This window comes from Amphiura filiformis, chromosome 20 (assembly GCF_039555335.1).
Source record: "Amphiura filiformis chromosome 20, Afil_fr2py, whole genome shotgun sequence".
Classification (NCBI taxonomy): Eukaryota; Metazoa; Echinodermata; class Ophiuroidea; order Amphilepidida; family Amphiuridae; genus Amphiura; species Amphiura filiformis.
Window position 1 is genome coordinate 9,839,057 of NC_092647.1, and position 72,089 is coordinate 9,911,145.

At 38.0% G+C, this 72,089-nt stretch overlaps 3 protein-coding genes across 4 annotated transcripts in view; all 3 read left to right on the forward strand.

Moving 5' to 3' along the window:
* Positions 1-5,811: 5,811 nt before the first annotated feature.
* On the forward strand, positions 5,812-58,689 carry LOC140142985 (organic cation transporter protein-like). 2 transcript variants are annotated; one of them, XM_072165011.1, is made up of 9 exons: positions 5,812-6,371; positions 20,983-21,086; positions 22,545-22,696; positions 50,398-50,566; positions 53,556-53,694; positions 54,604-54,692; positions 55,046-55,254; positions 56,895-57,003; positions 58,426-58,689. In XM_072165011.1, exons 1-9 carry the CDS (start codon positions 6,057-6,059, stop codon positions 58,661-58,663), a joined length of 1,524 nt encoding a protein of 507 aa, XP_072021112.1. In that variant the 5' UTR covers positions 5,812-6,056; the 3' UTR covers positions 58,664-58,689. The 2 variants fall into 2 exon arrangements, with proteins under 2 accessions (XP_072021112.1, XP_072021111.1); XM_072165010.1 differs by lacking the exons at positions 5,812-6,371; positions 20,983-21,086; positions 22,545-22,696 and adding exons at positions 39,912-40,827; positions 47,972-48,075; positions 48,934-49,085.
* On the forward strand, positions 27,220-37,804 carry LOC140142936 (organic cation transporter protein-like). Its single transcript, XM_072164963.1, has 6 exons — positions 27,220-27,324; positions 28,492-28,580; positions 29,837-30,045; positions 31,949-32,057; positions 36,661-36,869; positions 37,445-37,804. The coding sequence occupies exons 1-6, from the start codon at positions 27,220-27,222 to the stop codon at positions 37,561-37,563; spliced, it is 840 nt and encodes a 279-aa protein (XP_072021064.1). The 3' UTR covers positions 37,564-37,804.
* A 7,675-nt stretch (positions 58,690-66,364) lies between the features above and the next one.
* LOC140142102 (normal mucosa of esophagus-specific gene 1 protein-like) overlaps positions 66,365-72,089 on the forward strand; it is a 9,375-nt gene continuing 3,650 nt past the window's right edge. Inside the window, exons 1-4 of the mRNA XM_072164061.1 lie at positions 66,365-66,642; positions 67,076-67,165; positions 67,779-67,867; positions 68,801-68,861. Coding sequence (XP_072020162.1) covers positions 67,112-67,165; positions 67,779-67,867; positions 68,801-68,861 — 204 coding nt within the window. The 5' untranslated portion in view covers positions 66,365-66,642; positions 67,076-67,111. The remainder of the gene's footprint in view (positions 66,643-67,075; positions 67,166-67,778; positions 67,868-68,800; positions 68,862-72,089) is intronic.

Sequence of the window (72,089 nt, forward strand, 5' to 3'; positions counted from 1 at the left end):
TCTATTGTGTTAATCTACGATTGCAGACATCCACAGGTGATGAGTTCAACCTGCTTGTAGTGCAGTGGGGTTTTTTTTTTTTTTTAATAGACAATTTTTGCCAGGCTTATTGATAATATGATTAAAGAGTTTAACTTCAACACTACACTATTTTTCGCTCACCTGGAACGTTTTCACTAGTTCGACTAGCGTCTTCAGCAGATGGTGATGCTGTGATGGTATCTTGTCTACGATCGGGATAACCTTCACTGATGACGTCATATGATTGACAGAATGACGTCATAGGATGTTACGATGTAGCGCCCCCCCCCTGGGCATCAGTAGGTTGTCCCAAATTGGGTCTATTTCGAGTCCTTTGTCCCGATTCAGTCTCGCTTTCTGAGTTCTTATGTGTATAGCTTCCAGAACTCTGCGGGAATATTCTTTTTGTTCCCGTTCAAGCACTTTTACATTTTCCCAGTCAATCTGGTGTCCTTTTGATCTGACTACGTGCTCCCTGACCGCTGATTTGGAACTGCCGGCAGTGGATTTGTGTTCACTAATCCTTTTCGCTAACTTCCTGGCAGATTCACCGATGTAACTTGCATCACAATCAGCGCAGGTGATCTCATACACAATTCCAGATTGCTTAATGGGTTCTGTCTTGTCTTTAGGGGCTACTAAGCACTCCTGAGCGTGTTCTGTGGTTTGAAATTGGTAGAAACTCCCGCAGTCCTAAACGCTCTGCGTAACTTCTCAGAAAGGCCTTCTATGTAAGGCAGAGTGACACAACTTTTGTTGGCCGTCTCCGAGTCCGGGTTCTGAGAAGCGCGGTCTTTCTCCTTGGGCTGGCAGCGGAAAAAAGTCCAGTCTTTATATCCACAGTTCCTTAGGGCGTTTTTAACATGAGCGATTTCCTCCTCCTTATCTGTTTGATCTGTCACAACAGTTTCCGCGCGATGAAGCAGCGTTCTCACGACACTGAGCTTATGTTCAAGTGGGTGGTGAGAGGAGAAGTTCAAGTATTGCTCTGTATGTGTGGGTTTTCTGTACACTTTCACTTTAAAAGTTCCGTCTTGTTGGCGACAAACTAAGGTGTCGAGGAATGGAAGTTTACCGTCTTCTTCTTCCTCCCGCGTAAACTTTATATTTGGATCAATGTTATTAATGTGATCAGTGAATTCTTCGATGTGCGTAGACTTTATCACCACGAAGGTATCATCCACATATCTTTTCCAAATACGCGGCGGGTGGGGGGCAGATGTTAATGCCTGACTTTCGAAGTATTCCATGTAAGCATCCGCGGACAGGGGACTACAGGAACTTCCCATCGCACATCCATAGCGTTGAAGGTAGAATGTCTCTCGGAATACGCAGTAAGAAGTGCCCAGACAAAATCTCAAACAATCAAGCACTTGTTCCGGCTCAAGATTTTCTGCTTCACCTTTCTTCCAGCTGGAATCACTTTTCAAAAGCTCACCGACAACTTCCAGTGTCTTATCTACAGGGATGGAAGTGAACAGAGCAGAAACATCAAATGACACCAAGGATTCATCCGGATCCAATTTTAAATGTCCTCCACGAAGGATTGTGTGTTAGAGATGTGATGTTCGGTGTTGCCAATGAGAGGAGATATAATCCCTGACACAAACCGCGCAAGTTCCTATGACGTCATTCTGTCAATCATATGACGTCATCAGTGAAGGTTATCCCGATCGTAGACAAGATACCATCACAGCATCACCATCTGCTGAAGACGCTAGTCGAACTAGTGAAAACGTTCCAGGTGAGCGAAAAATAGTGTAGTGTTGAAGTTAATCATTTTATCTACCACTACGTATGAATATCCACTCGTTTATTGATAATAATCGTAAAATATTGCATATCGTATGGCTTCCCCATCTCTCTGCCCCTCATCTCCCTCTCTTTTTCCTCTTTCTCCCTCCTTTTTCCTCTTTTTTTCCTTGCACTAGGGGGCGGGGCCCAAATAGGCAACTTTGCCCCCCCCCCCCATGTTGTTGTTATATGTAGGCCTAACCTATAACTTTTAAAGCCATAATTATATAATTCAAACATAACTTTAGCAATAATCACTCGTTTTCGTTCGTTGAAACGACAAAACATACTTTCTTTTCCTTACAAATCGAATAGCAATACTTTAAAACATTTTCACCACAAAAAGTAAATTCATACCAATTTACCGTAGGCTATCATCTTTTGTGTACACAAAGCCCATCTATGAAACAAATGCCAGCCCATATGGTCTGGCGAAAACGGTCAAGATAATAGGCATATTGTGAGTGCAGCGTTTCCGTACTGTTTTCCTAAGCCTTTTTAGAGCGTAAACGCCTCAAAAAAGGTTTTTCAAGCATCTAGTTCTCTAATTTATTCCCTTTTACAATGACACCACATTTTTGAAACAATTACCTTTTTCACGGCTGAGTACACGACTTGCGAATGTAGTAGGGTCTCAAACAGAAAGTGCCAAATTGACAACTACTGTGCTCAAACAACACTATCCACTATTCAGTACGTGATTTTGTATATAAGCCTGCATACAGCTTGCAAAACACGTATTGCGTGTTCTTTTTGAATGAATGCTTGAAAAGGACGACATTTTATGTTAAACGTCAATTTTAAAGAATTCCATTTTACAAATATATCAGGTCGCCTTCCTTTAAAATCCAAGGCATAAAACACTGATCTCTCATAAGTTTGGTTCGATTAAATATTGTTACACCGACGGTGTAGTGAAAAGATCAGAGGGTGTTTACATGTCTTAAAGGAGGATTTCGTGATCCTAGCATCCTCTTTTTATGACATTTTTCAGTAGATATCCACGAAAAAAGCTTATTTCCAAAATTTCAGTTGATTCCGATTTTGCGTTTGCGAGTTATGCATGATTATGTGTATTACACTGCTCCATAGACAATGTGTTGTAATTTCGTTCTGGTGCACCAGAACGAAATTCAAATTTAACGATATTTTTGCTAAACGAATTAATCTGCAAGAAATATTTGGTACATAAACATTATGTAGCCAGAGGTATCCAGTGGTGTAAAAATCTCAACTATTTTTGGGAAAAGTGGGGGATGAGGCTGTGGATCACGAAATGCCCTTTAATGTATACAGCATGATTCGATCAGGAAAGCGCTCAACTTTCCTCATTCGATATTTCAGGTATTTCTAGCAAGAATTTTCCGAGGGAGTTTCCAGATAGAAATTCCGTGCCTAAATCTCTGAATTGTTCCATAGTTCTGGATATTTCTGTATTTTTCGGATATATTAATTTTATGAGATAACTTCTGACTGGATTCAGGTTCCGTTCTTTAATTTAGTAAACTTTATAAATCTGCTGATATATACTTAAGGGAAGGGGTATGAACGTTTGGACAGTATTTATTGTGGGACATTAGAGCACATCAGACATATCGAATTGCATTCTGAATACGAAGAATGGCCTTCTGATATCAAATAATTTTGATTTTTGAAATTCGCAATGTAATACACATTTTATGGCAAATCATTAAAATTGATATTTTGATATTTAACAGTACTTGAAGTAAAGTGTATGTAGGTGGGATGAAAAGCCGACGATCAATTGAAAATTTTGACCTTTCGTATATTGAAGATATGGATTTTGTTTCCCAAAACACACACACTATTTTTTGGGGGGGTGGGAAATCCATAGCTTCAATACGAAAGGTCAAAATTTTCAATTGATCGTCGGCCTTTCCTCCCAGCTACATACACTTTAAGAATATATCATTAGATTTATAAAATTTATTTCGAGGACTGTTATATATCAAAAATTTGAAAAATGTCAAATTTTAATAATTTGTCATAAAATTTGTATTATATCGTGAATTTCAAAAATGAAAATTATTTGATATCAGAAAGACATGCTTCGTATTCAGAATGCAATCGATACGTCTGAGGTGCTCTCATGTCCCACAAAAAATACTGTCGAAACGCCATAAACGCTCATTCTAGATCCTTAAAGTATATATCTGGGATGAAAAGCTGACTTTCAATTGAAAATTTTGACCTTTCTTATTAAAGATATGGATTTTTCCCTCAAAACACCAAAAAAAATAGGTCTTTTGGGGGGAGGAGAATGTATATCTTTAATATGAAATGTCAAATTTTTCGATTGATTGTCGGTTTTTCCTCCCAGCTACATACACTTTAAGTACATATCATTAGATTTATTAAGTTTACTTCGTGGACTGTTATTTATCAAAAATTTAAAAAATATCAAGTCATATAAATTTGTATATCGCGAATTTTAAAAAAAAAATCAAAATTATTTGATATCAGAATGCAATTCGATATGTCTGAAACGCTCATAATAGAGTCCTTAAAATGCATTCAATTAAAATTACCCTTACATTAACTCCTTATTGTCCACTAACTCGCCGTCCACTAACTCGCCGTCTGCCCTTGTCAGTCTTTGTCCAAAAACTCTTGTTAACTCGCCTATCCCCAATCCCCGCAAACTGATCTCCCGCGGCGTAGACTACCAAATGATTCTCCATTGAAAAGCCATGTGAAAACCAACTTTTTACCCGGCGTTTTCTACCACGCGTGACAATATTTTTCACATTTTTTCGTCATCCCTGTATTAATTTAGGACTGAATTTTAATTTAAGCTTCAATTTTCGTTAACTTTACAGATTCAGTTTTTTTTTACAAAATGTTAAAAAGCGACGTCGCTATTTTAACGCCAACAACTAGCATTAAAACTTGTTCCGTTAGCAGTAATTCGGACAGGGCCTACTTTTCTTGTGAAATCGATTTGTATAATTTCATATCTATTTTAGTCATTAATAGGTAAGCATCTTTCATTTAAATCAGAACATGCCAAGCAACCTCACAAAGAACATGGTCCCTGATGTCACCGGGGGGGCACTTCCATGACAGATATGCATCATGTGCCTCGGGATAGACCCCTTTTTCAAACCGGCTTGTACCCAATGACCCCTTTCTTGTGTTATGGTCTTACCTATTACCCAATGACCCCCTTTAAAAAAATTCATGTACTCAATGACCCCCTTTTTAATTCCCAAATTTAGGTGGTATTTGTGTTCTCCTCCAGAAATAATGAGATTTTTCACATTTCCAAGGTGGCCAAGTTGTTTTACGCAGTTTGGCACTTATTTATGTGTACTTAATGATACTCTTTTGGCAATCCTGTACTCAATGACTCCCATTTTACTTTTTGTTACCCCAATGACCATCCTTTTTTCAAAGTTTCATACCGAATGACCCCATTTTTATTCAGGTTGTGTACTGAATGACCCCATATTTTTGTAATTGTACATTTGACCTGAATGCCCCCATACTTTTAACATGGCCGAGGCACATCCCTGCCATTTCAGATAGGGAGTGCCTCCCCCAGGGATGTCACCACATTTTCTCCAGCCTGAGTATAATCATTTATTTTTAACCGGAACTCATCACCATGCATTGCACATTTCGCGTAGTGCTTTGGTGTAATGCGCCCTGAAGTGTGCGTAATGAAGCTGGCTCAGAGCCCTCATGGTCAAGAACTATTATTAAGGGGTACTACACCCTGCCCAATTTTGTGCCTATTTTTGCACTAAATCAATAACTACTTGCCTTGAGTTGCTGAATTTCCAGTGCAGTTGCTGTAGTCCTTGCCCCTATACATACTTGTCACTAATACGCTATAATTTTTGAGAAAAATGCAAAAATAGGCACAAAATTGGGCAGGGGTGTAGTACCCCCTTAAGATACCATACTATATCACAGAATCTATGCTAGTATTATTAAAAGAGTTTCTAGCTGGTAGCCGTGATCAACTCGTGGATCAACTTACACTATAGTATAATGTTCCTCGGGCTATATTAAATCTGATTCTTGGCGGTCAAGTTCACCTACGTTTAAGCAAACAGTCAGTGTGTAGTAAAAACGCATTCGTTGTAATACTGGCTTTTACTCTGAGCTTTCAATATGTTGCTGGATGAGATCTTCATCCAAATCGGTGAATATGGCCTCTTTTCAGAGGCGCATATCTATGCTTATGAGTATTGTTGTAATACCAGTAGCGATGCATGTCTTCGCACCGGTTTTTTTTAAGCGCCAGTTCCGAGCATTGGTGTTCTACGAACGACTATGATTTTGATTTCAATTGTACATCAATTGAACTTGATAATAAACAATGCATTGAGTTTATCAAGAATGTCACCATACCATCAAGTGTTAATAAGAAAGGCAAAGTGGTGTATGAGCAGTGTCAGAGATATAACTTAACTGGGATTGAAATAAGTCAGTCTGAAATTACAGAAATGAATGTGACGCAAACACAAAGATGCGACGCCGGCTGGGAGTTTGATCGCTCGCAGTATAAAACGACTATAGTGCAAGACGTAAGTACATTGTTTGCCTAATACATAAAGTTAATTGTTTAATTAAAACCATATTATAACATTTCTGTAAAAATAGATTAGTATTTATTTTCCATAAAATGTTAGCTTTTACTGTCAGATATGTCCCCTTTTAATTTTGAGCCGAACAAGTGAGGTAGGCCTAAAGCATAGAAAATTGGAAATTACTATTAGCGCCCATGCATGTTACTCCCGCGGTTGTAATGGATACGGTACGATCCTCGGGGTGGGCCCGCAGGGGCGGCGCCACAGGGGGGGACAAGGGGCAATTCCCCCTATGATTTTCAAAAAAGGGGTAAAAGGAAGGAAAAGAGAAAGAGAAGAAGAGAGAGAAAGGGAGGAAGTATTAAGGAAAAGAAAAAGGGCATGGAGCCCCTTTTCCACCAAAATTCACTTACCAGATCATGGGCCAATAGTGTAAAATACAATTTTTTCTTTTGAGCCTTGCGCGCAACATTTTGTATTTTACACTATTCATCTATTGCGCACTTCGTCCCAGTAAAGCCTTTTGGGAAGCTCCAAGCATGGAAGAAAGAGTTCTTCTCTTTCTTTTAAGAACTCTTTCTTAAAATGATGGTTATGTACAGCGTGTCCCAAAAGTAACTTAACATTGTGAATTTGCCATATCTCAAATATTTCCTACTTCATACCAAAATGGAAAACATATTCACATAGATTAATCTTTTAGAATTATTCTGATACCAAAACAGCATTATTGATGACCCTTGACCTTACTGTGCGACTGTACATATGTGTATCAATCCCACAAAAGCAAGCGCATATGTTATTTGTTCAAGCACATGAATGATGTACTTCCCTGAACAATATACATGTAGTTGGTTCGCTCACTGCACACGCTACATTTATTTTAGGTATGATCGAACATTCATGGATTACATGGCCTAGCGTAAGCGTGACTGCTGTTTTAAATTATAATTAGGATATATTGACAATTATATTAAACTTTACTTTATAACAGTTGAAGTGAAGATGAATTTCCTATAGATCAACGGATTCAGATCGTATGGTTCTTTGCCGAGACAAAGTCGGACAAACTTTCTCAAGCAAAGTTTAAGGAACATTTTATTGTAAATTATGCATCCAGCCGAAATACAATCCAGCAACTAGTGCAGAAATTCCTATCAACTGATCTATTCATGATCTACCTCGGGCATGACATGGAAGAACAGGAGCTAACAGGAAGATCGGCTACAAACATCGATGTCATATGAAGAGCGGACCGGTGGCGAAAAGCCCAAGACGATCAGTACGTCGACTTTCAATGGAGAACAACGTACCGCGTACAGCTGTTCATCGAATCCTCAGAAAAGATCTTAAGAAGTTTCAATATAAAATCCAGATGAAACAGAAAATGAAGATTACGCATTGAAAACAATCAAACAAACACAGCATAATTAAACAAAACAGATTTTAAAACGATAACACGTTATAATATATATAACTTATATCATGTTATCATATTATCACGTTTCAAATGACGATACTTATTTTGCGTTTATAAAAATGGGTTTTACGGTACGGTAGATATCCGTTAATTTTATGCCAAAGGGTCATGACCACATAGGAATGTTTGGTACCATAATATTTCTAAAAGAATTATCTACATACTGTGTAATTTTTGTAACAATACTATTAACCAAAGGCAAGTTATGGCAAATTCACAATGTTAAGTTACTTTTGGGACACCGGTACCCGTATGTATGATGCAACTGCACTTTTTTCCGTCTGTGCCCTTTACGTGTAAAATGCGCTTGGTCTGAAGAGTATACCAGAATACTTTGAAACAATATTAATCTTTCCAAGTTAAACATTCATCCAGAATTAAACCAAGGGATTTTGTTCTTGAAACTCGAGAAATAATGTGATTATCAATGGCGAAATGAAAATCTGAATAATTGCGGTTACTAAACCTATTTTTAAAAATCATATTATTACTTTTGTTAACACTAGCGGGATACCCGCGCTTCGCGCGGGTCCCCGCTAGATGGGAGCGTTCACCATAACATTGTCTGGGATAACAGGAATAATTACTGAACAGGTAGATTCATTGAAAAGGTACATTTTATTTTTCTAAACCTGTCTCTTCTTACACTTTCTTTTTTAGTTTCTTTTTGCTTAGCTTGTGATTTTCCGTTTCCATGTTATTTATTTATTTAACCTCGTTCCCATTATTTTCTAAATCTGTTCTTTCTTACATTTCCCTTTAGCTTCTTTGTTTATTTGCTGCTTGTGATTTCCCGTTTCCATGTTTTTTATTTAATTCTGTTCTCACTATTTTATAGGTCTGTCACACTACGACGGACTGGATCAACGTACATCACCGAATACAAAAATATTTTATTCGGTGGAAAATCACCAGTCCGGCAGAAGATTCGGTGGGATTTTGGGTCCGATTCCCGTTCGTCTCTATGCGTTGTGGCCGCTAATAATCCTGCAGGCGTCTTATATCCGATCGTTCAACGTCCGACAAATGACCGGATTTGGGGTCCGATTCCCGTTCGTTTCTCTATGCGTTGTGGCCGCTAATAATCCTGCAGGCGTCTTATATTCGATCGTTCAACGTCCGACAAATGACCGGATTTGGGTGTCAACGTCCGACAAATGTCCGGCTTTGGGGTCCGATTCCCGTTCGTTTCTCTATGCGTTGTGGCCGCTAATAATCCTGCAGGCGTTTTATATTCAATCGTTCAACGTCCGACAAATGACCGGCGAATCCGTGGCATGTGGCACCAATAGGGACGTACGTCCACCCTATCAGAAAAGTGGGGGAGGAGAGGGTGTTTGAGAGGGTTTTTGACCCCTTAGAGGCAGTGACGTAGCAAGCACTTTTTCAGAGGGTGAACAAAGTGGGGAAAGACAACTTTTAAGGGGAAAACTTTGACGAAAATGGTCAAATATTGGCTAATAAGTACAAAAGGGCTACAAATCTGATATATCAGGGCAACCAGCGTCCGGGGGCAATAGAGGTGAGAAACCTTTGGACAATGAAGGCCCAATTGAAGCCATTTGTCATTTTTGGATCAATTTTAGCACTATTATTGGGTACTATTTTAGTTTGAAACAGCCGCAAATTGGTGAAACGAAAGCCTAATTGAAGCCATTGAAAAGTTTTCACCATTATTGTATAATATAAACAATTGTTTTAAAAATAACACGTGGATGTCCATAGCAGAAGCAAAAAGGAAGAAGTCCAATTGAAGCCATTTGCATGGAGACTGTAGGGCCTATTTACATTACTAGGCCTATAGGCCTATTGTGTATAAAAATTTAGTTTAAAAAATGGAAAATTGTTTTTGGTGCATCAATTTTACACTATTATTGCCTTAAACAAAAAACAAAGAAGGCCCGAAGTGAATTTGCAAAATTTAAAATGTTACACTGATCCACTGACACTTAGATATAAGACGCATGGATTGATATGTTAAAGTCAGTAATAGACCTAAGTCCGTCTTAAATACTGACTTTGGTGACAAAATGTCGCGGGCCCTACATATCGACGGGCCGGCAGTAATTTTCACAGGCTTTTGGGCCAAGGAACCACATTTAAGCACTGCCTATAATAATCACAGGCCTACTATCCTGGGCCTACTCAATAACGTACAATTTAAAATTTTCTATGTTTTCTCTTCTTTTTTCTTTCTTGTCAATCACTAAAACTGGTAGGAATTTGATATTGCGTCCTCTACCCTTCAGAAAGTGCCCTCCCTCAATACTACTTACATGCATAGGCCTACTAAATTACGTGCAATTATACCCGTATGCGAAGCATGAACGGGTATATTGCCATTCTATGGTTATACCCGTATGCGAAGCATGAACGGGTATATTGCCATTCTATGGTTTCTTCTCCTTCTCCTTTTCCTCCATCAAACACAACATTCTGTCAAGGCTAGCGCTAAAACTACAAGGGCCACAGGGCCCATATGTGGTACACTTATGGGCCCTACCCTGTAGATTTATCCTTTGCCCATCTTGGCCCCAGAGGTCAAAGGTCACAGGCCCCAGGGGCCCAAATGTAAAAATACAAAGCATGCCGTTTCTCATCAAATGAAGCAGCCTCAGGGGCCTGAGTTGGTACACTGATAGCCCCAGGGGTACTCTATATATACAAGTATACATGAACCCCATATGTCATATATTATGGGCCCCAGGGCCCCAAATGTTAAAACAAGGGGTAACAGATTGACAAAGCTAGCGCTAAAACTACAAGGGCCCCAGGGCCCATATGTAGTACACTTATGGGCCCTACCCCGTAGATTTATCCTTTGCACATCTGGGCCCCAGAGGTCAAGGTCACAGGCCCCAGGGGCCCAAATGTAAAAATACAAAGCATGCGGTTTCTCATTAAATGAAGCAGCCTCGGGCCCTGAGTTGGTACACTGATAGAGCCAGGGTACTCTATATATACAAGTATACATGAGTCCCATATGTCATATATTATGGGCCCCAGGGCCCCAAATGTTAAAATAAGGGGCAACAGGTTAACAAGGCTAGCTATAAAACTACAAGGGCAGTAGGGCTCATATGTGGCACATATATGGGCCCTAAGTTGTAATGTGTCTTCTGCCCATTTTGGCCCCAGATGTTTAAGGCTAGGGGCCCCAGAGGCCCAAATGTTAAAACAAAGGGCCGGTCGTTTCTCAACAAATAAAGTAGCGACAGGGTTTAGATTTGGTACACTAATAGGTCTTCAGCATTATATTGTTTTATGTATATATGAACCCTATGTGTCACATAATATGGGCCCCAGGGCCCCAAACGCTAAAACATAGGGCCGGTCGTTACTCAGTAAATAAAGCAGCTACAATGTCCAGCTTGAGTCTGCTGATAGCACTTGAGAAGTATATTTCAACATATGCACAGAGCCCCATAAGTCAAATATTATGGGCCCCAGGCCCCAAATGTTAAATCAAAGGGCCGGCCATTTTTTTTTCACCAAAGCTCAAAGTTTGTACACAGACTGCACCTGAGAATTATATTGTTATATGTACATATGAGCCCCATATGTCACATAATATGGGCCCAGGGCCCCAAACGCTAAAACATAGGGCCAGCCGTTACTCAGTAAATAAAGCAGCTACAGTGCCCAGCTTAAGTCTACTGATAGCACTTGAGAATTATACTTCAACATGTGTACATGAGCCTCATAAGTCAAATATTATGGGCCAGGGCCCCAAATGTTAAAAAGGGCTGTCCGTTTATCATCAAATAAAAGCAACTTCAGGGCTCGGGTTTGTACACAGATTGCACCTGCGAATTATATTGTTAATGGGTATTTCTCTGAAAAGGTGTACTATTGGAAGATAGGCAAATATGAATTTGAAAATGATTATAAAAATGTTTCCTTTACATATCTGTAAGGATGTAAGTCTCTAGTGCATGAAAACAATATTTGGCGCAATCTTTAGGGGCGCCCTCTATATTATAGAGGGCGTAATCTGCACGTTGTGCCAGGTGTGCATCATCTCCGTCACATTTAGGCCAAAAAGGAAAAAAGGACAAACAAAATTGTTAAAACTCTTTATTATGAGTTTTATGGATAACTTGTAAGTTGCTTGATTCATGTTTGCTTTTTCCATTTAAAAAAATATGATTTTGTACTTTCGTCATTTAGTTGGGACAATGAGAGGCAGGCTGTACGGATAAAGTCATGTCTGTTGGTATTTTTTTTATACAAACTTAAGTATATTCATAATTTTGCTTGAAATAACTAAATAAATTTCTATTGACATAGTAAACACATACAATATCAATTACATTTCCAAATAGTAAATTCCATGTTGTCTGGGTCAAAGGTCAAATAAAGGTCAACAACAATTGTGATGGAGATGACATTGCTGTGATGGAGATGGTGGTGATGTGACGGAGATGATATTTCTACACAAATTCCTATAGAGAATCATCTCCGTCATAATTGCACCGATAAATTTGATTTCAGTAATGTTTTCACGCTACTTGAAAATGAAATTCATACAGATGAGAAGGTTAGATTTGGTAAGCATTTTCTGATAAACTAAACTGGACTTCGCTGTATCTCAAGATCCGGTGCTGTGATGGAGATGATGGTGATGTGACGGAGATGATATTTCTACACGAATTCCCATAGAGAATCATCTCCGCCACGGCAAATTGTGACGCCAACTGATGTAGCGGAGATGATGGTTCAGACATTGCTTAGGGTTAATAGCAGGGTTAAGCTTACCCATGTGTTACATATCACCACAACAGCTTGTGGGACATATTCAACCATCATTATTTTCCGGAAAAATTCAACAATAACACATATATCAAATTGATCAGAAACGTTTGGAGATGATGTTGAATAAAGGTACGCGCCTGTATACTTGAAGATACTCTCAAAATTGGCAGGAAAAGAGTGCCAATGTGCAGCTATTTCGGGTTGATGTTTTTCGTCGTCTGTAAACGGCAGCGTACGGGGTCAAATTATTGACCTCTGATATTTGGTCTTCACCTCCAGCCGTTTTGATGCCAATGTGACGGCAATGATGCAAAACTAAGGGACAGCAATTTGTTGACACAAATTTTGAATTATTCCATAAAATTGACTTTAGAAGTGGTTTTAAGCATTTAATCCTTCTTAGACATGATATTTACCCCAGTCAATGGTAATTTTAACTTCCCACACTTGCTCACAAAAATACTACAAAATCACTAAAATTCGGTGTATGACATCGGGACATGGGGTTTTCAGGGGGGTCGTCAGATATTGAAGAATTTTTTGACTCCAAGAAATTTATTTTTCCCCACTTGGATGTTCTTAACTATTTTTATACATACAAAACTCCATGACTAAGCCAAAAAACCAAAAACTTTCCGCTTTTAAAACTTTTATGAGCGCCGAAAGTCGCGGGACTTAAAAGTTACTCTTTTCAGAGAATGGCCCTAATAACACCCACCCCATCCCATTCACAGACAATTGCGTAATTATAATAATATAGATGACAGAAACGTTAAGGCTGTTCCAGTTAAATTACATACCCATTGGCTGTTCTATTTAATTTACATACTCCCTCTGAAATGGCTGTTCCATTTAATTTACATACTCCCTCTGGAATAGCTTTCCCTAATCAAATTGCACATTGTGAATTTCAATCTATCAAATTGCATAGCTTCACTGTGAATTAGAGAGACTGACAACAGCAACCTAAGTCCTCAGCAAATAAGGACTGTAAGTTTGTGTAAACCGATAACATGCGGGTATAGCCGTATTTGTGTACAAATATATAGCCTTCTAGTTTCTTCTCCTTCTCCTTCTCCTTTTCCTCCATCAAACACAACATTCTGTCAAGGCTAGCGCTAAAACTACAAGGGCCACAGGGCCCATATGTGGTACACTTATGGGCCCTACCCAGATTTATCCTTTGCCCATCTTGGCCCCAGAGGTCAAAGGTCACAGGCCCCAGGGGCCCAAATGTAAAAATACAAAGCATGCCGTTTCTCATCAAATGAAGCAGCCTCAGGGGCCTGAGTTGGTACACTGATAGCCCCAGGGAACCCTATATACAAGTATACATGAACCCCATATGTCATATATTATGGGCCCCAGGGCCCCAAATGTTAAAACAAGGGGTAACAGATTGACAAAGCTAGCGCTAAAACTACAAGGGCCCCAGGGCCCATATGTAGTACACTTATGGGCCCTACCCCGTAGATTTATCCTTTGCACATCTGGGCCCCAGAGGTCAAAGGTCACGGGCCCCAGGGGCCCAAATGTAAAAATACAAAGCATGCGGTTTCTCATTAAATGAAGCAGCCTCGGGCCCTGAGTTGGTACACTGATAGAGCCAGGGTACTCTATATATACAAGTATACATGAGTCCCATATGTCATATATTATGGGCCCCAGGGCCCCAAATGTTAAAATAAGGGCAACAGGTTAACAAGGCTAGCTATAAAACTACAAGGGCACTAGGGCTCATATGTGGCACATGTATGGGCCCTAAGTTGTAATGTGTCTTCTGCCCATTTTGGCCCCAGATGTTTAAGGCTAGGGGCCCCAGAGGCCCAAATGTTAAAACAAAGGGCCGGTCGTTTCTCAACAAATAAAAGTAGCGACAGGGTTTAGATTTGGTACACTAATAGGTCTTCAGCATTATATTGTTTTATGTATATATGAACCCTATGTGTCACATAATATTGGCCCCAGGGCCCCAAACGCTAAAACATAGGGCCGGTCGTTACTCAGTAAATAAAGCAGCTACAATGTCCAGCTTGAGTCTGCTGATAGCACTTGAGAAGTATATTTCAACATATGCACAGAGCCCCATAAGTCAAATATTATGGGCCCCAGGCCCCAAATGTTAAATCAAAGGGCCGGCCATTTTTCACCAAAGCTCAAAGTTTGTACACAGACTGCACCTGAGAATTATATTGTTATATGTACATATGAGCCCCATATGTCACATAATATGGGCCCAGGGCCCCAAACGCTAAAACATAGGGCCAGCCGTTACTCAGTAAATAAAGCAGCTACAGTGCCCAGCTTAAGTCTACTGATAGCACTTGAGAATTATACTTCAACATGTGTACATGAGCCTCATAAGTCAAATATTATGGGCCAGGGCCCCAAATGTTAAAAAAGGGCTGTCCGTTTATCATCAAATAAAGCAACTTCAGGGCTCGGAGTTTGTACACAGATTGCACCTGCGAATTATATTGTTAATAACACCCACCCCATCCCATTCACAGACAATTGCGTAATTATAATAATATAGATGACAGAAACGTTAAGGCTGTTCCAGTTAAATTACATACCCATTGGCTGTTCTATTTAATTTACATACTCCCTCTGAAATGGCCACAAAATAGGCTGTTCTATTTAATTTACATACTCCCTCTGAAATGACTGTTCCATTTAATTTACATGCTCCCTCTGGAATAGCTTTCCCCTAATCAAATTGCATATTGTGAATTTCAATAGCGTATTAGGCCTATAATAATTATAGATGATGATAATTGGAAATACCATGTGTGAAGCGTTAAGGCTGTTCCACTCAATTTACATACCTTTGGCTGTTCCATTTAATTTACATACTCCCTCTGAAATGATCCCAAAATAGCTGTTCTATTTAATTTACATACTCCCTCTGAAATGGCTGTTCGATTTAATTTACATACTCCCTCTGGAATAGCGTTCTCCTAATCAAATTGCATATTGTGAATTTCAATCTTTCAAATTGCATAGCTTCACTGTGAATTAGAGAGACTGACAATAAGTCCTCAGCAAATAAGGACTGTAAGTTTGTGTAAACCGATAACATGCGGGTATAGCCGTATTTGTGTACAAATATATAGCCTTCTAGTTTTACTTTTTCTCTTCTCTTCTCTCTTCAATTTTTCTCACTTTATTTTCTTTTTTCTCTCCTTTCCCCCTTTTTTCTACTTGTCAGTCACTAAAGTACTAGGGGAAATATGATATTGTGTCACACACCCGTCAGAAAGTCCCCCCCCCCCCATGATCGATGCACATGTTCGCCATAGGCCTACATCCGGCACAAGCAACTGCGAAACCTTGCAAACACCTGCGGTATATAAACGACAGAATAACGAACAAACCCAGGGTATATATACAGAACAGTACGAACACATATCGGACAACTTCCGAACATGTGTATTCGGCACACTCCGTTTCAAGTTTTGTGCATGCACAAAACTTGAAACGTATTGTCGACGGACTAAACAAACATCACCTAACACGAAACGCATTTGGCGGATAATAGCAGGACATATGAAGAACATAAAACGAACATTGACGAACACAAACGGATTTGCTAAAATACCATCCGTTTCTTATACGGAAGACCGATCCGGTGTAGTGTGACACTAACACGGTCTGGGTCAACGTACATCACCGAATGCAAAAATATGCTATCCGGTGGTGAAGGCCTCACAGGAACGCATTTGCAACGAACACGGGCCGAGTGCAACGAACAAAGAACGAACATGAACGAAAGGAGAGCGAACAAACTCCGGCAATATGCAGCACCATACGAACACACATCGGATAAATACCGAACATGTGTATTCGGTACACTCCGTTTCAAGTTTTGTGCATGCACAAAACTTGCCGACGGACTTAACCAACATCACCTAACACGAAACGCATTTGGCGGATGATAGCAGGACATAAAAAGAACATAAAACGATCATTAACGAACAACAACGGATTTACTAAAATACCATCCGTTTCTTGTACGGAAGACCTATTCGGTGTAGTGTGACAGGCGCATTAGCTTCTTTTTTCTTACATTTCCTGATTAGTTTCTTTCTTTCCTTCTTTGTTTCGTTCCCGTTTCATTTAGTTACTTTAACCCGTTGGCCTATTACTCGTACTTTTTTGTCCTCATTTTAATTAAATTTTTTCTTATATAGTACCGCTTCATGTTGTTTATACAACAAACATCTTTTCCCCGTATTTATTACGTCCTCTCATAGCGTGTCTACGGACGTGTTCACCCGTTATCATAATCCTGTGACCCGTCCATGTACCTTTTTGTCCTTTATTTTTCCTTCTTTCCGTATTATCATGTCCACTGGTATCTGGCTCGTAGTCGCGTGGCTCTGCGCCGTTTACGCGCCCATTGGCGTAGTGCGCATTACGCATGAGGCGCCGACGCGCTGCCGGCCAGCTGCAGTGACGCGTAGGCTGACAACCGATTTTCATAACAAAAAACCCGTTCTTACCCATATTTTTACTGTTTTTGCAGCCAATTCTTGACCGTTTTCAACCAAATAAAGTTTAAACACGTTCCCGTATATTCATCGATCTCCCGTATGAATTTGGCGACATTTGGATCGAAACTGACGGAGCCTTTATACATACATACATACATACATAGATAGATACAACATTCCCCTATTTATAGTAAGACTAGCGGGACACCCGCGCTACGCGCGGGTCCCCGCTAGGTGAGTAAATGGGAGAGCGTTCACTAAAACAGGAGGAATTACTGAACAGGTAGAATCATTGAAACGGTAAATTTTATTTATCTGAACCTGACCCTCCTTAAGCCTACGTTTCCATTTGAACTTCTTTCTTTCTTTTTAGTTTCTTCTACATGGGCCAATTTTGTTCCATTTAAAAAAAATTCTACTGCTTAGCTTGCAATTTTCCGTTGACTATGTGTTTTTATTTATTCAATCCCGTTCCCGTTATTTTCTAAATCTGTCCTTTCTTACATTTCCCTTTTAGCTTCTTTTTTTATTTGCTGCATAGCTTGTGATTTCCCGTTTTCATGTTATTTATTTAATTCTGTCCTCAGTTTAATAGCGTTTTTATTTAAATTTCCTGATCTTATTATAGCTTTTTTTCTTACATTTCCTGAAGAGTTTCTTTCTTTCCTTCTTTAGCCTATTTTATTCCCGTTTTCATTTTGTGACTAACTATAACCCACATACTCGTACAGCCTGTTTGTCCTCATTTTGTTTTCTTTTTTTATTTATAGTAGGCCTGCCTCTTCATGTTGTTTGTACTTTAACACACATCTTTTTCCCGTATTTATTACGCTACGGTCGTTAATATCATTCATTACGTGTCTCTGCGTCGTTTACGCGTGCCATGGCGTAGTGCTGCGTTACCCGCGCGGTATCGCTGCGCTACGTGAACAGCTTGGCATTAGATACGCCCGTGCGACTCGCAGGGCTAGCTTAGTAACTGACTCCTTTTTTGTTTACCTAGTATAGCAACGGACCACATTTTCACTGATTTTGAGGCCAATTCTTGACCGTTTTCAACCAAATTTTCGCATTACCGTCTCCGTATATTCCTCGATCTCCCGTATGAATTTGGTGACATGTCGATTGAAACTGACGGAGCCTTTATGTGCATACATAGATAGATACATAGATACATACATAGATACAACATTCCCCTATTTATAGTAAGACTAGCGGGATACCCGCGCTTCGCGCGGGTCCCCGCTAGATGAGTAATCAGTAAATGGGGGCGTTCACTATAACAGGAAGAATTTCTGAACAGGAAGAATCATTGAAAAGGTACATTTTATTTATCTAAATCTGTCTCTTCTTACATTTTCTTTTTTAGTTTCTTCTGCTCAGCTTTATTTATTTAACCCATTTAACCCCGTTCCCATTATTTTCTAAATCTATTCTTTCTTACATTTCACTTTTAGCTTCTTTTTTTTATTTGCTGCTTGTTATTTCCCGTTTCCATGTTTTTTATTTAATTCTGTTCTCATTATTTTGGCTTCCTTTTTTCTTACATTTCCTGATTAGTTTCTTTCCTTCTTTGTTTCGTTCCCGTTTCATTTAGTTACTTTCACCCCTTATCATAATCCCGTGAGTGACCCGTCCATGTACCTTTTTGTCCTTCATTTTTCCTTCTTTTCGTATTATCATGTCCACTGGTCTCTGGCTCGCAAGTCGTGTGGCTCTGCGCCGTTTACTCGCGCATTTGCGTAATGCGCATTACGCACGCGGCGCCGACGCGCTGCCGGCCAGCTGCAGTGACGCGTAACCGATTTTCATAACAAAAACCCCGTTTTTACCCATATTTTCACTGTTTTTGCAGCCAATTCTTGACCGTTTTCAACCAAATAAAGTTTAAACACGTTGCCGTATATTCATCGATCTTCCGTATGAATTTGACGACATTTGGATCTAAACTGATGGAGCCTTTATAGGCATACATAGATAGATACATAGATACATACATAGATACAACATTCCCCTATTTATAGTAAGATTAAGAGATAACTATATGTTATAGGTCCTCTTTGTCGTCCCAAGCAATAGTACTTCACAGCTAAAATTTTCGTCGACGTCCTGTGATGCGAGCATAGCCAGCAGGATGTGTTGCACATTTGACTTATTTGAACCCCTTGTTTATAAGCTGATAACTTTTTGCTTCAAAACAATTTTCAGTTCTTAGAACATTTCAATAATGTCCTTCATTCAGCTATAGAAACTGGATATCTTGTTGTATTGACATACTGACATTTTCTGCATTGTCTAGGTGATCTTTTATGATTAAGGTTATATCCCGCAAGTAAAACACAATAATGATTTGTTCTCACTATGTATGATAAAGTAACATCAATCACTTCCGTAATGAGTACAAACAAGCCTAGTATCGGTTCAGTCGTTAAGATAGCTCTTGATATTTTGAGAAAATATCTCAAAATTTGGTCTTTTTATGTTGAAGCCTATGGTAGGCTCTAATGTTGGCAAAAATGTTGGCACACTTTGTCTGTCTTTTGGTATTATCCACCCCCACCCCAAGTCAATGTTGACAAAGCCATGTGGTCAACAGGTCTCCATGAGGCCCTCCAACATTGAAAGACATAGGCGTAGATCCGGGGGGGGGGGGATACATCCCCAATATTTTGCCAGGGGGGTGGTCCATGTCCATACAATCATCCCCCCCCATGTTGACGCCTCTGTGGGGATTTCTGCCCAAATTAACCCTCATATTTGACCATTTTAGCCCCAAAAGTGCCATTTTTTCGCGCTTCGCACGAATGTATCACACTTTTGCACCATATTTCATCAATTTAGATTGAATATTGAACTTTTTCGCGCGCATTTGTACCATAAACATATTCTGTCGCCAAAAGATGCTGGATTCACTATACTTCAAGAAACTTTTTTCAAGTCCACCCCCCCAAAAAAAAATGTCAAAAAGAAATCTACGCCACTGTTGAAAGATGTGGAGTGGGGAAGGGCGAGATTACATGGGGATGAGTCTGCGCTTTACTACTAGTATGTTTACAATTTGCATCCATGTTTCTCTCGACGCTTCAACTTTGACATGGCACGCATTTCAATTGTTACAAGTGTGCCTTGGAAGTAATATTTTTTACAGGATTGTAGCTAGACCCTCCCACGGGTCCATGGAGATCGAACGACTGGTAATGTAGATTACATATAGCATTAAAAATCAACCCAATACAGCGCTCAATGGACTTTCGCGTTCATTTATAATACGAGTATATATTTCTATTCGCCACTTGCACGGTTCCGCCATTATGCACTATATGCGGGAGAGCCTCGAACTGGCAGCATACATGAAAGGAAGAATTACGTAACCTTACACAGAATGTTATATGACTGGTTCAATTCCCATTCATGTATGCTGCCAGTTCGAGGCTCTCCCCGCACATAGTGCATAATGGCGGAACCGTGCAAGTGGCGAATATTGCTGCATGGTGGGGTGTGTGTGTAATCAGTGGCGTCGATTTGTGGATGAAGAGGAATGGGTTTTGGGCATTGAGGAAAATAAGGGGGGGGGGATTACAGGACTTTGGCATTTTTTTCATAGGGCATTATGTAATTATTTATTGTTACATTATCCAGAGATGGAACCGAACCGAGACTGGGGCCAGTCTAGATTGTAGCATGGCATACACCGCATTAAACGTTTTCTGATGTCAACCTTTGCGCATGTGTCAATGTACAATCACTGTCTAAGTTGCTTTCATATTATGATTGTCAAGTTTTCTCATTTTTTCAACAGTATCAAAATTATGAATATTATGAAATGTGTGTGAAAAACATAATCTTTTTATCGTTATTTCTATATTGCGTGTTCCAGTTCAACCTAGTGTGTGACAGGAAGAATTTGGTCAACTATGCCAATGCCGCTTATTTCGCAGGATTTTTAGTGGGTGCATTTTCCTTTGGCAATCTTTCTGATCGGTTAGTACAATGTTTTTAAGCAAACGAACCCTATAAAATGTGCCAAGGCTCATGGCTTTACGCCTGTGTGTATACATGGTAGATCAATGCGCTAATGAAAACCTACTCACCATATTATTGCCAAGAATGGGTTTCATTTTAACTCATTTTCTCATAACAATCACATGCACTATAAACCGTCATTATATTCTAATATGCGAGTCGCCAAGCGCGAGTAGCGACCATGTGAGAAACAAACGCCTTACACTGTACAAATATTATGTAACGTCAATAAAGTAGATAAGGTTCTTTTTCAGATCCAATTATTCTGGTACTTAATACTCAGAAATATTTCAATTCCTATCAGGAATCTTGATCAAAATTGATCGCCTCTCCAATTTTGATAGGGCACGCATTTCCATTGTTTAGTGTTAAACGTGCATTTATTTAGAATTCGACACGTGTATGTATTCCCAGTTGGCCCAACGTTGGCAATGGTCGGCAAGGTCGCGGTCAGTAAACCGACGCTAAGCGTTTGTTGGGCCAACGTTTTTGTGCCAACCTTAAACTTAAGGTCTCTGGTTCGAATCCCGGTAGGAAAATTAAGGTAAGTGACAAGTATTTAGGCAATTTGTGTTCGTAGTAAAATAAAGAGCCACGTAATATGAGACTCGATCAATAATATTTTTATTTTCGTGATTTGTTTCTCATTGGGCTTATTTATCAATGGTTGGATCAACGTTGGCTAAAGGTAAAATTACCATCATCATGCCAACGTTGGCCGATGGACAAGATTGCGTTGGCACAACGTTCATGCACCTACCAACATTGTGCCAACATCCAGCAATATGTTGTACCAACGTTGGGCCAACTATGATTTGCTATCTGGGTTGGTTTTCCATGCTTACACCATTTATATTTGAGGGGCTTAGTGTAAAAATGATCTATCTGCAATAGCTGTTCTATAGGCATTTGACAATTGACTTTTTGGGTAAATCATAAAGCCTTCGCGTTGGACCACACGTCACACTATCAATACGCACATCGTTAACGCACGCACATCAAAGATTAAAGCCGGTGAACTTCGCAGTGGCGTGTGTGCATCGATGTAACATATGTAGGTTCTAAAGGCACAGGCTTATGGGATACAGCAAAAAGATCAATTGCCATGATTGATGCGTTCTCACTAGGATCCACAACATGCTCATCTATCAGGGCACAGTTCTTAAACCACAATACATCTGTACATTAATTGAATGACCTTTGAAGATTTGGGTACAAAAACTCATACTCTGCAACTTGAGGTCAAATTTTGCACTATGATTATGTAATTGAGGTTATTGGACTATGCCAATGGGATGAGGCTCTTGTGGTCCATAGTGTCTACTACTAGTAGTATACATATCTATATAACACGTGGCAGCTACTGCAGTGGGGCTTCTTACATAATCATTCGAATTCGATCTTGATTTCTTTCAGAATTGGTCGGTACCCTGCATATTTTATATCTATAGGATTATGGACAGTGGTTTCAATTATTTCGGCATTTGTATACAATTTTGTAGCATATGCTATTCTGCGATTCTTCATCGGAGCAACTAGTATTGCGAGCCTCGTGGCGTATATTGTTTGTAAGTCATTTAATTTGTTTTTTAAAGCGCAGTGATTTACAGTGCGCTACGCACAGGCACAACGCCTAGACATTGATCCATAAGCTTCAGCACACTTTACAGGTTGTCGCTGACCACTACGGCCCACATCATTCTACAAACCATTAAAAACAATTCAGGGACTTTGCTGCTTCATTTTAAGAGCGCACAACCTAGACATTCCACAAATAACCTTCGCAGCTCCCCGAGTTTCAGGATCCTGATCCAGGTTGCGAAGGTTATTTATGGAATGTCTAGGTTGTGCGCTCTTAAAATGAAGCAGCAAAGTCCCTGAATTGTTTTTAATGGATGTGGGTTAGGTATGGAAATAGATAGCATAAGGAAAATTATATATTGTTTTTTCACAATATTGATTTCATATTGCTTGTAACAAAATGTATGAGAGAAAAGAAAAAAATCTTTTTTAAAACAAATTTGTTAGTGTTTTCAATAAAAATAATGTAGGATATCTTTCTTTATTTCTATTCTACAGTCACTGAAATCGTGGGTCCTTCGAAGCGGCCAATGGCAGGTAATGTCATCTGGTTGTTTTTCGCTGTTGGTTACATGCTGATTGCTATCTTAGCGTATTTTATACGAGAATGGAGACATCTCCAGCTTGTTATATCTGTGCCTTTAGTACTGTTCTTCTTACTAATTCCGTAAGTAAAAGGTGATCCGAAAGGTCTCGTCAACCTATTGCTATGGTTTAGTCAACATTTCTATTACAATATGAAACATCTTAAGGATATTCATCAGGACTACTCATGATAAACTGTTATTTGTAATTTCTTACAACTAGTCCAAAGATTTCCACTTACATGCAGACGTTGTTACAGTCACCTACCTGGACAACCGATTCTTTAGAAATGCTTAGTCGCGCTAAAAGTCGATCGATACATGTTAAAATCAGCACAATTCAGAGATACACCTTTTTGCTATGAAATTAATGTTCTCGGTCAAATATAAAGCAATATTTTTTTTCTGCAGTAATGTCAGTTAAAAACTTGGTGCTTGGATATACATTTTTTTAAATCCTGGTGTTAAAATTAAGCATCAAATTGTATCTTTTAGTGTGATATTTTTGATTTTTATAGGCCTTGAGTTCGCCTGCGAGCTTTTTACGGAATTGATTTTTAGCGTCTCAAACTAATATAGTTTGCTAAAGAAAGATATTTCCCACCTCTGTAAAGCACATCGTGTGGGTCTATATATTATAGTTTTGTCAGAATTTCCGTTTTTATTTTACCCTTTTTCCCTTCATGCTCTGAAAATGTCAAACTCGGTGCGCAACCAGCAGAAATAGTCGATATTTTCATTGTTGTCATCCAGGGCAATTTTCCATTGAAAAGCAAAGATCATGAAGATTGCCCGACTAGCGATTTGGTAGCCCAAATCCCCAATTGGTAAATCAGGTGAATTTTAAAATTTGCTCCCGTGATAGCCTGCAATTTCAATTTATATGGATTCCATGATTATGAAAACCATTTTGTCTGTCTGTGTGTTTGTTTACCTAGGTTAGTCCGTATTAAGAGACGCACGCTTGAGGTTCATGAAAATCCACGGTCCAAACCTAGAAAAATTAGCGTGTTATTATAGGGGATTTTAATCTTCTGTCCCTCCTATCTCCATGTGAATTTTGTATGACCTACCCCGCCCCCCATCATCGCGGGTTGCCATTTTCATTACACCCTTCAGACTTGTGTTCGGGTTTCTGTAGAGATTCATCAGTGTTCGGGTTTGTTTTTAATTTGACATGTAGGCCTATATATAGGCCTAACCATATTTGTCATAATTTAGCGCTATACCTAAATGTATAGCTATGCTATATATTATTATGTAATATCATGTACATGTAGGCCTATAGGGTGGGGTGGGTGCAGAGGTGTGTGAGGTGGGTAGTGGGGTGTATGTAGGGAAACTTTGGTGTGGTAATCAACACACTTTAACCATGACTTTCAATGCAAGGCTTATTGTTGCCACAAATGTTTTTTTTTTCCTTAAGGTTATTTAATAAGTTTTTATAAACTTCCATGTTTAACCTGGTATTGTTTTGGCTGCTTCATTAGGGCCTATGACTTTCGGTGGGTTTCCAAAAGCAGTTTCAAACAAACACAAACAAAAGGTACCATACCCAGTCACCTTCATGACAATTGACACACTACGTCAAGTATTAACATCCACGTTATTCTGTTTTTAGGCAAGCAATTTTAAATAATTGCTTGAACAGGTTTTTGTTTAAAAACAAGAACCTGTTTAAGTTAATGAATGGTTCTTATAAGGCACAATCCCTGATGAGGAACTCAAAGCGCGTAAAGCACGAAATTTACAAACAAACATAAAAACAATCAATTTATAAAGATGTTTAAAACAAAACCTGTTTAAGTTAACAATGATAATGAACGGTTCTTATAAGCCACAATCTCTGATGGTTCTTATAAGGACAATCTATTTCTGGCGTTTAAATAACGAAAGTCTGGGGCGTTACGCCGGGGCGTTACGAAGGTTATTTCTTTGGAAGTGTGTTCCAAACAGTTTGCTTGATCATAAAACATACAGCGTAATATAATGTTTTGTAAAAGAAAGTTTTGTTTAAAATATTGCCCAATTGCATGTAAGCCTTCGGGCAAAGTTGTTTTGAGGAGAAGCAAATTTCAACACATTGGTCCGAATCACTCACGTGATAATGAAATATCCTCATCGTGCTATAAACATGATCAGTATAGGAGCGCTATTAGGCCTGGGAATTTCGTTGATTGAAGTTCTGGCAACACTGTATCATGCCGGTATTCCTATTAAACCCAGGGATATCGATCCACAATGCTAGTATTATTAGCCTTATATCACGCGTTGATTTTGAAAACATTTCAGCCGGTGAAAAAATGGTGAAATCAAAATGTAAATTCTGACAAAACTATGATATATCGCTCACGGTGATGTGCGTTAGAAAGTTGGGAAAAATCCTTCATTAGCGAACTATATTACTTTGAAAAGCTAAAATGTTGATCCAAGAAAAGGCTCGCGGGAAGAGGTTAAGCCTATCAAAATCGAAAATCTTACACGAAATGACTGAATTTCACGCCTAAGTTTAACACTAGGATTTGAAAAAAAAAAAAAAAAGTATCAAGCACCTCAATTTGACCTGACATTTACTGAAAAAATGAAAATGATTGCATTTCATTTGGCCGAGAAAATTAATTTTACATTGAAAAGGTGTAACTCAAAATTTAGCTCGTTTCAACACCAAATTCGATCGTTTGTATTGCCACATTAAATGACTAAGTGAGATTTGCTAAACAAAAGAATCTGTTGTCCAGGTTGCTAACTGTCTAAAACTGACAGTTATCTTATCGATGCTATTGTTGTAATGATGATCTGTATACAGTTGATGATTTCTGCTGCTTAGCAACGGTGTTGCCAGTTGATTGTTTTTCAGTTATCAGATCGTCAAAGACGTGACTCAAGTTGTATTGCCCCTCGTCTCTGTTCATGGTTTTGCCCCGCTTTCTAATAGTGATCGCCCCCTTATAATCCATCTCTTATATCTATCACTCTCTTTGCCAACGATCCTAGCCTCCACCCAATCAATGACATGATTGTTTTCTACTACACAGTAATGGCCGATTTGTGAACAACTGATTGGGGTGAATTTCTGGTAACTCTGGTTTTTATTGTGTCACCAACTTTTATGGTGTCACCAACAAAACTGAGGCAGAGAAAATTTGTGACACCACAAGAAAAAAAATTGGTTTTGATATTTACATTGTCAGCATTGCTACTGCAGACATTTGGGAGTGCGTGGGAGACAAAATTTTTCAATGCATACATCAATGGTTTAATACAAGAAAACATACAAATCTGCACTTAATTCTTGATTAAACAAATTCATCAGGATCGGTAGTTTCAACAACCACTGTTGTCTTTGTCAACACTTGATTGACAAAGCGTCCCTCTAGCGTTGGTTGTCAGTAGATTGCAGTCACTCCTCATCAAGTGTTGACAAAGACAACAGTGGTTGTTGAAACGTACACAGTAAGTACATTTACTTGGATCAGATACTACGAACTGTGGTTACTAGTGCACTTAATTCTGATTGACATAATCCATTTTTTCTTAAAGCCATAATGTACAATCTTAAACATGATATTTTTAAACCTTATTTTTTGGCCTATTCGTCATGTTTACACATGCCCCAACTTACACCTAAATGGAATCAATCAGGTCAACAGAACAATGTTGACATATTGTATCAGACAGTAAGTCTCCCCTACTTTTACCTTAAACGGCCTAAGTAGCCGGGGTTTCTTTCACTTTACCTTGTTATTTCGTTTAAAACGAATAGAAACATTTCCGCATTCTGAGCATACTGAGTAAAGAATAAAAAAATAAAATTTGATGGAAATCGTACATATGGCTTTAATTGAGTAGATAGGGCTTTCTCTTTCCAAACAAGAACTTTTTTTGCTTACAGGGTGCTGTGTGAATCACCACGTTGGCTTATCAGCATGGGGAGATACGAGAAGGCTGAAATGATTTTACGCAAAGCAGCTAAAGAGAATAAAGCTGAGCTACCTGAAAAGCTGTTTGATGAGCACGAGCACATTCAAATGGTAAATTATTCATACATTCCTGGCCATGGTATAGGTGAACCTCATTGGACTCCCGAATTAGGGGCAAATTGGGCACAAATTATTACCGGTCCCAATAATTATTCAACTGACAATTTCCCACAATCCCCCCCCCCAATCGTCTTGGCAATCAGTAAACTGACAAACAGCATTTGACCTCCACACTCACCATATTTAACCACTGGCCCATCACCGAGAAGTGGAGATTCAAATTTTATATTATAATTAAACTTTTAAATCATTTTAAAAAGTAAAAGGAAACAGTTTGGTCTCCACTGAAAACCCACCCATCGATATACCAAAATCGTTGAAAAGGTACCCCTTAGCACATCATCCCCCTTATACCTCAACCAGGGAGAACCCCCTCCGAGAGATACTTACTGGTGGCCTTGTATTATTTCATCATGATATCAAGGAGCATTATGATTATGACGCCTTTACCGTGGCTCATTAGAATCGTCTTGCTTAAATGTTAAGAAGCCTCAGTGGCAGTTGAGATTGGATTAAGCACTTCCTTTCTCTTGACCCAAAGGCTGACAGTAAAATTGTTAACTTGATTGTTGGGAGTGGCCTTCTTTTCCTTGTTCTTTGTCTTTAAATCTGTTTCTCACTTCTCTTTCCATACATCTCTTTCCATGCTTATATAGGCTTTTTAGTTTGGCTTGAGCATTTGTTTGAGCCTGGTCCCATCAGGACCCAAACGTGTCTCCAGACGGAGCGACCGTTTAAACAAACACACCTGATCTCCTCTATCAGCTTCTACCGATTGAAGCTTCATACATTCTCCCACATGGGATCATTTCTCACATTCTCAGCCGGTACTAGGTATTTGGAATGCCGTACCAGGAAGTTTATACCAGGCTGTGTACAGCAACAGGCGAGAAATTAATCATATCAATGTATCAAAATATCGGGACTACCATAATAATTTTGTAATTAAAGAAATGGAGCTCAGACAAACTGGCATTATAATAAAGGAGAGAAAAAATCAGAACCGTTCGGATTCGAACCAGCGTGCAAGTCATATTGACTGATGTTCTGCCAGGACACAGCAGATAGGCCGCCCTCTCTAATTATAATAATTTTGTGTTTGAAAGTCCTCTCCTACTATATCATACCAATGCTTATTTTGTATATTACGTTTGACAGCAAGCAGAAAAAGGCCGACAAGGGAACACCGATGGATCTTTTAGGACACCAAACCTGAGATGTAAGACTCTCAATCTATTTTACAATTGGTAAGCGTCAATTTTTACGTTATAAGTAAACTTTTAAGTCATTTTAGAAGAAAATAGTTTTCAATAAACAAGACGATTCTTAGGAGTCATATCGAAAAGGCGTCATAATGCTCCTTGATATGTCATGATGAAATCCGGGGATGAAATAATATGAGGCCACTTCATACTGATATCCCAGTAGAATCTCCCGAAGCCGGTTCTCCCTGATTGAAGGAAAACGGGGATGTGACACGGCTTTGGGTACCTATTCAACGATTCAATCGATGGGTAGGTTTTTAAATGGGGACGAATGCGACCAATTGGGCGCATTATTCAAAAGTGTCCCACAAAGCGCCCAATTAGGGTAAATTACGGTTGTTTTGGTGAAAAATTGGGATAATGGTGGTTGGCAAAAACAGCAAAATGCAAATTTGTCGAGGCCCCTCCCCCCTTGAATCTTTTGATTTGGACAATAACTGATTTCTATCCCTAAATATTCGTCATTTTTTTTACAAATTTTACAAATTAATGAGGCGTCAAATTATATAATGAAAACATCTTCCGCAACAAAAAATATATTTCGGATTGGTGTTTTGTTGAACGACTCAAGAGCAATGGCGCATGTAAAGCTAAACTTTTTGTGCTTGGTGTACACCTTACTTATGAGGATGCACTTTTTTTTTGTTGGTGGGGTAGACTTCTCCGTAGTCCACTGGCCCATTGTGCATACTCTGGCTATTACATTTAATTTGTGCACATTTGATAGATTTTCACATCTGATCTTTTCAGTTACCGTACTCCCTCTATTTGTTAGCTTCCCAAGTTGACTACTTAAGATTACGGTAAAACTCCTTAACATGCTTAAAATGGCTGTCTATGGATAAGATTGTCGGATTTCTGGCCTACTAAAATTGGCAATGATGAATGATGTAATGCATCTTTAATTGTATCTGGCTTCTGATTGGTCGCCCAGATCTCGTTATGGTTTAAATCCTCTAATGTCATTATAGATAACATTAGTGAACATGGTGTCCCAAGGGTGTTGAAAAACGGGGTTGAATAAAACCTGGGCCCATCTGAGCTAAGAGTGTATAGTATATTGTATCTGCTTCTGTAAAATGTCTTTGAAATGGCCATTGCATTTCATCTACGTACATTATACACACTTTCTGTAACAGGCTTGTTAATAACATGGTGTAACTGGTAATGTAAATTGCCTTTCAAATGGCCATTTCAAATATTCATGTGCGAACATTTACACACACTTTCTGTAACAGGTTTGTTAATAACATGGTATACTACGGACTTTCCCTAAGTACATCCGGTCTTGGTGTTAATGCATACTTGGCAGCCTTCGTGTCTGGTGCAGTTGAAATTCCCGCCTATCTCTCCTGTTGGTTCATCTTGGATAGATTCGGCAGACGACTACCTATATCCACCTACTTGCTGGTGGCTGGAGTGGCTTGCATTATCAGTACTTTCTTCCGTAAGACCATTATTGCCTAGCTAAACCCCCCCAGCTAGGGTCTGTTTTCAAGTGAGTTTCTTCCGCTGGCAACAGATGAACTCTTTATGCACTCTGTGCATGTGGGCATGTACCATAAATGGAAACTTGATAATGCTAAATGCTAACCCATAAGGGCCCATAAAATTTGACTGGTTCACCTCTGGTTACCCAGCTGGAGGGTTTACACCCCCAGCTAGGTATTCTAATCTATCCGATGCTTCTTTCCCAACTAGGTATTCTAATGCTATCCGATTCGGCTTCTTTACCTAGCTGGTTGGTTTTCAACCCCCCGAGCTAGGTACTGTTTTTCTATCCGATTCCTCTTCTTTCTTTCTTTCTTACCTAGCTGGGGGTTTACACCCCCCAGCTAGGTACTGTAATGCTATCCGATCTTTCCTCTTCTTTCTGGCAATAACTTCAAAATGCTTCTCCTCCTACAGGTTACACCCTACAATTACGTAACTTGCACATATGCATTGGTTATATCCAGCGCCCATAGGGTCTAAACAGAATTGGGGCAAATGGTCATTAAGGGTGCATTTCCTGTATTTAACCAAATACTTCCAAAATGCTTCTTCTGCCACATATTATATAGTACAATGATGTAATTTGCATTTATGCATCGGCTATACCCACGCCTAGAACTTGCATACAGAATTGGGGGCAAAGGTCATTAAAGGGGCAAAATCTTACAAGTGCATTATCTGGACATCTGTAAGGGGTATGAGGCTCCAACTCGGTGACAACAAATCTCATGTCCAGGGAACAATTTGAACAGGTCAGGTCAAAGGTCATGCAGAGGTCAAATTTTAGAAATGAATTTCCTGGACATCTGTAAAGGGTACAGGGCTCAGACTTGGTGACAACAAACTTAATAATCAGGGGACATTTTGGAACACTTTGCAGGAATCAGGTCAAAGGTTATCTGGGGTCAAATTTTATAATTTCATTTTCTGGATATCTGTAAGGGTTATGGGGCCCAAACTCTGTGACAACATATCTCAAGATCAGGGGAACATTTTGCAGGGGTCAGGTCAAAGGTCATGCAGAGGTCAAATCTTATAAATTTATTTTCTGGACATCTGTAAGGGTACGGGGCTCAAACTTGGTGACAACAAACTTGATGACCAGGGGAACATATTTGGAACATTTTGCAGGGGTCAGATCAAAGGTCATCTGGGGTCAAATATCAAAATTGCATTTTCTGGACATCTGTAAGGAATACGGGACTCAAACTCGGTGACAACAAACCTCATGACCAGGGAAAATTTTTGGAACATTTTGCAGGGGTCAGATACCTCCACAACACCAACATGCCCCAGCTAGGTTTGTGGTCTATGACCACCATTTGCCACTAGTTTTATATTTACTATCAGAAATGAGTCATAGTAAGTTCCCCTGAGTAAGTTATTAGTTCACGGCGTGACCACGATTTGGAAGTGGGATGGGGTAGAAAGGCTTTGAAACATGTGTGTTCCCGGCCCATGCGTTCTCACTCCATAGCGGCAACAAAGGTGCAATATCTCGCTTTATAAAATTAAACACAAGCACAAAGGCTATAAAACATTACAAGTGTGAGCGCCGTCCCTGACCCACAAAGGACATGTGTAATAAATGGCTTTATAAATAAAGTACAAAAGATATCAGAATGATTGCAATATCTACCTTTGACAATTTTCTAGTACACGGCTCTCCCGTAAAGTACAAAATATATTGAGATGATCGTAATGTACCTGTTGAAACATTACTCGTGTGAACGCCCCGGGTGAACGCCTTTGCTCTCAAAAAAGGTTATCTTATGGCATCAAAGCGTAGATACGATATTAGATCACGTATTATTATTTCATTTTACATGTTGGCTTTTTCTTGCGTTGCCTTGCAGCACCAGGAGTAGGTCGTACTATAGTGGCAATGATTGGCAAGTTTGCTGTCACGGCGTCATTTAGTGTGGTCTATATATTCTCAGCTGAAATTTACCCAACACCGGTGAGGTAAGAATTCTTACTTGGATTGATTTATTTATATATATATATATATATATACCACGTCACATATAAGCTTGTATAATACTTCAGAGAGTCTTCTGGAATTGTTTGCTGAATAAGTCAACGGATAGGTATACGAGCATTGTAAATAATTACGATCACTGCTTGTCTGCAAGAACATTGTCAGTTCAATGTACCTTTCAATTTGTTGGGAGAGCGAGTTGGCGCAGCGGTAGTTCCCTCGCCTTGCACCACTGAGGTCCCGGGTTCAAGCCCCGGCCGTGCCCAAGGACTGTATGTGCATTTGGTTTATCCCGATTCCATACTCGCTCTCGCAGGTTTTCCCGGGATCTCCGGTTTCCTCCTGCTTTCAAAAAATCGGTGATTAGTTGTTTGGTTATCAAAAACTTCCTTCACCCAATGGAATTTGGGGAGCTGCACAGATAATTGGTGGATGTCTGCGCCAAATTCGGCTGCAACTGGCCTAGATGATGCAATTTAATTGTGGTGATTCACCATGGCAGCGAAATTACAGCGCTTTGAATCCTTCAAGATCTGGCTGAAAAAAGGCGCTATATAACCCGAATTTTTTTATTAATTTTATTTGTTTCAGTTCGGCGTGTTAGTTGGGTATCTTTGCGTGAACTTGGGTTAAATACAATTTTGACCTAAGTTTTTGTTACCGGTATTCAATACAGACAGAGACCGGTATAGAAGCGTCTATTATGCCAAATGTTATCGGCATGCTCGAAGCAACATAATTATGATCAGTGTTTGGCGCCAGTTTTCAAACCACGGACGCTAAAGGGTTCCAGAAGTTGGTCGAAAGTTTGATTTTAAAATGTTACCTCATTCAGGTGAAATGTATTCCGAAAAAGAATGCCATACCCAAGTTGTACAATATTTTTGTAGAGGAATCCAAAAACATGCCAAATTGTTTATCTCATTAGGCATTGGGTTTGAGATTCTTCATCAGGTGACTAAAGTTGCTCCTGGAAGCATATCAAGTCTCGTTACCCTCAGAGTTTACACATCATACTGCAGTTACTATTCATGTTCTTATACACAATACACAGTGCTCTTACCATTGACGTGTGACCTCCAAAAACAGTGTATGTTAGAGGGATAGGGCATTGTCATTGAAATCAAAAAACAAACATAGGAGACAACAACATTTTGTGGTGGTCATGTTCTATACCAACCTAGAGATCATTTGGTTTATTTATAACGAATATCCTCTATGGGATTTCTTAAGTATCTCATACCAAAGAAAAATGCCTCTACACCAGACATTACCATAATCTGCGCATATTTAAAGGCACAATATTTCTTTATGACGTTATTATCATTCATATATAGAATATTTGATTCTTACATAATGTATCACATACATAATCCGCACTATTTGGCACCATATTTCCAACTCCATGGAAAGTACCCAACCTGACGCAACATGAACATAATCTGCGCTAATTGGCACCAATATCCTATGGAGTAAAAGCCTAAAAGCCGTGACAAACATAATCAGCGCTGTAATTGAGCCCAAAAGATCCCAAAACGCAGACAAAACAATCACGCGCATTAAATTGAAAGGCCATCCCATTTGGAATTCTTATCGTGTGTATTTTATAACACCCAATTCCATACTTTACACACATGTATTAAAGGTTACATGTAGTTACTATTGAAAATATATTCGATTTCAAATAATGACCATGTCATTTGCCATGATTTGTCATAAATGCATATAATTAATGCAGAATATCATTGAAAGCCGAAAAATAACTGCACGTATGCGTCTTCTTTTATAGACATGAAAAGTTTTGCTTCAATCATTTCATGTATTTATTTCCCATAGGTACAGTTAATTGGTATATATTTACCACAATGACTAGGAAACTGTTGACATACATGTACCAGGCTTATGTCTTTAACTTCAACAACCATTTTTGACTTGTTTTGTTTTTTTGATTATGCAGTAAACATGGTAGACAGTGGTAAAGTGCTTTTTCTTTAACTTTGGCTACTTTTTGATTTTATGATAAAGTGCCTACTTGACGCCGACAGAAACATTCTCTTTTGTGGAATTATTTAGCTTACATATTTTCAGACTTTAGAATTTGCTATGAATTCAAAGTCATATCAAACTTACTTTGAACTTGTTGACTTATTACTTTATTTCTATACAGCTGGTTCTCATTTCCCTTGTGAACCATTTTTCTCCAGTGTTTTGCGCTGGGAGACATCTTAGTTTAACACGACCGCTCTATGCAGTGTTTAAGGCTCAAGTATATACAATTGAAAGCTTTTAGACTTGAACTTGAATACAAAATTATAATCACTTGCTGACTTGCGAGTTATTATCTTATCTGTGTCCCCACTTGTTATGATAAACATGCTTTATTAAACATAAGCCATTCAATTAATTTCAATTAAGCCTGCTAAGGCTTGATAATATTTACTTCAATTCTTATGTTATGCATGAATTCGAAGTTACCTCATTTTGTGAACATTTGACATTTATTGTGATATTTCTGTATATACAATTGAAAGCTTTTAGACTTGAACTTGAATTCACAATTATAATCACTTGCTGACTTGCGAGTTATTATCTAATCCGTGTCCCACTTGTTATGATAAACATGTTTTATTAATCATGTTAAGCCATTAAATGAACTTCAATTAAGCTTGCAAGGCTTGATTATATTTACTTCAATTCTTATATTGTTATGCATGAATTCGAAGTGAACATTTGACATTTATTATGATATTTCTGTTTCAAATGATTACCTTGAAAACGTTTAACGCTCTGATAAAACATTTAATGCTCGTGTTAATTTAAACCGCATAATTTAGCATTAAAACATGTTTTCGTAAAACTTAAAACCAATTGATTATTCTTACTTACTTTCCGCTAAAACATGTAAACTTATATATACATGACTCACTGTTACTTTACTTTCACTTAACATGTACATTTATTGGGCGTGGAGGGTGGGTTTTTCAATAGAAGTTGATCTCTCGATGATAAAACATGATGTGAGTCAAAAACCCATTTGCATTTGACCAGCTACATTATGCCAAGTGATTGGTTGTATCATAGCAACAACAAAAACCTCTAACAAAACCATTATGCTTGCATTATAACCATGCACCTGTTTTAACATGGGTGAACGCATATCTGAAATCACTGATGTGCATAACTCCAAGTGGATGAACGGCTTAACCCATATTATACACAAGGGTAAAAACCCATTTATACGCCTGGCCAAAAATTTTTCTCCCCATTGACAATTTGGTTTTAATTCGACTTCGCTTATTTAAAAACCATTGCCTAGTTAACGTCGCTGTATGAAAAATAACCGGCCATTATTTTTGTACTCTCTGAAATTCTAGAAAATATAGTTTTGTAACATGTCCTAAATTTTTAGCTAATTTAGATGTTTGGAAATATTCGCACTTTGGTGTTTTAGTAAGGAAGGGCACGGCATAGCCTGCAAAATTCCCTGTGTAAATCGAATGCAACTTTTAGTGACTACACTCACTTGTGGACCACTCTCCGAAGGGCATTAAAGCTAAACCACTTGACGGATATTTTTTGTACTTGCTGTCAATCAAGAATAATGAACACATTACACGTGGGCTAATAACTGAGTAGGTGGGGCATCTGCAAATGTTCGTACCTCCATTATGTAAATGACAGATAACAGCAAAAATAACTCCCATATCTGTCCATAACTTTGGTCAGTGGAGCGAGTCAGGGGATTTCAAGTGGGTGATTATTAGCTATTTTTGATATCGTATTTGGGCTAGACTATGCCATAGTCGAATTTTATTAAAATATGTATAAGTATTCAATAGTAAAATGGTCATAAAGAGTTAAAAATATCAGATGATTAGTGACAATAAAAGTAATTGAATGCAACATTATCTTGCATAATTATAATGGCTCACTTTAATACTGAACAATTCTGATTTTGGAATCTACCAGTTAATTGATAGCGAACCCCGAAAATTCGACTATGGACTTTGAATTGTAAGCAGAACTTTACCCCTGGACTTTGCTCTCTAAAACACACTGTCAAGCATACTTGTTTATCAGTCCATTAACCACAAGTACGCGCTTGATGTTTGATGAGAGATTAACTTTCGCGTCAACACAAAAGCGCCGCAAATACCACAGACAGTTGTGTACGGTGTAGTTAATGGTAATGGCGCGGGCCCAGAAGATTTAAACCATAGCGAGATATGGGCGACCAATCACAAGGCAGATCCATTTAAAGATGCATTACATCATGGCCAATTTTAGTTGGAGAGTTAGGCCAGAAATGAGCCTAACTCTTCATAGAGACACGTGTTAAAAATCTTAACCGCAAGGCAAAGTCAGTCTATATTTCGGCATACGTGCATGTGGAAGATGGGCCATTATCGATTGATTTTGCTGGAGTAATTTCCTGTTAATCAGGTTTAATTACTGCAACTTTTAGTGACTACACTCACTTGTTTCGACCAACAATACCTCATCTACCTTTAACAATAAATGATTCGGATAAATCTGTTTCTATTGCTGATTAATTATTTCGCTTTTTCCAATAATGACAATACACAGGAGTATCGGCATGGGCATGTCATCTATGTGTGCTCGTATCAGTGGTGTTATTGCTCCCTTCATCTTGATACTTGGTAACTATTGGGAACAACTTCCGTTTGTTATCTTTGGAGCCAATTCTATTATAGCTGGACTTCTAGCGTTATTTCTTCCGGAGACACATGGGACGAATTTGCCAGAGACATTAGTGGAGGGAGAGGAATTCGGCAGTAAGTATAGGTCCTCTTATACTGTAGACTCTGAAAAAAAGAGGTCTATGGTCCACTCATGTTTTATGTGGGATTAGCCAGGGATCATTACTTGACTGAGTTGGAGCAGAGTCCAGAAAGTCAGGGTGTGTGTAATTAATGGAGTGGGTTGGGCTCTGGCTTTCGTGTGTTTTTCCTTATTTCTTTTCTTTCGCACCTATTATGGATCCACCATTAGTGTGTTTTGCCCCCCCCACTCAAATGACCGAAACATGACCTTAAAGAACCCTCTTCCATTCCCAAATCAAAAACCAACTCACAAACTACCAATCTCCTTAATTACCTATAATTTAATAACTTCAAAATTCAAATAACAAAATGAAAATTGCCCCCCGAAAAAAAATTATACAACAACACAAAATGCACAAAACAAATTTGTTCTTTAGCCTTGCAGTTATAAGGCCGCTTCAAGTGTGTTTTTCAAAATGATTTAAAGCACACTTTTGAATCAAACGAACACGAATCATCTCACACCGCAGTTTCTTCCTTGTATTACATTACAGTCTGTCTTACCAAAATATTCTTTTTTATTACAGAAAGCGAAAGAAGTATTTACACGTGTATCTCACGCTGTAGAGGTAAAGCAGATGATTTGAACTACAGACCTGATCCAACCAGAGATGATAATGATAACGGAAAACCTGTGCCTATATAACGAATTGGACATCGGTACTTTAATACAGATCTGTATATGAACAACCAACAAGTTTTACTTGACCATAAACATGATTTTAACAATAATTCTCGCAGGGCCGGATTTACCTTTTTGGGGGCCCTGGGCCAGGTTACAACTTGGAGGCCCAAACTCACTGTGTGGAAGGCATGTGCACTCAGGTTTTGGTTTAAATAAGATCTACAGTGGCGGCGGGAGCTTTACAATTTAGAGGGAAACGAGCATAGTTCATAGTTATTTTATTTCCATCATTAAAAAACATACAAAATAGAAAATAACAAAATACAATAAGATGGAGGAGGTACAACGAAAGGCTATAAGCCTGCGAAATGTTGACCCCCTATACAAAACTGAGAAAAATATTACCGTACAAAAATACTACCAAAAAACAAAGCCAAAACATATTTACTAAAAAACAGTACAAACATGTAGCAAGCAAGCTCAATAATCTTACAATACAATAGCAATTTCAATCAACAAGATTATAGATTAAATTTTTTAAATATTTATTACCACAAAAAATAAGCATTAGACTGTCTGAAGATAAAGGGCCAAATTGGCATATTGTTCTAGCAGATTTTAAATACAAGGGTAATTCATTCCAAAACTTTATGTATCGGCAATTGATAATCGCACTTATTTCTAGAAATTGTGTTACGTTACCTGTATACATATTGCGAGGCGTGTCCATACTAAGCGCCCCATGAATGTGTGCCATAAATAGCTTTCCCTCCCCTCAGCTTGCAAAAACTCTCCCTCCCCTTCGGCTGGCCAAAAAATTGCCCCCCCACCAATTTTACCCTCCCTAGGGGTCATAATTATTGCATAGCGCCAACATTGTCCTACAATGGATTTTTTGTAGCCACTCGTGTGAGTGGTACCCAGGGGCGCACCGAGCCACAGGTGCAAAATCTCCAAGTCATCCCGCTCACCCGCTGCTAAAATGACTTGACCGGGACAAATGGGCGGGAAGCTCGCAAAAATTTGCAATTTTAATGTTGAAATGGGCCATAATGGTTCAACACCACTAATTATCCATTACACGGTTTTCAATGGAAAATGGCTAATTTCGGGCGGCATTTTCTCATCATATTCAGAATTATCACAGTTAAGTGCCACAAATATCTAGAAAATAGATGATTTAGAATGATTAAAAACTCATCATATGGTTGCCAGTCTGATGAAGATGACAGATTATCATAGAAACGTCAATGAAAACGTGAGTAAATAGGCCTACATGTATACCATCTTTTTACTACTGGATTTAATATAATGAATATAATTAACTTTCAAAATAATTCATTTTCACTTGTTTTGATATTTATCTCCATTTGTTTGAATTTGGAATATTCTGGAGATTCATGGAGTATTCTGGAATGCTAAGTGATCAAGAAATTCATATCTAGTTACATTAGAAATTTCTGTTGGATATTACTATAATTGTCGGGAGTGCCCCCCCCCCCCCCAGCTTCTAGAACATTAGTGTGGTCCTGGTGGCGCTATTACAGTAACCATCTATACACACTAATATGAAATCTGATTGGTTTGTGTTGAAGTTATGTTTCGGCTATATTTCATAGGCGTAGATCCCGGGGGATGGGGGATAAGCCCCCCCCCCCCCATATTTTGCCAGGGGGATGATCCATACAATCATCCCCCCAATGTTGACGCCTGTATATGGGTTTCCAATCAAATTATCCCCATCATATTTGGCCATTTCAACCTAAAAAGAGCTAAATTTTTCGCGCTCCGCGCGAATTTATTCTACTTTTGTACAATATTTCACCAGTTTAGCTTTAATATTGCTGACTTCAAGAAATTTTTTCTAACCCCATCCCCCCCAATGGCGAAAAGAAATCTACGCCACTGCTATATTTAGATATGAGGTATACAGATGAATGACTGTGATTGGCTTGAGGTGATCTAATGAGATATTTTTAGAAATGTTGTAATATCCCATAAATAGTTAAGATTATTCTAGAATGATAATAAATGATATAAAGCCTAGATTGTGAATGATTGATGCAGCAGACCAGAGTTGTAAGAGGGAGCTCTGTGAAGCTTATTATATATAGCCAGTATTGGTACACAAGTTACCATTATTGTAAAGTCTTCAAACCAATCGATCTGAATTTTTTTTAATCCCATAGGAAAGTGGCCAAAACGGCTTGTCCCCCAATCAAACCCGGTCCCCCCGCATGATGGTTATTGCCCCCCCCTTATGATGACCCACGCTACGCCACTGCCGAGAGAGGAGCTTACGGTGAACATAAAAGATCATTTGGAAAACACTAGCAGAGCAGCTAGGATAGTGAGAGTCTTCAGGACCCCGGCCCCGTTGCAAGTGAAGTGACCCGACTTACTCATGTATTAGTTGCAAAATAATAATTGCAACAAAAGCCGGACAGCTTGCATTTCACCGCGTGCATGTGCAGCTAAAGACCCAATCATGTGATTAAATTAACAATTCCAATTGGTTAAACAGCTGCAAGTAGTTAACTGCACGTTTTGATATTCATGGCTTGCCATAAACGCACGTACAATAATGTGATACAATCCCAGAAGTTTTTAGGGTTAAAGGTGACTGAGTGAAAACAGATCTCCCCAAACTCTGCATGGAAAACTTGAAAACGGGCTCAGTGTCCAAGCATAATCATTATGTACTATATTGTCACTCGTAAACGTATTAACAACTTACACTAAACCCTCGGGCTATAATCTTGGCGGTCAAGTTTATCTACGTTCTAAGAAATCAAAACCGCGTGGTAATTTCTGGTAAAAATACATCCGTTATAATACTGGGTTTTTGTTTTTTAACTCCGAGCTTTCAATATGTTGCTGGATGAGATCTTGATCCAAATAGGTGAATATGGCCCTCTTCAGAGGCGCATATCTATGCTTATGAGTATTGTTGTAATACCAGTAGCGATGCATATTTTCGCACCAGTTTTTCAAAGCGCTGAATCCGAACATTGGTGTTCTACGAAGGACTATGATTTTGATTTCAATTGTACATCAATTGAACTTGATAACAAACAATGCATTGAGTTTATCAAGAATGTCACCATACCATCAAGTGTTAATAAGAAAGGCAAAGTGGTGTATGAGCAGTGTCAGAGATATAACTTAACTGGAGTTGAGATACGACAGTCTGAAATGAAAGAGATGAATGTGTCACAAACACAAGGATGCGACGCCGGCTGGGAGTTTGATCGCTCGCAGTATAAAACGACTACTGTACAAGACGTAAGTACATTAGGCCTACGTAGATAGGGCCTACAATGCTACACCAGTTTTAAGCTCAAATTTGTAAGGGTGTATAGGGTCACTCAATTGTGGGAAGATTAATGATAAAAATGAGCAGTTTTTGAGAAATGCTCGCATAATTATAGCAGGAGATGCAGTACATGTATGATGACCGTGAAGTTGCGGGTTTTTTGTTTGTTTCTTTCTTTGTTTTTGTTGTTGCTTCAAGTAAGTATAGAGGAGCTAGAGTATGCAGTTTCATAATCAGCCGGGTGCCAGGGCTAGGAGGCCACAAAGTTGTCAAAATTCTCCAAAAATGCCTGAAAGTTCCCCAAAGATGCGTAAGATTGTCATGACCTGTTTGTGCTGCATTGGAAAATTTTGGCCAAATGAAATCCGCGCCCACTTTACGCAGCTTGCGCGGAAGCTGAAGCAATTTTGAGTAATTTTGAAAACTTTTGAGCATCTTTTCATGCAGCAACTTTAAGCAATTTTGAAAATGTTAAGCAATTTTGAATAACTTTACGTGATTTTGAGGAACTTTAAATCAAGTTTGTGAAACACAATTTCGAGGAAGTTTGAAGCAAGTTTGTGAAACTTTCAATAACTTTGGGCAACTTCCCCTGTGACGTGGGGCCTGCTAGGAAATTGAGTTTCAAGGTCAAATGTCACACACGTGATTATATACTTGCGCAGGTGCTATTATTTGATTGGTGTGATTGAACTAACAGTGGTGATAGGCTATAAAAATTTCGACATTTCAGATACCTCAGGGGAGGGTCTTGTTTGAAGCAGAAATTTTCACAATGTTCTTCCTAAGGGACGCACCATTAGATTCTCAGGGTGGGGGTAGGAAGTTTTTCAAAAAAAAAAAAAAACTTCACCCACTACATGAGCAAAAAAACAAACTTTCCCCACCAACACTAAAAAAAAAAAAAAACCTTCCCCCACCTAACTGTGTATAAATGCATGAAATTAAATTTTCTTTCCCCGACCCCAACTTCCTACCCCCCTGAGTATCAAATGGTGCGTCCCTAATACGAAAATTGACTTCATTCAGGAACTGGAGATCTTTTATTAGTATTGACCTCTTGACCTGTTCTGTATTATCCACATTCTCGATATGCATTTTCCATCGTACAAAGCAATCACGTAGTAACAATGCACGTGATAACAATATTATAGTTGTATAGAAATAAATAAGACTAGAGGCAAATGGTGGTCTTAGACCACAAACCTAGCTGGGGCATGTTGGTGTTTTGGAGGTATCTGACCCCTGCAAAATGGTCCAAGAATGTTCCCCTTTGTTGTCACCGAGTTTGAGTCCCGTACTCCTTACATATGTCCAGAAAATGAAATTCAAGAGATGACCCCAGATAACCTTTGACCTGACCCAGCAAACACAAAACGTTTTTGACATCATTCGCAAAGGGTTAGAAAAGGTTGTCAGAAAACGTTTAAATGTCGGGTTATATAAAGGGTACATTAATGGTATAAAACGTTTTCATATCATTAAATAACATTTGTTGGTAATTTACTGCACAGCAAACACAAATGTTTTACATAAAACATTTAAATGTCGGGTTATATAAAGGGTATAAAAACGTTTTAATAACATTCCAAAAACATTTTTGAAAACTTGGTACAAATCATTCTAAATAGAATGTTATTTTGGGGTTGAAAAAATATTTTGCAAAATATGTTGGCCCAAAATATTTACAATAACGTTTTTAAAATGTTTTCATGACCTTTATATAACCCGACATTTAAATGTTATTAAAACGTTGTGTAAAAAACATTTTAAGAACATTTCTGTGTTTTCTGGGTGCAAATATTTTAACATAATGTTATTTAAGTGTTGACAAAATATTTGGCCAAAAATGTTTGCAAAAATAGTTTACAATGACATTTCGAAAACATTTTTAAAATATTGTTGTAGTGTGTTTTCATACAAAACGTTTTAAAACGATTTCAAGACCTTTATATAACCCGACATTTTAATGTTATTAAAACGTTTTGACCTAAACCAAAACCCAAGATATAACCTAATTAAAACGTTTTAAAAACGTTTTTGTGTTTGCTGGGGACCCATGCACAGTGTTCCCCTAGTCAGTAAGTTTGTTGTCACGGAGTTTGAACCCCGTACCCCTTACAGATGTCCAGAAAATACATTTCGAAAATTTGACCTCTGCATGACCTTTGACCTGACCCCTGCAAAATGTTCCCCTGGTCATGATTGAGATTTGTTTTCACTGAGTTTGATCACATACCCCTTACAAATATCCAGAAAAAGAAATTATAAGATTTGACCCCGGTTAACCTTTGACCTGAACCCTGTAAAGTGTTCTAAAATGTTCCCTTGATCCTTAAGTTTGTTGTCACCAAGTTTGAGCCCCGTACCCCTTACAGTTGTCTAGGAAAAGCATGTCTAAAATTTGACCTCTGCATGACCTTTGACCTGACCCCTGCAAAATGTTCCCCTGGTCATGAGCAGACCCTGGTCATGAGATTTGTTGTCACCAAGTTTGAGCCCCATACCCGTTACAGATGTCCATATATGCAATTGTAAGATTGTAGGATGTTGCTTGTGGCAGAAGAAGCATTTAATTTATTGACAGAAAGAAGAAAGAAAGAACGGATAGAAAAACAGTACCTAGCTCGGGGTGGGGGGTTGGCAGAAATTATTAAGTGGGTCATGGTCAGGGGAGTGAGTTGGCAGAAAATATGGCTAAGTGGGTTATAAAGGTCAGGGAGTGAAACTAAAACAATTCATGCAGGACCTATACTTCTATGTTCAACTGCAGTAGTATTTTGTTTATCCGTATCAAGTTACTATACACACAAATATTTTCACTGGCCATAGACATACCCCGAGACATACAATTCCATGACATGACTTTTCAGTGAGTACATTTCCCTGCAAATATTTGTACAGTTTGGGGTGACAAAAAGGACATGCCACCTTATATCATGCTTATGTTGGTCGGTTGTATACCCGGGGGCCACTCCCATTGTGGCCTGTACACCATCCGCGATAATAAACTTTTGAAAAGCACCCTAAACAAGGATTTAACCCTTGGCTAAAACGACACCCTAAACAGGGATTTCATTCCTAACATCAAATTTCATACCCTAAATTTCATTTCCGCGTATTTAGAAATTGCAATTTTGCTACCCTTTTTCCAATTTTTCATGTTTTTGACACCCTAAACGCGATACGCGCGTATCGTGCCTACCCACGAAAAACGACCCTTTTTACGCGTTTTCATTATCGCGGATGGTGTACAGGCCACAATGGGAGTGACACCCCCCCCCGTTGTATAGCATCTGCATTTTCAATTTAATACTTGTCAGTATACCCCGGGGGGGGGGCACTCCAACTTTGGAGGTGACGCGTATGTAGGGCTGTTAAGACCCCCTTTTTCAGCTAAGTGTTCAAGTTCTGCCAAAAATTCTTCTTCAGAGGGTTTAACTTCCAAAGGAATTATATTTTCCATCTAGTCTGTTTTGAACAACAACTGTGAAGAAGACAAAGCATTTCAAACAGGGGTGTCTATTCTTCCAGAAAATTGATATTATTTCCTCGTACCCTTCGGCTCATTCCAGATCCCTTAATAAGGAACTTCACTTATTTTAAAGTAATTCTAAACCCTGCTCATCGGAGAGAGTTCGTCCGATATCATTTGGATATTGTGCCACATATGCCAATATTACAAAAGACAGTGATCACGAGAGACAGGTGACTGCTATACAATACATACCATGTATTGTACAATGTATACAAGTGTATTACTTACCTTCAAACGCAATTCACTTTAAAATCTTAAAACTGATATATAAAACAAGAAATCCACAACAAAATGACAAACTCCAACAAATTCTAAGTCAAAGTCTATACAAGTATCCAAATTCATATGTCCTCACACAGATGTCTACTAAGTCCTTGGTAGTGACGCCGTGGCGATAACCTTCTGAAAAGAAAATCTTCACAACCTGGTGTTCACCATGCAGGTGCTATCCAATTTCACCTCGATTCATACTAGGGCTACTTCATTTATAAAAAGGAGGTAAAGTTCTCCTCCTATACATTAGGCCAAATAAAAAATAAAAATGTTACACGTCCCCTCCCGCTTCCTTTCTTGAGATTTCTTCAATTTCATTTTATTTTTATTTTCATTCAGTTATAACTTTCCAAACAATATGTATATATTAAAAAAGTACAGATGTTTTCTATAGCCTTCCTATTATATACAACAAACACTTTCGGAAGCTTTTCTGATACTTAGAATAGAGTGGCCATACCTCTCAGAACAACAAACAAAAAAGAGGCCTCCTCCTTTTTCCAGCCATTATTGTCTACGCTAAAACAGCTCTAATTATGTATATTCACACCAATTTTAAGGTAAAAATAAAAATAAAAGTCACCTCTTCCTCTTTTTTTTTCAAAAACCAGGACACCAGGCCAGGACATAAACATGTTTTTTATTTTATTTCACCTTATAAAAATGAAACTACACCTTAAAGTTCCCTACAATGAAAATAACAACACCACTACTTTGCACACGTCAATACCACTGCACATGTCACTAACTATTATTAAAGTGATATTTTAAATTGCTCTTACAACCCGCATATTCAGGTCATGTTTTCAAAAAATCAAGCACAATTACTCCAACTAACAAACACTATAAACCAGCCGGCAGCCCCTACCTAATTATATGTGACATATAGATATCAAATGTAACGTGATACCACAGTGCTCCGGCACCGAATTACCTAAATGTATCACCAGGGAAGTACTCCTGCACTTTTCAAACAGACATATATAGTATATACTACATCAAATGTAACTGATACCACTGTGCTCCTGCACCGACTTACCAAGTAGCTCTCCTGCACCGAATTACCAAGTAGCTATTCCAATCACTACAGTTTTAAAGGCTTTCATACTATTTCCACAAACCTCATATTAAACAAACAAACAAAATAGGCCAAACAAATTAATTCATATCCCACCTTCATGGAAGCCCCCCCCCGTTTAACCCTAGTCCATTTCATAGCCATTTTTGTGTTATAACCATGTTTAATAAAATTGTAAAATACACGAACACTAGTCTATATTGTTAATGTTTTTAAACCACACAAATCAGGAACTAAGAACCAAATATTAAACTAAATGTCACATGTTTTCAATCAAACAAAATAAGCTACATAGCCTACTCTAAGATATACATGTACGTATAAAACAATAGTTTCATATAATTATACTAGTACTAACATTGCAATTACTCACCAGCCCCAAAACACCTTCATTACAAAGAAAGAGACAAGAAAACACTACAAGAACATTTTTAACCTGCCACATTAATCAACTGTTTCCAAACATACAAAGCAAGCAATACTTCCAATCATGAACTTCAAATAGTAAACACAATGTTAAATCCAGAAATTTCCACTACAATTACTGTGAAGTAGAGCCTTTAACACACCTGGTTCATATCAAACATCACATTCCTATTACAAAGCCCCTATATAAATATGCCTTTACTGCTTCTCATATTCTGTCACAGTTTCAATACATAAACAAACTCTGTGTATCCATACCTTCAGCCTCACTCACAGGAAACAGACACATCATTTATCGGTATGACATTTTCGTATTGGTGCTGCCCTATCTATCTACCTATTGTGCAGAGCTACTATGGTATGGGTTCCTCGTACTAACTAATGGGCAAAACAGACACATCATTTATCGGTATGACATTTTCGTATTGGTGCTGCCCTATCTATCTACCTATTGTGCAGAGCTACTACGGTATGGGTTCCTCGTACTAACTTTGTTGCCAGCGGAAGAAAACGAGAAGATTACAGTGGTTTGTTTCCAGCGGAAGAACCCGACCGATTACAATACCTAGCTGGGGGGTGTAAACCCCCCAGCTAGGTAATTATTGAAACGCGATCTATTTTATACAGGGTGACCCAGAAAAAAATACCGGGTGAATGAATTTAGACATAAGTCGAGAAATCGACATTGGAATCAAAACAATTAAAAAGCTCATTTTATTGTGCATCATTTACGCACATTTTATTTGATTCAGAAAGGAAATAAGCGAATACATAATACGCGCACCAATGCAATTCATTCCAAGTTTTTAATAATCATACTCGCTCATCCCTTCCCAAAGTGTGTATAATCTCATTCAATTTAGTCATTTTATCTATTTTATAATCCGACGGTGTTATTATGTAATTCATGCTTTCACTGAAGGTGAACATCTTGAATATAACTTGCCTTCCCATTGATACGCAGTGGTTGAATTAAAAAAAAAAACCTTAAACGTTCATGGAATTGGATACATGAAAGCTATAACATTAACAACTTTAATTCTTTATGCAGTATGTTAAACTTTTCAAAAAACCAAGAAAGACATGATTAAGTTATGAGCTTGTAGCTTTGATACTGTGCAATATTATGTTTACTGTTTTAACATGTTTGAGTTGGGTTTTTTTAAGTTAAAACTTTTGCATTTAGTATGACTATATTTGAAGCAACAGTTTGTCAGAGAAACTGGTTTATGCAATTGTGTAATATATTTAGAGAATAAATGATAGGATTTTGTCTTTTGCCTATCCAATATCGTGTCATAATGGATGGGCTTGCCAATATTTTGAGTAGCTCGGTGTTTCTGAAATGTAACACATTTGGAAAGTTTAGCCAAATCTTCACAAAAAGTCGAGTCCTGCTCATATTTCATAGATAATCTATTACCTAGGCCTAGATGAGGAATAAATATTTTTTTCCTAGGGTATAGGAGATTTGTATTTACTGGTGTGCACTCTAAAGCAATAATTATATTAACATTAATGATAAGTACTGGTCATTACATTTTCCTTTTGGATATCGTGCAGCATTTTCAAATTTCAGCAAAACTTATGTAAATGTTTTTAATACAAACAGATTGGTAAATAAGAAGAAAGACACAAATTTCACCGCAAAAATTAGAAGTCCATTGACCATGTTAACCACTAGTGCACATTGGTGTTGAATGATCTTTCTTGGAACGAAGTTAACTTGGAATGAAGTGAAATGAAATTGTGTGAAACTCATAATCCTTTATCGTTATTTCTATATTGTTTGTTCCAGTTCAACCTAGTGTGTGACAGAAAGAATTTCATCAACTATGCCAATTCGGCTTATTTCGCAGGATTCTTAGTGGGTGCATTTTTCTTTGGGAATCTTTCCGACCGGTTAGTGCTGACCTTTTAAATAATCTAACTCTGTAAAATGTGCCGAGGCTTGTGGGAGCTTGTAAACACCGATGAATGGGGACATGATCTGGTCTAAAACCACCAAACAGAGACATCTGACGACCGGGACGTTCCCGGTCATGCCGGTTGTAGAGACTTCTCTCACTGCAACCACTTTGTTAAAAGTGCCACAAATTGCATTAAGGGGGGGATTTTCTTCAAACTTACTACAATGTGTCAAATATCGTCTCCTTTATGAGAAAACGGGAACATTTTCAACTTAAATGTGAATAATTAGCAAGTCAATACGTTGGTACGCGCGAAAATTGCATTCTGGTCAGGCATTCCGAAACAACACTATGTGCCGTATATTGCGAGCGAGTGCACGTCCCGATGGAAACAGGAAGTTAATCGCCATTTATTAAGTTATTATGGCCATTATTTAAAGAGGGTAATTACTTTTTGGTATAGATGTGTATATTCAACACGTGTAGTGCCTTTTTAAAATACGCAAGACGCCAAGGGCGAGTAGCGACCATGTATAAAACCGCTTTACACTGCACAAATATTACAAAGGGGCCGGCTTATAGTTATCTCGAAATCGTCAGTATATTCACGAATCACAACTACTCACCATTGGTCTAAATGGACTCAAGTATCCAATACCACAGTTAGCATACACATGTAGCTCGAAAATTAAAGTTATGGGTTTGTGTACCCAATATATTCACATGTTTTGTATACTTGTAATGTCAGACTGTCAGAGAGGGCCTGTCATGGTCCCCTATGAAGTGAACAAGTGCTAATGAGGACTTCTTACACTATTATTGCTAACCACTCGAATTTGATTTATTTCAGAATTGGACGGTATTATGCATATTTTATATGTATAGGATTATGGACAGTGGTTTCAATTATTGCTGCCTTTGCACACAATTTTGTAACATTTGCTATTTTGCGGTTCTTCATCGGAGCAACTAATATGGCCCACCTCATGGCGTATATTGTTTGTAAGTCATAACATCTATATTAGGCTAAAAACACAAGATTGTTTTCTATAAGTGGCCTTAAACCTTAGTTTTTATTTTGTTTAGTTTTTAAACTGCGCGATGTATGCCTCAACTTATCTACACTATAAGCCAAAAAAGAAACTTATAATATTTCACAAGGTCATATCTTAAAATCCTGTCCATAAAAATGAACCAAAATTGCACACAGGATTCTTCAATACTGTACTCTAAACACACGCCAGTAACCATGTACAACATTCGTCGGCCGTATCACATACTGACGTATTCGACATTTTTAACATTGATATATTAGTTTGTTATGTTCTACTCTATATTCACCAAAAAGAGGCATAATTAGTAAGATATTAATTAATTTAATTACGTCGTATTTACAAAACCTTGAAATGCCTGTATCACATAACGACGTATTTGCCGATCACCTATACTGCGCAAGCCCAGTATATCGTATCTGCAATTTGAAGAATTTGCCGTTTCACATACTGACGTATTTGCGCTACGTATTTGCGCGAATCTGTCATTGCACGGCAATATTGCTGTTTTGTCCTTTTCACATACTGACATATTTGCGCAACTGTTTCACATACTGACGTATTTGCGTGACGTAGTTTGTCATTTGACCGGCGAATTTGACAAACCGACTGGTTTTAACTAAAAACAAGCAAACGGCCAATGACAAACTCCCCAAACATTCGGTAAATGCGACATTTTAATCCAAACTGAAACAGATATCACTAAACATGCTAAATCTATTAAAACCACTGCTCGTGCATGCACCCCACGTGACTTGATGACGCAATCAGTCATTATAAAAAAAAAAAATAAGTCATTATATACCCAGGGAATCGCTGCCATGGGGCAGTGTAACCTCCGTGGCTACAGGTCAGTGATCTTCTGCGTGGTATGCGAGGGTTCAGAGGTTCGAATCCCAGAGGTTCCAAGTGACTTCTTTCTTCATCTTCTCTCCTTTTTCATTTATCCTTTCCCTTCCGATAGCAAAAAAACCTTGTGTTCAGTTAGGGTTATGTAGCGTGTATTTCCTAGATTTAGGCCTTATAAACCTTTATATTAATGCCGTCTTTGGTCGTATCACCATTCACCGCTCTATCTTTTCTTGTTTTCGAGTTCTGATTTTGCGAATCACTGATCATTCCAGAAAATTCGATGTAATGCATGTAAAGGAAATTACGTATGTAAGTTCCATAGACATCGGAGTTATGACTGAGAATCTAAGTTTAAATTTTCAGTAAAAAATAAAATAGGATAATTATATTTCTTTATTTCTATTCTGCAGTCACTGAAATCGTGGGTCCTTCTAAGCGGCCAATGGCGGGCAATGTCATCTGGTTGTTTTTTGCTGTTGGTTATATGCTGATTGCTATCTTAGCGTATTTTATACGAGAATGGAGACATCTCCAGCTTGTTATATCTGTGCCTTTAGTACTGTTTTTCTTATTAGTTCCGTAAGTACAAGATGATCCGAAAGGTCTCGTCAACATTTCTTCTACAACATTGTACAATATGAAAATATTTGAAGAAAAACATGAAAACTTATTAATGCACACGGAAACTTGTAGAATTATTTTGACACCATATGCATGACATGCCAATGGCAACATTTCACCACAAAAACAGTAACACACACCCAAAATAGATCTACCCTCTCAAGGTGAGGTTTTTATGCGCAAATGGAAGTGTGAATGCGGTAATTCATCTTAAATGGGTGTGACAATAGATACTAAAAATGGTGTGACCCGATCGACGTTTCATTTAGACTGTGTTAACAAAAACGTAGTGAAAATGCGATAACCACACCGGAAGTGCATGTACTATCCTATTGGACAAAATTGTTAGACACGTTTTTGTTTCTCATATTAAAACCGCGGGGGAAGTACAACTCATAATTCATGATAATTTGGAAATATTTTGTTTTAATGGTAGGCCTCAATGTAAGATGGAAAACAGGCCATGAATAGATTGAAATGATTCATCTCGTTGGTTTTCATTTCTAGACTAACGTATCCCATTTCCACTTGTGTACTGAAAACTTATTTAAAACATATTTACTTCCTGAAGAAAATAAATAAATTCATTTTGTCATACATTTCTTTTTAATATGAAAATGTATGAAAAAGTGTCACATTTCGCAATCTTATCAAAGATCAGAGTTTGATCAAAGAATGTAAGTGGCATCCTTCTTTTTAATCTAGTACGTGTCAATCTGTCCAAATTTGCAGTTTGGGGCATTGATGCCCTGTTGCACTGTAATGTTAATCTGTCGTTTTTAAACAATATGTTTTACATTGTGTTACGAGTCGTACTTGACTCAAGGCCAAAATCACCTTTTACCCGAACTCACACGAATGCACAACACAAATACACTGTTTGATTAAGCTAACATAATCTAAGTCTTTAATTGAAAGCACGTTATGATTGGTATAATATATGACAACAATAATCAAATATAATCACTCTTTAACTATTTAGTACTTAGCCAGCATTCTTCTTCTTGGTGATCATAAAGTTCTTGCAATGTTCTGGACGACTGATGTAATATATCCTTATTCACTTGTCCTGCGAAAATCAGCGAAGTCCTTTGTACACTTGCATTGATAAATATCCTTTCGAATAAAATCCTCACACAAAACTCTTATCTCTTTGCGCCGTTCTCCAAACGCCTAAATCCTTGCGCTGCTTTCTTCAAACTTGGTGCTATTTCCACCTTTCACACAATATCTTCAGGAAGCAGGACTGCGATGCAGTTGTCCCCACTTATATTGACAGTTGCGTTGAATTAAAACACCAGATTTCAGCAAGTCGACAGAAGAATATATATTCCTAGTCCTTTCTTGGAAGAAGTACGTTCTTTGACGTATTCTAGATCTTCTCCGACAACACTGGTAAATAGTAAAATATTTCTGGTTTGCAATTTCCTTTCTTTGAAGGAATTGGACTGTAAGCGTATTAGCTAGCTAGCCCAGATCAACACTATAAACTGTGTCAATAATGTGTTTACATTTTCTTATATATCAAGCACTGGGGAAAACCCCATTCTATCAATATTACTAGTACCTTCACACTATTCTGCAGTTTGGGAAATTCCCAAGTCTTCATTATAACATTAACCTTTCACATTTCATCACTTCCTGAGGGGAATCCCCTGACATCATCTTCATTTACAATCTCTAGGGGTATTCCCATATGATCCAAAATTAGAAATGATTCGATTTGTTTTTGATCAAGTTGATGCAAGGAAGGGAATCCCTAAAATGTCTCATAAAATAGATTCTAATTGTAAACAAAGACAAATCATCCAATTAAATTACTCAGGGCACATCACAATTGGATGAGGTAAAAACGTATTGTTTTGTCGTATACGTACATTAATTCGTACTCTACGTTATTTTATGCTAAGTAACAGCTGCGATTCCGGTATTTTACAATAAAAACTTTTTTATCTACATGATCTATCAGTATACTTTGCAGCATTCGTTGCTTATGCAAGTTATAAAACATTAAATTTGTCTCATCTCTCCCTTGAAATCACAGCTGGTAACCATTTAGGGATCGTTTATTTGATGTTATATTTGAGGAATACAGTAAAAAAAAAAGAAATAAAAAACCTGCAAAACATTCAAAAAAATGTTTTATTGGAGTGTCTCCACACTGAGTGCGTGGGAGACATTTTCAAAGCTTTATGATTCAATACAAGAAAACATACAAATCTACATTAAAACCTGACCTTTTTGGCATATTTGACATGTTTACACATGTTACAACTTACAATCAATCATATCAACAGAACAATTAAGATAATGTATGCAGACATTACGTTCCCATACTTAACGTTAAACGGCCTAAGTAACCTGAGCATTTCTTTCACTTAGGCCATCTTAATTTAATTCGTCTCAAAGCCTTCCCAAAGTAAAAACCTCATCTATATGCGGAGTTTGTTTTTGTTTTTGGGTTTTTTATTTTATTTTAATTTTTTTTTTTTTTCCTTTAATTTTTTATCTGCTGGACGAACTTTTTGACAATATAGATCATCTTTTCATCTCTCAGCATGCTCAAGGAGGTTTCACATTGGTCAAGATTTTATTGAGATTTACGATTTAGGCTATTATGACGTAAGGCGATGTCAGGCGTGAAATTTTCGTGGGGTGGATTGGGGAAAAAATAAAACAGCGGAAAAAATGAATAACTCGCAAAAAACGGCCGATTTTACTAATGTGGCTTTGCGACAAAGTATTAAATCAAGTTGGCCTTTGTTATTTTTGGTTTAAAATGGTCAGAAACATTTTCCTAATTACTACTAATATTATTTCCGCATTCTGAGTACGCTAAGCAAAAATTAAAAATATTTTAAGTTTGATGTTATGGCTTTGAATTTAGTAGATATTTCTTTCCCTTTCAAAACAAGAAATGTTTTGAAAACATTTTTTTTGTTTACAGGGTGCTGTGTGAATCGCCACGTTGGCTTATCAGCATGGGGAGATACGAGAAGGCTGAAAAGATTTTACGCAAAGCAGCTACAGAGAATAAAGCTGAGCTACCCGAAAAGCTCTTTGATGAGCACGAGCACATTCAAATGGTAAATTATTATAATTATAGAGTACATTTCAAGCCATCTTATACTATAGGCGAACCTCATTGGACTCCCGAAATGGGGGCAAATTGAGCATAATTATTACTGATCACAGCAATTATTGAGCAAATAAATTAATGTGTTTTGAATTTTTATCTCTATGCAGACGTTGACCTTAACAGTGGCGTAGCGTGGGTCATCATATTGGGTGGGGGTGGGGGGGGGGGGGGTCAACGACCATGATGGGGGAGGGGTGTCACAAGCTGTTTTTCGGCAATTTTGCTATGGGATTTTCTAAATTTTGCAATCGATTGGGGCACGTGCCCCCCCTCCGGTGCCTCTATGACGCTACGCCACAGGACCTTGAATATCTCGGATTGCCCTGTGGTGGCAATCCCCCCATGTATCTTCTTCATTACTACATCACTACTTAATGTGCAATAATCAGCAAAGACACAATGTATAACTGACCATCACACCCACCACATTTAACCACTGGCTCATCGCCGAGCAGGGGCGGGGGTCCTCTCTTTTTCATCGGCGAACTACCGGATCTCCTGTGTCAGCTTCTCCCGGAGCTTCATACATATACTGACCTTCGGCCTAGGTGCTCACATGACCTTGCCGTGAAAATTCCAGGGTCCAACTTGGTCTCTCAAATAGGATCGTTTCTCCCATAATCTGTAGGAATGCCGTACCAGTAACCAGGATTTGCAGGGCATCAAGCCAAAAGTTAACTATCTTGGCGCCAACTCATCAGCGTTACCTACTTTGATTTCTGCAGTTAATGCTTAGTTTAACCTTGACATAAAATATTGGACTATTATATGACAATTTTGTGCATACAAGTCCTCTCCTACTATTCTATGCTACATTAATCCCACCAACGCTTCTTTTGTATATTACGTTCAATAGCAAACAGAAAAGGCCGAAAAAGGAACACCGATGGATCTTTTTAGGACACCAAACCTGAGATGTAAGACTCTCAATCTATTCTATAATTGGTAAGCGTGAATTTTATGTCATAATTAAACTTTTGAAAGCATTTTAAAATGTAAATAATGCTCCGTGATGTCATGATGAAATATGAGGTGACATCAAAATGATATCACAGTCAGCAAAGATTTTGTCAACTTTTGATTTGGACCATAACGGATTTCAGTCCTAAATCTCCGTCATTTTTGATTAGTAGTTAACATGGAGTTCCAGTGGTGTTCAAAAACGGGTGTTCAAAAAGTGCTAAAGAGATCATCCATGCTAAGAGTGTAAGTATACGTTCTATCTGCTTTAAAATTGTCTTTCATATGGCCATTTCAAATATTAATTTGCTCACATTTACACACACTTTCTGTAACAGGTTTGTTAATAACATGGTATACTACGGGCTTTCCCTAAGTACATCCGGTCTTGGTGTTAATGCATACTTAGCAGCATTCGTGTCTGGTGCAGTTGAAATTCCCGCCTATCTCTCCTGTTGGTTCATCTTGGATAGATTCGGCAGACGATTACCTATATCCACTTACTTGTTTGTGGCTGGAGTGGCTTGCATTATCAGTACTTTCGTCCGTAAGACCATTATTTTGGATTTTTTTATCAGAAATGATTCATAGTAAGTTTTAACACAACAGGGACATAACCACGATGTGTGAGTAGGGTGGGTAGAGAGGAATGTTGGGCTTGGAGACAACAGCGGACCGAATGTACCAGGTAGTTTGCAAAAAGACGTTTTAAACACCTAAAAGATGATATTTTATTTATTTCCACGCCAAGTTATAACAACAAAAGGTGGACTCATTTGCACATTAATAGACACCAACAAATTACTTTTGTAAATACAAAAATTGAACTTGTAAACGGAGTGGAAACATGTGTGTTCAAAAGGGCTATAAACATAATCGTAATTATCTTAACATTACTACAAGTGTGCGAACTACGCTCACAAGCTTGACAAAGGAACTGTGTAATACATGGCTTTATAAATAAAGTACCGTACAAAAGTTATTTAAATGATCGTTATCAGTGGTAATAATATCTTTCAAGATATGTGCGCAGGATTACGCTCTCCTGCAAAGAACAAAAGCTATTTAAATGATTAAAACTGTTGAAACATTAGGAGTGTGAACTCCTCTGCTCTCCCGCTAAGGACCTGTTTAATACCTGGCTTTTACAAATTAAGCGCAAAAGGGTTATCTTAAAAGGGCATTTCGTGATCCACAGCCTCATCCCCCACTTTTCTCAAAAAAAAGTTGAGATTTTTATATCACTGGAAACCTCTGGCTACATAATGTTTATGTACAAAATATTTCTTGCAGATTAATTCGTTTAGCAAAGATATCGTGAAATTTGAATTACGTTCTGGTGCACCAGAACGAAATTACAACGCATTGTCTATGCGGGTGTCTATGGAGCAGCGTAATACACATAATCATGCATAACTCGCGAACGCAAAATCGGAATCAACTGAAATTTTGGGAATAGGGTTTTTTCGTGGATATCTAATGAAAAATGACATAAATAGAGGATGCTAGGATCACGAAATACTCCTTTAAAGGTATCAAAACATAGATACGACATCAGAGTACCGTGAATCACGTATATTTATTTTATATGTCCTTTTGCCCCCCCCCCACACTTACATTAGAATCCAACCCCCCTCCCACACTTACATTATAATCCAAATAGTTTTCTGGTTGTTTCTTTGTTTGGCTTGCTGTCCGGGCGAAAGCAAATTCGTTAATCTCCTGTGTAGCTCCAACGCAATAACCGATCAACTTCAAACCTGGTATGTTGATAGGACTCGTGTGCAGTAGGCCAATAGTTTTTTGTCATTTTATATGCATATATATATGAATATTATTATTATTAACTTCAAACTTGGTTTGGTGGTTGGATATGGTGGCCTGATGTGCTGTATAGTTTTGTGTCAGGTTACTTGCATATTTCTGAATATTAGTGACCTGATTTGCATATTTTGCCTACGTTTTCATTATCCACTATGCAGCTTAAACGCAATCTAATGAACTTCTAACTTGGTATTGTGATAGTATATGGTGGCTTTATGTGCCGTATAGTTTTGTGTCATGTTGTTTACATATCTATGAAAATTAATTATCTTATTTTACAAACCTTCGTTATTTACATATCTATGTGTGGGACCACTTTAATTACGAACCGGTTAATTCTAGTTTTCTTGTGTTATCTTGCAGCACCAGGAGTAGGTCGTACTATAGTTGCAATGATAGGCAAGTTTGCTGTCACTGCGTCATTTAGTGTGGTATATATATTCTCAGGTGAAATTTACCCAACGCCTGTCAGGTAAGAATTCTAATGTGTTTCGACTCTTGACCTTTTGAATGGATAGGTAGCTATAGCAAGACTCGTACTCCACATTCTTATACACTTGAGAACGTTCCTGCAATCTTATTGGTTCTTACCCGTGTGATATGACACGATATCATCGCCCCGATATCTTCATGGCAGAAGTCGCCATGGTAGGTTGAATCCACCGCCACGCATGGCCATTTTGTTCCGACCTGTTTCATAGTTTTGAGACGCATAATGGGCCGAAGGACATCTGACTAAGGCTACTGACAATTGCCCGGTGACTGACCTCGCTGTGTGTGAGTCGAGCATGGTACGCCATAGGTCATATGCTTTTAGACTACCCACGATTGGCCTATTCACTGCGCTATATAATTCGGCACATATAAAATCATATAAAACGCAAGCTTCTTTCTCAAGACGCAAGCTAACGACTATCATATCTGTACAACACATATATTCAAGTGCAAGGAACCACATCTGGTTTCTTTAGACGAAATCATTTACGGGAGATATTCATCATTTTCTACCCGGTATCCAAAGATTTTCGTCTGAATATCAAAATCGTGCATAGCACATTCACGTGTATCGATCCCGGTATTGAGATAGGTTAAATGGAAATCAAAAAACTAAGCCCTAAGCAAAACAAAAAATGACCCATCTATAGAACACTCCTAGTAAAATGTAGGATTTAATTTGATTAAAATTTGTAATACATATGATATTTCTATTTGAATTAAAGTGTTCTTAAAAGAATGAGGATAAAGGTATTGCTTTTAGTCGCTGTCGTGCATCTATCGTGTCATATAACACGGGCGACATCATTATTTTTGGCGTAAAACAACTCGGCTTCGCCTCGTTGTTTTACTTAAAATAATGATGTCGCCTGTGTTATATGAGACGATATATGCACGACAGCGGCTATCACCAATACCTTTATTCTCTAAATAAGATGTAAAATGTTGAGCAACATAATTATAATTATAAATAAAAAAGATATGGACTATTATGTATTGCGTGTAACATCATTACATTTGTGTGTAACATTATTATATTGGTATTTAAACACATCGTGACATATTATGCTCTTGTGTTGTATTCGTATTATGCGGGGTTGGATGTCGACTTATTCCCCATGATACACTGCGTGTTATGGCCTCTCCCCAACAATCGCTGGGGGCGCATCGTATTATGAATACCGGTAATTCAACCGCTTTGCGAAGGAAAATATACGCCAAAAGTGCACAAATGTTGTACAAAAAAGGCGGTTACAAATTTCATAGGAAAAAGAGCAGCTTCTGCACATACGACTTTCTTTCACTCACATAAAGAACTGCTTTAACAGCAAATGATTCGCATAAATATCTTTCTATTGCTGATTATTATCTACCTTTTTCCAATAATGACAATACACAGGAGTATCGGCATGGGCATGTCATCTATGTGTGCTCGTATCAGTGGTATTATTGCTCCCTTCATCTTGATACTTGGGAACTATTGGGAACAACTTCCGTTTGTTATCTTCGGAGTCAATTCTATTATAGCTGGACTCCTAGCATTACTTCTTCCAGAGACACATGGGATGAGCTTGCCAGAGACGTTAGTAGAGGGAGATGCATTTGATAGTAAGTATAGGTGCACTGTGTTGGATTAGCAAGGGGTCATTACCAGGCGCGGATTCAGGGGGCCGTCGGGCCTGCCCCCCCTTCCTCCCAAAAAAAAAAAAAAAAGAGGAGAGGAGAGAAGAGAAGAGAAGAGAAAGAGGAAAAAGGAGAGAGAAAAGGAGAAGGGAAAAGGTTAAATTGCACGTATACTAGGCCCATGCCTAAATCGCAGTCAGGTCAATCTATATAGGTCTGTGATTATGTGAAAATTACGGCGGGTCCGCTGATATGTAGGGCCCGTCACAAATTGTCACCAAAGTCAGTAGCCTATTAAGACGGGCTCCGTGCTGACTTCAATTCAATATCGATCCGTGCATGCTTTAATTGCGAATCTTATGTCTTAGGCCTATAAAGTGTCAGTGTAACCTTTACAATTTTACAAATTGAGTTCGGGCCCTTTTTTGTTTTAAAAAGCAATGATGTATAGTGTGAAAATGATGCACCAAATGGCTTCAATTGTAGGGTCATTTTGAAAAATTTCCAAACTTCTGAGGGCGAACATCCCCCTCAGACACCCCCTGCGTACATACAAAGTGCCCGTTTTTGTGTCTGTATTTAACACCCACCACTTGATGTTTTAACCAATAATTCATATAATAACAGTGAAAAAAGTGGCTTCAATTGGCCTGTCATTTCTTAAATGTGATATTTTCGGCTTTTTTCAAACTAAAATTTGAACTACAATAATAGTGCCAAAATGTTCCACCAAATGGCTTCAATTAGGTCTTCATTTTGCAAAAGTTTCTCACTTCTCAGGGGGGCACATCCCCCCTCACACACCCCCCTGTGTGCGCAACTTTATGTTTACATCTAAAGCAATATCGGATAATTTATAAAGGTCAAAACGTGTCCACGAATGGCTTCATTTGGGCCGTCATTTCGCATTTTTCAAACATAAAATTTTCGGCCTTTTCAAACATAAAATTTTACACAATAATAGTGCAAAAATAGTCCACCAAATGGCTTCAATTAGGTCTTCATTTTACAAAATTTTCTCACTTCTGATGGGGATCCCCTCAGACACCCCTGCGTGCGCAACTTTATAAGTACATAATTATAAAACAATAATTCAGACAATAAAGGTCAAAACTCGTCCACAAATGGCTTCAATTGGGCTGTCTTTTCGCAAATTTTAGGCTTTTCCAAACTAAACTTTTACACAATAATAGTGATAAAATGGTCCACCAAATGGCTTCAATTGGGTCTTTATTTTCCAAAAGTTTCTAACTTCACGGCCATTACTTACATTATTTTTTTCCAAAATTGCCCCCCCCCCTCTGAATCCACCACTGGTCATTACTTGACAAAGCTGGAGGGTCCAGCAGAAAGTGGTTGCGTGTAGTGAATGATGTGGGTTGGGGTCTGGCTTTGTATTCTTTATTTACTTCTTATTTTTCTCTTTCTCTAATTCCCTAGTTTAGCGTCATAATAATAGACACATCCCCCCGCCCCATCCCGTGAGATGCTTATTATCGAATTTTTACGGTACCTTATCTTTCCAAAATGTTCTTTTTTTAATTACAGAGAGCGAAAGAAGTATCTGCACGTGTATTTCACGCGATAGTGGTAAAGCAGATGATTTGAACTACAGACCTGATCCAAACAGAGATGATAATATCAATGGAAAAACTGTGCCTATCTAGCGAATTGGACATCGACAGTATGATATGTTATCACGATTATGATTACAATAAATCGGTATAGGTCTGAAATCCCGGTCTGAAATATGATCAACCACCTCTGTAGTATTAATTGCATGACCCGGTAACATAGATTGTATATACCAAAGTGATTTATACCAATTCGTGTAACCGTTCACGCGGTATTTGTAAACTTTATTTAACCATAAACATGATCATAACAATATTTAATTCATTTAATTTGCTTGTACAACATACAGATCGTCTTTCCGACAAAAATAAAAAAAGATTTGGACAATTTTATCTCAAAATGTAACGTTGAAATGATTGCTGGGATGTCTTGTGTATACAGAGCACTGTGGCACACCGACAACGCTTGGTAAATAATTACATTGTACAGCAGAGACACTAAAATCAATACCCGGGATCGATACACATGTACTGTGCTATGCACGATTTGATATTCAGACGATAAATCTTTGGATACCGGGTTAGAAATGAATATCTCCCGTATTTTTTTTATTCTATTTAAATATATGTGTTGAAAGAATATGATAGTCGTTAGCTTGCGTATCGAGAAAGAACCGTGCATATTGAACTCAAAAACTGACACAAATTCTGATTTTATATGTGCTGAACAAAAAAAAAGACAGCTGCCCTCATTCGTAAACACTCGGGTCACGGGAAGATACACGGTACTATAGCGCAGCGTAGGCCACTGGTGGAGGCAGTCTAAAAGCAGATGACGTCATGACGTATACCATGCTCACTGACATCTACATCCATGCGTGGCTGTGGATTCAACCTACCATGGCGATTTCTGCCATGAAGATATCGGGGCGATGACACTGTGTGTGGTGAATCCAGAACTCCCTATTGCCAAGGGGCAAATTCTTGATAAACCTTTTCTGTAGCACTACATGTGCTCGAGGGGGGTCCCTCGGAGTTAAGAAATGTTGTTGAAATCGCCCCGAGAATCGAGAATGTTTTGCTAAAATATAGTAAATTGCCCTCCGAATGACCAGTTGTGCCCGAGTCCGAGTGGACAAACATTTAAACTAAAATTACACGGTTTTTAATTAAGGTGGCCACCACATAAAGGTGTGTAAATAAAGAAGGTTTTTCCTGCAGAGTGGATTAATGAAATATAGGCAAAGTATGCAAATAAGCTCATTTATATTCATCATAAATATGCAAATAACATTACATAAATTCATAAAGCACATCAGGCCACCATATCTAATCCCTATACTAAGTTTGATATAATATTGATGGTTGAGATGATACCATAACATATCGGATGAGTCATAAAAATATCGGACGAGCCAACGGCGAGTTCGATATTTGTATGATGAATCCGATATGTTATGGTATCATGCGAAATAAGCCGTCCAATATTATCATTATTAGGTTTCTTAACTCCTAATAACCCTGAAAACATAATAATGAAGTTGATCGGTCTTTGCACTAAACTGCAGAGCGGATTAATGACAAATGTAGACAGAATATGCAAATAAGCTCATTAATATTCATAAATATGCAAATATGACACAAAACTATACCGCACATCAGGGCACCATATCCAATCACCAAACCAAGTTTGAAGTTGAATGGTTATTGCGCTTAAGCTTCAGAGTGGATTAATGAAAATGTAGGCAAAATATGCAAATAAGCTCATTAATATTCATAAATATGCAAATAACATGACACAAAACTGTACTGCTCATCAGGCCACCTAATCCTATCACCATACCAAGTTTGAAGTTAATTGGTTATAATGGTTATTGCATTGGAGCTGCACAGTGGATTAATGAATTTGCTTCCGGCCGGACAGCCAAACAACCAGGCAGGCAAACAAACTACCATCTGATTCTTTGTAATTTTTTTTTTTATCAAGTCCAAGTGAATATTGGGTAAAATGATGTTAAAACATACCTAAGATGACGTTTCGTGCTGCATCATAGCACTTTCTCAAATCGACTGACCAATTCTCGTCTGCTTCCTATTGGTGCTTGACGTTGGTGGGGCTGTTTTGGGTTTTAGGAGCTGGTAATAGATATGCGGAAGGAAGTGATGTCCTTCGTCTCGGTTTAGTGTGTTGGTCCCTCCATTTCCGTATCCAAATTGCTTCTTTTATGTGTCTTCTGTTTCTATTCTGCTCTCTGTCTTTGATGCTCGCGTCCTCCCAGCCAATGACATGATTCAGTGTCCTCCGCTACATGATCTGTAATATATATTTGTGATATCTATTAACAATCCTGATGAACTTATATTTACGGACTGGATGATAACATAAGCCCCACATTATGTGTGGGGGGGGGGCAACAATTGTACCTAACATTTAAATGTGTGCAGACAAAATTAAACACACTTGAAGACCTGAGCGCAAGAAGACCGTAAGTCCACTTGGCCCCTCAACATGTATACACTAAAGTTATGTAGGGCCTATAGTTTTAATACATGTTCCAGGGTGAAAACATCATGAAAGGTTGTGAAAGATTTGTTTGGCCCCTGAACATGTATAAAACGTTACCAAACTAATACGAAACCATACGCAACTTGAATGTACACATGTTGAGGGGCCAAGTGGACTCAGTACGGTCTTCTTGCGCTCAGGTCTTCACTTATAAACGTTTGTAAAACGTTTTCGTTTGCTGCGCATGCGGATGTTCCCGGGTGTGCGAGGGGCAAACAATAGAGTTACCAGCACAGATAGGGGCCTAGGATATATTGCATCATCGCATTTAAATTTTGGTTCCGACAGGCCCCTAACATGCCTAAGCACAAGTTTGGAGAAAATCAGGTGGTATCACGCGACACGTGACGTACGAGGCTAACGAAGATAGGCCTACAGGGCTGAGAGCCCCATTCAAAATATACGGTTAGCAATAATATTACAAATGGAAAATTAACATAATTATTGTGGGGTAGGGGCCTGCTTTGTCGTACCCCGACGGTTTTGGTTGGAGTGAGATAATTTTGCTTTGACACCACATAACAAATTTAGAATTGTTCGTGAAGATTTCATGATTATGTGTTAATCCAATGGCGACGTCAAAATGCGGATATCTCATCCACCATCATCTGGAGAAAATGACCCCCTTTAGTAGCGCCGCCACCTTATAATGCGAAACCATAAACTGGGCTATTCCAGATAATATACGCACACCCCCAATGAAACCTTATTTTTATAGAATTCCAAACGATAATGGACATAAAATGTCTGGAATTCCAAGGGAAATAGGATGTAGAGGAACCATATAATTTCAGTCAGGAGAAAAATAACTTTTAGGGCTTAATTCCAAGGAAAAACAGGGAAATAGAGCATAGAGGAACAGTATTTCGCATAAGTTTCCAAAATTCCAAGAAAGTTACGTATAATATAGACATTCTTCTGAGTTCTGACCAGCCTCAGGGGCAAGCTTGAATTCCAGACATAATGTAAAAAAAAAATCATGAAGCAAATCTGCAGTGACTCGTGTCATGTACCGGTTTCACTATTCGTGTTCTTTTCAGAGACCAGTAGACTGCCCTCATAATTTGTTTTTACATTTGGGAAGTTTGTCAATAATTTTATTATAATACTACTAGGCTCGGCAATGCTCGGGAATATCAAACGGGGGAGGGGCCTTTCGGGGCATAGTTGTGTGAGACATTGGGTTTTTTTTTCACAGGGGCAAATGCTCCAAATTGGGGGTCTTTCATTGAGAATTGAGAAAGATTTGATCTTTTGGTGCAAAAACTGATGGCTTTGCCTTTGGTGAGGATAAAAAGGGGTTCTTTGTGGGGCACTCGGGTGGGGCGACGCATAATAGCAGGACCAGACGATAATGCAAACCTCAATTTGAGTGCCCACTGGGTACAAGCATACCTGCAATTCTTACTTTCCCCCGTTTTTATATGTATAAAAGTTCTGTGGTCTTACTTGTAAGTTCACTTTTAGTTCCACCTCCCCCCCCCCTCCCGTTACCATTTCCACTTTTCCCCTGGCCTTTTTTTTCTTTTATAAACTTTTCACCTTTTTACTTATAATCCCTTTTTTTATCGTATATTCCCCCGTTTTACTTTCTTCCGATTATAAATAGTTTCCTTCTTAAGGTCCAACGTCGAATACTACCACCGCATTTGCGATGCGTTACTTTGCGATGCGGTGCGTTGCCGCACTGCAAACTACTGCATTGCGATATCGCAATAAATACAACTTGGAAATGCGACGAGTTGCGTTGTGTTGCGGCAAAAAGTAATCGATATATCGGCATCGCAAAGCAACGCATCGCAAAATGCGGTGGTTGTACATGATGAACGGACCTTTACTCTGCCTTTTTTACTTTCCCTAGTTACTTAGTTTCCTCTTTTATAGCTTTTTATCTTTCCCCTTATAGGCCCAGTTTTCCAGTATTTTAAGTTCTCCCCAGAGATGCAAGTTGATATGAAGGAAAAAGACCGAAAAGTGCGTAACTCTGGGCCAAAAGCCTCCAAAACGGGTTGCAAATAAAGAAAAGTGCGGGAATTTGGACTTCATGAAAGCAGGTGTCGAATTTGAAAGGGGACCCATCACTACTACACCAATTTTTCCATCAAATTTAGCCAAATTAATATCATTTTCCGGAAATATTTAGTAGGCCTAAATTTCAATCAAAACCAGTGGCGGCGCTACGGGGGGCATTTCACACACCCCAAATATTTGTCTTGCCCCCCCCACTTTTAAGGCAACCCCCCACGTTAATTTCCACTTTTGCCAATAATTTGCCAATCCCCCCCTCCCTGAAATTCATCCCCCCTCCCCGAAAAAAATCCTGGCGCCGCCACTGGTCAAAACCTCTATCCATCCACTAAAATTGGGAGTCAGAAAAAGGAGTCATTGACATTTGACTATGTATGAGTCAAGATATACCATGTATACCAAAAGGTTGAAAATGCGACTGTTTTCGGTACATTTTTACTGAATACCCCCTCCCCAAACAATAGCTATTAACGATCATTCCTTTCACGGAAACAAAGAACTGAATGTTCCAGAAACCTGTGAACCGCGGGAATTACTTTCTCTTTATTGTGCTATTTTTATGAATGAACAGTGACGTTGTTCACTATCACCGACCCACGTGCGCTGATGCTAAAAGCAACCACGCCCCCTCATTCATGCCTGCTCGTAGTAAAAGCACACCATCTTGGATTTTTTTGCAAGTGTTTCTATACAATGTGTGACGCTTTCCCTAATCTTGCCGCACGCTCCGACAGTCTCGTGAAGGAGTGAAACCTGAACATCATTTAATACTACTGCATGTATAAGGTATTTCGTCTCTGACCGGAAGTGATCCCTTAATGACATTTGACTCCAATTTAAAAAATACAATAATTATACATTGCGTATAATATTAAGTCACTTACGTTTTGTGTTTCCAAAATTATTTTTATAATTTCTGTAGTATTAAAATAAAAGATTTGTTAAATCATCACTTTGATTGGCTTTATCATACTTTTATTTCGAGGTTCATATGATGGTCCGAGGGTTACATACATCGACGAGCTTTTACTCCATCACGCCCCCCCCCCCCCTCGTTTATTTATTCATATCATTAATTTATTTATGCCTATTTATTTTAGCAAAACATTCAGGGAACCTATTAGCGTTAGCTTTGGATATTTCATTATTTTGTTATCTTGCACCCGACTTGCCTAGGTGAAAACTCAATAAAATAATCAAATGTCTAAAGCTATAAATGCAAAATAATTAATGTCTTTTTATGGTTCTCTAGGGGGGTTGAGGGACTCATTTTTTCCTATTGGTAAAGAACAAGCGGCTAGAAAAGAGCGAAAACTGCTACAATGCTGATTTTACATTGGCCATAAACAAACACGTCCCCTCTCATCAATTCATTAAAATCATCCTCATGACGAGCCTGCTCATGACGAGAACCTCCCACAACACTGCGAACGTGCAAATAAAACTCATCTCACATCCCATTATTCTGCCAAGGTGGTGTGCAAACACTGGATGACGTTAACCACGGAAACCACATCCGCTTTTACTACTACGCCGGTAGATTCGATTCTCATAGTGAAATGCCGGCCGGTGTTTTACCAATCATGACTGGATGCATAAATATTAAAATAGGGAGATACTACGTGCAATTCTGCACGTACGCATTTCGCCGTTTGGTTTATAATTAACCCGCGCGTGTTTGAACTCCCACAACGTCACTGGACAGATAACGAATCACACCAAAGGAATATAGTGAATTTTACTACATTTTACTGTCGGGAAATATCATCTTTTGAAAGGATTTTACTGAGAAGCTAAAATTGTGTACCTGTTGTTGATTTTATTGGTAAGTGTTTTATCATAATTAATTATATTGTTTTTAATTAATTAATAATATTTCGAACGTCTTTCATTAGTAACACACTGAAACTAAACTTGTAACATCTTTTACAATTAATAATTGTTGTTGAAGCATTTTGTATAATAATTATGTACAATTCGTATCAATACAAACAAAGTAAAAAGAGATGTCATTTTTCAGGTTAGCCTGAATTCAGGTTTTTTGTGAGTCCAAATTCCCGCGTTTTTGGGTCTTTTTGTCCTGTATTCACGTGTTTTTTCAGGTTTTTCTCATCAATTTCAGGTTTTTTGAGTGAAACTGAGTGGCATTTCTGAAATTATAATAGTAGTACTAGATACCAATCAGCTTCAGTTTAACGTATATTGAGATCCAAAACGTTTGAAAATTAATGTAATTTTTCCCAAAAACTTTCATACAGTTTTCTCGGAGGTGAATCAAGAAGAACTTTGTAACAATGGCTTTCGGTCCAACTGGTTTGCTCGGCAGAATTAACAGACGAAACTACGATGTAAGTTCATTTAATACCTTATTATTTTGTCCTAATTGTGTTCCATTTACAAGGTTTTATTTTCTCCGGAATTATTTTTTTCACCATTTTTGTATATTTTCTCTTTTCCTTACCATTTTCCCGCCATTTATGTTTCCCTTTTACTTTTCCATTTTTGGGAACAATCCCGATTTTGATCGACCTCTTTTGAATTAATATACTGTGATGCTCTCGCTTGATTTTTTTTTTCGTTCGTTTTTTTTTTTTTTATCATTTAATTTCAATGTTGAGCCTAAATTTTAGAATCCTTTAATCGCCTGCCTTTAACTGCAGCGTTTGTTACAATTTATAGTCCGATAATTAAAAAAAGAATGAAAATGGTGCAAAGGGGGCGCAAACTCCGAATATGGGCGCTTGAGTTGAACTTGAAAGTTGGAGGTGAAAATAATCCAAGCCCGGGATCTTGTACCATGGAAATAAAGAATCTTTATATTCTCTTATTTCCATGCTTGTACTAACTCTGTGCAAAAACATGTATTGCAGCAATCATGGTGATGGTGATGATGAAAATGAGTACGAAGATGATGATGATGGGACAATGATTGATGACTGTGTGCTATTGTTTTTATTTCAGTTACTCCCTCTTGTTGGTATCATGGGTACAGTGTGTTGTCTTGCCTTCGGCTTTGTTGGTTACAGCATAGTCAAGAAATCAGATGTTGCGTAAGTATTTTTGTTTTTTCCCCTAGACATCCAATCTATTTAGTGACCTTACTCCCTCTGCCTATATTACAAGTTTTGCCTAACTCCCTAAGTTCCTTTGCAAAAGTGTCTGCTCAAAACCCAAATGTCCATAGTTGAAGTTGATGCATCAAAATAGGTCATGGTCAGTATAGGCATCAGTGGTAAATTGCTGTGTTACAAACTTTGAACATCCTATTCGTGCAATCATATTTTGATTATTGTTTGAACATTTTGACTCTTCTATTGTCAAAATTGGAGCATTTTTATATTTTTGACCCCCATAGAGCCAGATATGTGACATTTGATCTTTTTGTAAATAGCTCAAGAACAGTACATCATAGATAGGTCAAACTATACATTTTGTTTTCAATTGTTGATATTTGACCCTGTGTAAAGTTCGATGGCCTTTTCCTGCCAAAAGCTACTCTGGTTCAATTGCCATCATGCATTTTTGTGTAGGCCCTACCCCATGATGTCAACCATCTATGGTTGCAGTGCAGCCCCCCTCCCCCCATTTGAGGGGGTTGGGCTCATACACTGTGCAGCTTAGTGAATATGTTGGTTGCAGTGGCGGTGCCAGGAATTTTTTTTCAGGGGGGGCATTAGGGGGGCAAAGTGAATTTCATGGGGGGGCAAAATCAACGAATTGTGCGCAAAATTACTGCAAAAAGTGGAAATTTTCGTAATTTTGGGTTTTTTTCTGGGGGGGGGGCAACAGTTTGACGCCGCCAATGGTTGGTTGATCTGTATGTAAGGATACATAATGGAACAGGCAATTAAAACCATTCCACACTTGATAAACAATAAAAAGTTGATCCAAATAAAAAGCAATATCAAAATTGCAAAGAAATTAATGATTATTTTTTCTTTAAAATGCAAGGAAATTTATTGTATTTTTCTTTTCTATAACAGGGTTATGAGAAGAAGGAACCCCCACCCATGGCAAAAAATAGACCCCTCAGAACCACAAAAGGTAAGTAAATTATTTAATTTAAACCATTATCATGTTTTTCATAATACTGTAAAAGCTATTATTTGTCCATTCATATTGGTGCTATATCAAAATAAATTGAATTTGAGGATGTTTTTTAATATTAGGTAGGCATATTACTTGAATGGTTTTTAAAACCACAATGTGCTATCTTTTTGCATTTGGTTAATTTTTTTCAACCCTGATTTTTTACCATATTTGTAATGTTTTACATACATCAGAGCAATTTTGAATTAATTTTAAAAATGTAATATTAGAGCTCCAGCATTAAGGTAGCACTATTGGATATAGATTTTTTTCTAATTTAAATATGTGAAAGTCCATGCTCTTTACTTTGCATAATTCATGCATATATAATTAGAAAATTACCTGGCAACTGGACTTGTCAAAAATATAGAAAATAAAAAGAAAGTTGTTGCCAATTTGTTGGTTTCGCGCCATTTTGACAGGCCATATCTTGAGAACCGAATGTCCGATTGAAACAAAATTTCAGTTTTGTAATCTACAAGTAGGGATGCCCACTCTCAATACAGTTTCCACTAGAACGATTTTTCATTTACTGTGTGTGTGCACTCACACACGTATTGTCTATGGAGAAACTGATCGATACAAGAAATCCCAGGCATGTTAAATGGCGTACATACTTGTTTTGATCCAAATGTAGGCCTATATCAGGGTGTTTCAAGAAATTCCTGATTCCACCAGAAAACATTCACCAAACTTTTTCCTGTTTGGTCAGTAAATAGAGAGGACCTTCCTGCATGAAGAGATCAACTTTTTTTAATGAAAAATTTAATGAGATGAGAACTACAACAGGTTGAAGTGACATCATTCCGTGCATCAGGTGTTCAAACGCAATTATCTCCGAATTTGGAGTGAATCAGACAAGCAAACTTACATACTCATAAAATTTACCTATTTATGAAGACAAAATGTGTAGGATGTTAAGAAATTTAAGAATGTTTAAGCCTACATGCCCATCTCAAATCATGCACTTCCCGTGCACTTCTCACTACCATGTCCATTTCATAGGGAGTATAAAAACCGGGGACCATCATGGCTTCCATGCACACAGTGTATTGCTCAATGTAGTAAAGATAACCTTTGAGTTGGAGCAAATTTCTCAAAATTGGTAGTGATTAATGTTACCAAACTTATGCCATGATGAAATATAATAATTTTTGAAGATAAAATGTGCTGACCTTAAAAGATTGAACAATGTTTAAGACTACCGCTTTTCATTTGAAATAATGCACTTATTGTTCATCTCCTCTATGGAGATATTTTCCATGGCGGCCATCTATGATCATGCTTGAGGTTTCAACAAACAAACCATGGGTTTTGAGGTCTTATAGTTTTGTTGTATGTCAACAAAATCGATTAAATTTTCAGGATGATCTTATTTTCATGTTGTTATAAGCAAATATAATGTTCCAGATAAGATAGTTAATAAATACATTAAGAAAAAGTACCTTAAAGTTGCACTTTCTGTTAGTATTCCTTTTTGGACTTTAACTTTTTAACATGTTCTAGCAGCCCTATATAAAACCGTGACACTTTCGAAAGGCCATATCTCTGGAATGAAACGTCCGATTAAGATTATTTAAACGCCAAAATGTTTCTTTCATCAATTCCCATCCAATAAGTTAGGTCTGAATCAATTTAAAAGTACTTCAATTTTTAGTGGACATGCCTACTACAAGGTAAGAGCTTTAACATATTGAAAGAGAATCTAAATTTTTGCATTAGCCGATAGGGCCACCTTAAACAACCAAGATAGCAAGTCATTTTCTTTAATGTTTCCTAATTATTTCAGCTTTAAAAAGGACAAACCTTTCAGACATTTTCTACTGATATTGTATATTTGGCAAAGAGTATGATAAAAATGAACTTGCAATTGAAATTTGATCAGAATCATATTGTATCACTTTAAATCGGTCTGTTGTGAAAGTAAATGTAACAAATGTAAGGTAATATGAGGTAAAAAGCATTTGTCTTTCATAACCTTTTTAAAGGAAGTTTTTAACAAAACAAGTAAAACGATGTCTTAAGTAGGCCTATCCCTGCCAAAAAAATCCGGATGAGTTCCAATATGATAGCAAGGCTTCCATAGAGTTGGAAATTATTTCCCCTTCCAGAACAACTTTTATTCATAAACTGGCTCCCTCATATTTATTTCACATATTATCAATTTAAAAGACCTGGAAATTATTATGTTAACAAAACAAGTTCAGTGATCATATTTATATTGAAGTCTGCAAAATCAATGATAACATAGGTCAATCTTTACACTTTTACACCCAATCATGACACTGATAATTATATGATAAATTTTGTTTTAATTTCATTCACCGAAACGATACATTATTACCATTCAATTTCATTTGGTGAAATGTTTAGTATATGAATAGTTTGTTTCCAAAAAGCAATAATATATCCACTTTATATAAACTGAGCTCAAAAAGAAACTTATAATTCTTTACAACTTGTGAATCACAAGGTCATATCTTAAAATACTGTCAATCAAAATGAACCAAAATTACACACAGGATTATCTTAATACTCTACTCAAAACACATGTCAGTAACCAAGCAGTTGCCAACTGACACAACAGCAACATGCACTGTCATGGGACAGCTTCCTGGACTTCCTTCACTTTCACAACCCAACATTTGGCACCCAGGACAAAAAAATTGTGAGAATGCACACAAGATCCTTGCACAGATGATAAAACGGTGCTGCTTTCTGCTTTTCATACACTTTTTTCATGAAACAGGGCTGGGCTGTGAATGTGGTCCAGGGTCCCATGTCAGTGCATTTTGCTGTTGTGTCAGTTGGATAACTGCTTGGTTACTAACATGTGTTAAGAGTAGAGTATTGAAGTAAATCTGTGTGTAATTTTGGTTCAATTTGATGGACAGGATTTCAAGATATGACCGTGTGAAAAATTATAAGTTTCTTTTTGAGCTCAGTTTAGTTCTGAGAAAATCAACTGTTTTTTAAATAAGGATGTTGCTCTTCATTGATTAAGCTTAATATTTTCTGGCCTATGAACAATACCATTATGTTGAACCACACCTTAACCATTTGGCTTAAAAATTGTAAATTATATTCAAATTTATTGACATAACAGAAAATAACATGGAACAAAGGTTAAAATGTGTATTTTATACTCTTTCATGTTTTGCACAAAGCTCAATTTATACTAAA

Bases quoted from the DNA above. Each gene is read 5' to 3' on its own strand.
- LOC140142985 (XM_072165010.1), top strand. From the start codon at position 40,414: ATGTTGCTGGATGAGATCTTGATCCAAATAGGTGAATATGGCCCTCTT. The intron at 48,076-48,933 runs GTTAGTGCTGAC...GATTTATTTCAG, and splicing joins TTTGGGAATCTTTCCGACCG to AATTGGACGGTATTATGCAT. The intron at 49,086-50,397 runs GTAAGTCATAAC...TCTATTCTGCAG, and splicing joins CCTCATGGCGTATATTGTTT to TCACTGAAATCGTGGGTCCT.
- LOC140142936 (XM_072164963.1), top strand. From the start codon at position 27,220: ATGGGGAGATACGAGAAGGCTGAAATGATTTTACGCAAAGCAGCTAAA. The intron at 30,046-31,948 runs GTAAGACCATTA...GTTGCCTTGCAG, and splicing joins CATTATCAGTACTTTCTTCC to CACCAGGAGTAGGTCGTACT. The intron at 36,870-37,444 runs GTAAGTATAGGT...TTTTTATTACAG, and splicing joins GGAGGGAGAGGAATTCGGCA to AAAGCGAAAGAAGTATTTAC.